Source organism: Dermacentor variabilis, chromosome 3, assembly GCF_050947875.1.
Source record: "Dermacentor variabilis isolate Ectoservices chromosome 3, ASM5094787v1, whole genome shotgun sequence".
Lineage (NCBI taxonomy): Eukaryota > Metazoa > Arthropoda > Arachnida > Ixodida > Ixodidae > Dermacentor > Dermacentor variabilis.
This window is the reverse complement of record NC_134570.1, coordinates 173869549-173941637: the sequence shown is the minus strand read 5'-3', so window position 1 is coordinate 173941637 and position 72089 is coordinate 173869549. Positions and strand designations below refer to the sequence as shown.

Below are 72089 nucleotides of genomic sequence, written 5' to 3'. Positions count from 1 at the left end.
TGTCGGCGTGAAATAGGTTCGGAGAAGAGCGACATATATGTACACATTGCCACATACTCACTGACCCAAATTAGTACGTTGGTTGGTTTTGAACCCTCTCACTTCAACAGAGCAACTCGATGCGCAACCCATTCGAGTACCGACTACCCAGTGACCCAGGTTGGCAGGAAAATGGCTGAGCACGTAAATACATAATTACATAGACAGCTTCCAGAAAGTGCGTTAAGACACTAAAAATGCGAACGCATTAGAACATATGCGATGCTGCACGAAAAGACAGGTGCACACATACAGTTATGCAGCACAATGCAACTAAAGGAACTGAGTACAGTACGACTAATACAACGTAATGCATACATAGAATGGACAAACATGACAAGAAAGAAAGTAAGAATGAAAGAAAAAGCAAGGAACTTTTTTTTTCTTTTTCGTTTTTTTTTTTTGCCAAGGTTCCCTGGTACAAAAATTTCGGGGAGTACGTGCCCGGTGTCGCCCCCTCCCTCTATTCCTCCTGCGCACGCCCCTGCACGAATCTGAACAACGTAGGGACAATAAATAGAGCAGCCGTAAGCACCGCGACAAATATGCCGAGATATATCTGCTACCGCTGGTGCAGATGCGAATGAATGAACGAACGGGCCAACACCACGATTTGATTTAGGAGGCACGCCTTGGTGGGGGACTCCGGATTAATTTTGACAACCAGGGGATCTTTAACATGCCCCCACCACACGGGACATGGGCGTTTTTGCATTTCGCTTTAATTAAAATGCGGCCGCCGCTGCCGGGCTTTGATCCTGCGACCTCGTGCTTAACAGCGCAACACCATAGCCGCTAAGCCGCCGCGGCCGGTATACACAGGGACCGTCAACAAGCCACATGATCGAACACACGTCCACAGGATGTAACAACACAGACGTGTTCAGACGAGGGCTGGCGGGCGACAAACACTGAGTAATCCAAGGCGATACTATGGTGTTCTAGAAGGGGGTAGTGGGCTCAGGAGCCGGAGCGCCCTATGCATTGCAGCGAGACGGCTAGTGTGGACGGGACGCGGATTTCGGTGGCGGCGCTGTAGTCGCGTGGGCTGGCTCCCTCCGCTGCTTCGCCATAGAATAAAGTGCCTCGCGCGCTTGTTCATGCGGGCTTGATACGCGACGTTGACTGTTTCTTGGTGTTTCAACCTACCGTTCGAGTCCGTTTCGCGCGCAGTCGGCCGAACACGTGAGAAGTAGGAAGGTCGAAACGGCAACGAGACTGCTTCGCTCCTGGCTGTGAAACAGGATATAAGTGGAAAAAAGGAAAGCAACCGTCGTTCACCGCGCCGAAAGATGAATAAACACGGCGAATTTGGGAACCCAACTTGCACCGCCAAGACAAAAAACTCGACGAAACATGTGCGGTTTGTGTGCGAAACACGCTAAAAGAGTAGGTGGATCTTTAAGCGATTCAACAGCAGATGGCCTAAGGGTGACGATATCCAGCACATTATCACTGCTGGATTATCTTGTCAGCCAGGGATTTAGGTATGTTATGACATCCAGGTTAAGCCAGGATTCGCTGGAAAACTTTTTCGGCATAGTCACGCAATCATGTGGATCTAATGACCACCCAACACCAACGCAGTTTCTAATTGTCGTTAATTGCCTATATCCTTTTATAACCTTGCGAAAATAGTACGCTCAGGCAATGCTGACCTTAATGGAGCTAGTGGAGAAATGAGTTCTCTCCTGAGCGCGCAAGATGCTCCAGCTCAATAAGCCAGGGCTGCTGCAATCGACCATCTCATTGAGGAAGAAAACCTAGCTTCAGCCGAGCGCATGGTTCGTAGTATTCCTGCTGAGCACAGAGAGTTGGTGGAGCAGAAGAGCGACGACCGTCTAATACATGGCAGGGTATGTTGCTCGAAAGTTTCTGAAGTGTTATGACTGCATGTCTAGCAAGGCCTTTCTTTTGGAAACCCCCAATACGGAAAGCAGAATCTCTGAGTTCGCTGTGACATGCGACAAGGGAGGGTTGTTATATCCTTCGCTGGAGCTTTTCAGGGCAGTGAAGAAGTTGGAGGACATCTTCACTGTGTTCTTCAGCCGAGAGAAACTCTGCAATGACAGCATAGTGGATGTAATGTTGCTAGTGAAGGAGAACTTCGGCTATGCCTTAGGCTGCAGCCAGCACTAAGATGTGCTCACAACAGAGTTGACCAAGTTCTATGTGCTGACCAGGCTGCACTTCTATGTAAAAGGGATCAACCAATCGCGACAGGAACGGCGTAAAAAGAAATTGCACGCGAAGATAAGCCGTTCCTCATAGTGCCTCTCTCGTAGCAGCCATGCACTTTGAGAAAGGAGTAGCTGCCCATCTTTCGTACCAATAAAGAGTTTGTGGCCACCACGAGTTCTCTTTATTTTGCTGTGTTAGGAAATTTCGCTATCCCTGGTAACCACTACGACCGCATAATAGTGGCATCACCATAGGATTAACTCCCTAGCTTTCAGTGGATATATGCTTTCGTAAACAAAATCACAGTTAAAGGAATAAAACCTCATTATATCTGGCCTCTGTTCCGAATGTGTTAGTACACGCGCCGCAATTGTTTGGCTCACTTGAACTTGTGAATGCGATTGGGTCCTGACCTGTATAAATATTGTTAATGACAAATGAATTAAGCAATTTACCCATTCACATATTTACCTCTTCTACGGAGTACGCGAGCTTTTAGTTTAGAAATCAGTCGCATCGTTGTGCGGCCGTTAGTCTGCACTCGTTGCGTCGGCTTTATTTTCACGCAAGCTTGAAGAACGTCCGTCTTTCCACCTTTCTCTGCGCCTTGTCTTAATTTCAGATGAATTTTTCCGAAAACATGCTACGGAACTGCGCGCTTTCTTTTTTCGGCGTGACACCAAGCGCACACGGCTTTCTCTACGTTGAAAATGCTCAGTTTCGCGTGCCGTACAGCCCATGCTCTAGTGGCGCCATCTGGCGGCGCCGATATGAGATGCCACACCCGCGGGCTCTTCCTGACCCCACTACCTCCTTCTAGTTCACTATAGCGATACATATCTAAGCTGCCAAATTTACCCGAGCAAGTACACCTGCGGGAATACCCACTTGACACAGAGGAGGAAGGCCTTACTAAATATGTGGGACCGGCGCACACCTAAATACGATGCTATCGCGCCGGAACAAATCCCCCTGTACGTGCATGAAGGAGTCGAAAGGTTTGAAATGCCTACGCATTTCTATGCCTACCCAACGATAAAGGCCGTCCGTCCATACGTATGTCACGTAAGCCGAGTCACTATAAGGAAATTAATGTATAAAACAGAGTAAATTTGAAAGGAAAAACTTTGGCGGGGGTCAATGAGCATTCAATGGATTCACAAGGATGATGAGGAGTGATGATGGGTTAGATGGGCCTTATCACGGTTCATTATGGCGCAACGCGGATGGAAAGGCGCTAAAGAGCGGTAAGGGCTTACTATGGTCGAACCTATTCTGATAAATTTAATAAGCACAGATAGGATCGATAAGGGCCGGATGAAACCAGATATGGTTGATGAGGCTCGGATCGAGTCCGATAAGAGTTGATAAAGATTGGTTCTAGTTCAATAAATTTCATAACGACCGATAAGGGTTGATAAGAGTTTCTACTGGCTGGATAAAGTTTAATATTATTGACAATGGCACCGGGATGCGTGGAGATGCGCAGTTGGCACAATGCTTACACATACTCAGAAAAGTCTTAGAGCAGTTTCTGCGCGACTTTTTCGCTGACGTGGCATTTTTAAAATTCGAGACAGAGACATTTACCTTGAAGGGCCCCTCACCAGGTCTGGCCATTTTGAGCTGACAGCCGCTGAGCACACATCGCGCGATAATGATTGTGTCTGCAAAGTATTACATCGCTACGCGCCGCGGAAAGATCTGAAATTTCAAACCGAACGCCGGTTTTCCTTCTTAGCGGCCGCCGTGCTCCAAGCCAGAGGATGACGTACTCGTGTGCCTGCGCCTACGTACTGGTGTCCGCAGTGTGAGAATAATTTAAGTCAACATCAGTTATTTGTGCGATATCTGTTGCTTGAATTGACGAATTGAACTTTAGAGAACTAACAAAACACACAAAGGGAATGTCCGCGTGTTTTTTGTTTTACTTCGCACAGAAGCAAGAAAGATGTTCTTCTGCTTCGTGTGCTTGTTCCCATGGTCATGCGGTCACCTGCGCAGGCACCGAAACTATGCCATTTTCTACCGTGTTCCAGCGCGTGATCATGCTCTGCAATCCGCTTGCTGTGCCTCAGTATTCGTGTAGCACTGAATTATTCCGCTGGTCATGTGTCCTTGTGCACAGCGTGCAAAATCGCGTGCGGCGCGAACGAGACAACAGCTCGCGCGCGACGCCGTCGGCGCAAGTGGGTAGCGCCGAAAAAGAAAGCGAGGAGAAAAAGAAATGAAGGCGGGGCCTGTGACGTATGCGTCACGCGAACCTCGAGGTCTGGTATGGGAGAACGCAGGGAAGGAACTTCGCTTGCGAAGGCTAGACGGGGCGAGTGGAGAGAGCGCCTTGCCTGGCAGTGGAGCCCGCTTGCTGAAATCATGGGTTCGCGGCACTTAAATATTTCTATCTCGGCTTAATGAGCCGATTTCAAAAAAAAAATTGCGGCAGAACGCTCCCTAGAGGATGCGTAACACCTTGCCGCGTATAACCGAAATTCGCTATGGGGCCTAGTGAGGGGCCGTTTAAATCAATTGGTCGTAAGTCAAATGCCCAACACTTCCTCGACAAATAGGGCATGATGATTAGAAAAGCCACAATGAAAGGTATTGTAGAATCAGTAAAGCTTGCAGTAGGCCAGTAGTCCCTATCCAGGTATCGAAATACACACGGACACGCGAGACGTCGTCACTACGTTTGCCGACCCAAAAAACAAAAGCCCTTAGATACAACTATACAAGCTATTTTTAAGCAGCACATGTGCTCAGAAAAAGAAAACTATATTTGGTCAATTTTCTTTCCGCACACGCAGGTACACCTGGCAACGAAAGAGCGCACCAAACGGTTCGCGAAGCCTCACCACCAAGTCCAGATGTGACAGTGCAAAAAACTACAAGAGAAAGCTAATGACATAAAAGATCTCGTGCAGCGCAAGCTAGCGAGAAAGCAAATTCTCATGAACATCAAGAATGCGACAAACACATCTCGACAATGCCTCGAGCGTTTACCGGAATGGAACATTAGACATCACATCATCATCATCATCATCATACACCATCATCATACATCAGACGCCACCTTCAAAGTCATACGACCCTTACACAATGTATGACGCCTCTCCCTCCCCCCTCTTATTTTTCGTTAGCGAGGGACGCTGAAAATTGCTTCTGCAAACAGCGGGCAATACCACAAACGGCGCAACACATATTATGAAGATCAGTCTTTCTCAAGCAACAATTACGGAAGTGCTGATTATAATACTGGCTAAGAATCGATCGCATACCCACAGGTATTGCGAAGAAGTTCTCCCAAAATCCACGGTGTCACGAGCACCCCTCCTTCGCTGGATACATTATGATGATTCCAATGTGGGTATCCTTCTTGGATTTTGAGTGGAAAGCGCCATCAGGGCAACAGCAGAGAAGCCAAACCGTCTAACCTGCTGGCTCCCACCCCAATTTGACGCTCCACTTCTCATGTCCTTTCGGCAGAGCACGAATTTTCCAGAACGGAAGCTCCGAGCACTCTCTCCCTTCCTGTCGCTGTAGTCTATCCAACCCTTGTCATTCTTCCCCATGCTGCTGACTAATGTTCAGGTGTCAGCCGCACGCCACAGTTACGGTGCTGTCAGCAAGCTTTCCTTTTCTCTGTCAACCAATACATTTCTTTCTCGGAACGCCATCTGCCAGCGTAAAGTGAACTCCGATTGCGTCATGCGTGGCGCGTCAACAGCTTTATCTGCGCATGCGACACATTCATGATCGAGTAATCGGTTCATTTCTCGACGCAATGATACCAAATGTAAGGTGCGTGACAGTTATTCACGCATTATAAATCTTACATGCTTAACTTATGCTGCAGCTAGTGGGGTTCCTGTGATCTAATCTTGCAGTCGTGCTCACTTCATATTCTTAGTGGGCCCGCCATGGTCAATGGTGGCGCGTGCGAACTGGCGACCCTTCGTCTTGCTACCTAAGTCTATTCACGTCATTTCTGAACCCTACATCTCGAACGGGGAGGGCGCCACAGCCGAGCAACCGTCAAATTTCTGCCACAAGTAGCACACTGGAAGGCCTTAAAACTCCTGTTGTGCGCAGACTTGTGTTTCATGCATCGTACTTACTGTGACTTAGTGAGCTCTCTGAAACGCCACCATTCCCTCTGGTATCGACAAGCGTACTACCGACCTAATGCCTCTGTAATCCTCGAGCGAGATGCTAAATTTTACTCCGATTGCGTCATGAGTTGAGCGACAGCGGCGCCAGCTGTGCACATGTCTGACACATAATCGTGTAATGGCTTGCTTCCCCTACACAATACGAAATTTAGGCGTGTGGGTACTAAAGTTGAAAACATTTAAGCGTTATTAGTATAACTTGTTTTATTTACATGCAGTTTAAGCAGGCGAGCCCCTCCGAAGACACGGCCTAGTATAAGACGCGGGTTCGGTTCTGCCCAGCACCTGAGACATTTTGAGTGATTTTTTTTCTCGTTTCCTTGCTTTTTCTCTCCGCCGGTTCTTTCTGTCTTTCATTTCCCTTTACCCTTCCCCCAGTGCAAGGTAGCAAACCAAAATCTTATCTCCGGTTAACCTCCCTGCCTTTCCCATAGCGTTTATCTCTCTCTCTCTTTCTGTCTCTCTCTCGTTTCACGGCAACGATTCCGGCGAAGCCCATTTCGCAAATAATCTCTACGTTATTTGGAATAGCATTGAAGTAATGTAGCCATACACCCGTATTGCCGCCGCCGAAACGCGTCATGCAGCCGGGGCTTCCCTCTCGTGCATTCCTCTGGACAAACTGCGCCTTCTAGCAGTGCCGCCGCGAAGCCTGCCCGTAGCGCGTCTGTGAGCATTATGTTCGTGGAAGATTTTGTGAATGTATAGTATAAGACACGCGTTGGGTTCTGCCCAGCTCCTGAGACATGCTAAGTGATTTGTTTGTCAATGAAGAGTGGCGCACACCCAGTCAACCAACTTGGCGTCACAAATGTTCACTGAAATGTGGCACGCAACCACTGGCACACACCCTGCCACCAACGGTAGCCTCAAGGAGGTCCCTATAAGGAGTGGCAGATGTCTAGTGACCCAACTTGGGAAGACATAGTTTCACTGAAGGGCGGCACACAAACAGCCACACAATCCCAGTGATCCAAGGTGGTGTAAAAGTGGTTCCTAGAGTAATGGCACACACTAAGTTCCGCAACCCAACGAGTCCAGTTGGGGTGAAAGAGACTCATCGAATACGAATACTATTTATTTCATGTTTGTTCGAAACATGGGGAGATGGAAGAAAAAGCTGCTGAACAGCAGCTTGACAAGCTCCCACCCCCCTTGTTTACATACGTAGCAGCAGCTCATACAATATACATATGCAGGTCAGCATACACGTACACACACGCAGACACGTTTTTATGGATATTTTATACATCACTGAAAATGGTGAAAGACAATTTCTATAAAATATATACAATTACGAAAGTAGTGTAAGTATGCATGATCGAAAATACTTCAACGATTTGAAAGAACAGCAGTTATAAAATGAAACAGAAGAATGAACAGGTACACAGAGCATACAGATCAAACCTGAGAAGAACTTTCCATAAAAGGTAGTGCATAGGTAGTATATTTGTAGCATTTGAGAAAGAAAAAAGAAGGAATTACTTGTTCTCAACGCTATTTCTAAACAACTAAAGGAATAAATATCTGAATCATGTTTTCGAAATGCTCATCATATCAATTTCTTTGCGAAAAAATAATTTAGTACACTTGGTACTGTGTGTCGTAACATTTGTACACCGTAATTAGTGCGGTTGCGATGCACTTCCCAGTGCCCAGGATGTCTAGTTGTATAATCATGGGTATTCGTTTGCAAGTTTACCAGATTAGTTATGAGATTAATGCCTTGTTTCTTTTCATCTCTTAACTTTTTACAATGGTGATAGTTATACAAGTTCTCTATGTTAATTAGACTAAACTTTCTAAGCAAGCTGTCTGCTGAGTAGTCGGGTGGAGAATTTGCAATAATCCGGATTACTTTATTTTGCATTACCGTCAGAAATTTCCTGACGTTTGTTGAGGTTGTCTTGCACCACACTAAAAAGCAGTAATTTATGTGCGATAAAAACAGTGAATGATAAAAGAGCAGTCTTGTGCTTACAGGAAATATGTCTTGATGCCTGTAGAGTTTACCAGATTAGTTATGAGATTAATGCCTTGTTTCTTTTCATCTCTTAACTTTTTACAATGGTGATAGTTATACAAGTTCTCTATGTTAATTAGACTAAACTTTCTAAGCAAGCTGTCTGCTGAGTAGTCGGGTGGAGAATTTGCAATAATCCGGATTACTTTATTTTGCATTACCGTCAGAAATTTCCTGACGTTTGTTGAGGTTGTCTTGCACCACACTAAAAAGCAGTAATTTATGTGCGATAAAAACAGTGAATGATAAAAGAGCAGTCTTGTGCTTACAGGAAATATGTCTTGATGCCTGTAGAATAATCCTACAGTGCGAGCTAGGGTCGTGTAACATGATTAGTGTGCGAGTCCCAGAGCATGTGCACTGAAAAAATTACGCCTAGAGTTTTAAATTCTGTCACAATTTCTATCGGCTGAGACTGTATTTGAAGATTATTTGGAACAATGTCTCTGCACTTCGCTCGGATAACGACTACTTTAGTTTTTTGGCTATTAATAACCAAGCCGTTGCACGAACACCAATCATGAAGTTTACTTAAAGAGCTGTTGGCGCGATTAACAAGTTTTTCGTAATCGTCCCCCTCGAAAAACAGGCTGGTGTCATCTGCGTAGATCAGGAATTTCGTATCATCATCAATGTTAACAATGTCATTTATGTAAATATTAAATAAATACGGTCCCAAAATACTGCCCTGAGGAACACCAAACAAAGTAGATTTAAATGTGGAGGTGCTGTTGTTTACTGAAAGAGACTGCATGCGAGTATTAAGGTATGATTCCAATTACTTCAAGGCAACATCACGAATTCCCTAGAATTCTAATTTTGTCAGCAAATTACCCCGGTTAAGAGAATCAAATGCCTTTGTAACGTCTATAAGAACTCCCAGCATATATCGTAATTCTTCAAGTTTTTTTTAGAATGAACTCCTTTTGATGAAGCAGGAGAAGTTCGGTGGAACAATGTTTCCTGAAACTGTATTGACAGTCAGTCAGGACGTTATGCTTATCTGTAAATAAATCCAGACGTGCATGGATGGCATTTTCAAGTACTTTAGAAAAAATTGGTAATATAGAAATAGGTCTGTAATTTGCTAAATTATTTTTGTCACCGTTTTCGTGTAGAACGCAAACATTTGCGCACTGTAGCTGTGCTAGAAATACTCCACTTGACAAAGATTGAAAATATGGGCAAGTGGGACAGCAATAATGTCAGCAATGATTTTAATCGGGCGGACTTGAATGTCAAATGTATCGGTGGAGCTAATATTTCTTAATTTCATGATTATAGAGAAAATTTCCATTTCCGAAACTGGACTCAAATAAATTATCTCAAGACATCTGCCAGTCAAGTACTGGGTACAGTCTCCTGATGGTGCAGGTAACTTCAAGTTTACTAGATAATCATTGAAAACATTAGCTAGATCAGTTCCTGAAATTGTTGTGCCATTCACAACCATTTCACTAACTCCTTTTGACGCCTGCACGTTTTGAAATACTGAGTTTCGTTTTTTTTTTCCATGTCACGGCCGCGTTTTTGGATGGTCCTAAAAAAGATAATTGAAATAGCTATCTCTGGCATGCTTAAAGTCCTTGTTCAATTTATTACGATACTTCTTAAATGATTTAAGCAGTTCGGGATCCCGTTGCTTAAGAAATGCTAGGTTCATTGTATACTTTGTTCTTATTTTACCAAGTAAAACAGTGGCACCAAGAAAAGAGTGGCACATTCCCAGTAGCACATATCCAGAGAGACAAGTTGCCATCAAATAGGTCCATTATAGATTCGCACGTACTCAGTCCCATATACTCAACGACCCATTTTGTTCCAGCGGTTAGTTTCGAGTATGGCTCCTTCAGCACAGCAGCCCAACGCTCTATCCATTAGAACACGGACTACACGTGACCGAAGTAGGTAGGAAAGAGTTTAGGCGCAAGCGGACAGGCATACCGCAAACTGGGCCATGTTCCCAAAGAATGCAAATTACATTAAAAAGCGAAGCGCGATGGAGGAGCGCGGGTACTCCACACGTTTCGTCAAGCTCTTTAATAAACACATTGTATTCTTACATATCACAACTATGTCTCATTACTTCCATCAATATATTCGCGCCAATATTCATGATAGGAAATTCCGCAGAACCCATCTCACTATAAAAGTGAACGTTAAGGGGATTAGCAATGAAGGAATGCAGCCGCACATCGTATCGCCACCACAAAAACGCGACCTGTGCGAGAGGTGCATGAAGCTGTGCTTCTCTCTCGCGCGCGCTTCCATCTGGACACGCTAAGACACCTACAGAGGGTGACGCGAGGACCATTATTAGATTTGGCAGTCGTAGCTGTAGGGAGGACCTTGACTCTTCGTCGGGACTTAGGCGAGCAGGATTTATTTACATTATTTACAGTTTAAACAAGACATACATCGACAGTCTAGCGTGGCTCCCAAATGGAGCCCGCAAGACGAAGCATACAGCAATCGAGCACACAGCTCACGAGTACATTTCGAGCACGACAACGAGCACCAGCACGACGACGAGCACCCTCTAGCAGCCGACAACCGCTGCTTATAAGCACGCCATTCGACGTCATCGTTCGACGTCATAGTCGACTACCCGTCTTTTCGAGGAGGAGGGCTCACACACACGTGCCGCACAGGTTTCAGTGCTCTCTCGAGGGCAGACGACCTTTGCAGCGCAGTCGTCGTGGTATCCATTGTCTTGCGTCCCCGTAGTCAGGTGGTCACGCCCGACCCCAGCCGGCGCCTTCTAAATTCCAGAGCTGCCTTTTTCCTGTAGTCGCCACGTGTGCTGGCAGACTGTGACGAATCCTGGGGCCCCCGTACCACAAAGCACCCTTTTGCCAGAGCGGCTCCCCCTGCCGCACAGAGACCATGACGACCCGGCAAATTAGCCAACAATGCTCGGGGCGCCAAACGTGGCCAGCCCTGTTGTCGTCACCGATCCTTCAAACGAGGCGCATGGTCGGTTAGCGCTGTCCTCGCTGGTTCTCTTCGGGGAAGATCGCAACGCTCGCAGCTGCAGCTGGCTGAGAAATCCTGCAGGTCCGCAACTCGGCAGGCCATTCCTAACACCATGCGTTGCGCGTGTGGGAATAAAAATAAATTACATCCTTGGTTCTTACGTACGGAAACCATGATCTGTTTATGAGGCACGTCATAGCGGGAGACTCAGGAAATTTTGACCTTGTGGGATTCTTTGGGTGAGTGAGTGAGGGCAGAAACTTGATTGCAGGTCCGGCGAGGACGCGAACTCGTCGCGCACCCGGCTCGTCCCACGTCGTGACCGGCAGGTCTAGCCCACCTGCCCGGTCGCGGGCACGCCTGACAGTCAGGATTGGACGTGCACAGAATGGACGGCGCACGGGATTAATTGCACTTTGCCCCCATCAAAATGGGGCCATCGTGGCCGGGATTTCATCTCGCGTGTGGTAATATTTGTGCAAGCATGAATCTCTGAATATATCTATGACGCTGGTTTGATTCCACCCTTATGAAAATGGATTTAGAGTTCCTTTAGAACTCCTAATGAGTTCCTATGGAGTCAAAAGGGACTCTATAGGAACTCGCGATCTATAGAGTCGTCTGCATAGAATCTCTATAAGAAGTCTATAGAAACCTTTCTATAGAAACAAGTCATTTCACACACAATAGATGTGCAATAGAGGGTGTATTGACGTCCTATGTACTGAATTCTATAAAGTAATTTTTATAGAATGTCTTTAAAACTTCTAACGCGACCTGTCTATAGAATGGCTCTCCATTCGTTCTCTATAAATGTTCTATAGAGAGTGTATTGATATCATATGTACTAAATTCTATAAAATAATGTCTATAGAAAGTTTTTAACACTTCTAATGCGGCTTTTCTATAGACTGACTCTCCATTCACGCTCTATAAGCAGTCTATAGAGGGTTTATTGTCATCATATGTACAATATTCTATAAAATAATGTCTATAGAAAGTTTTTAACACTTCTAATGCGGCTTGTCTATAGACCGACTCTCCATTCACCCTACATAAATGTTCTATAGAGGTCGTATTGACATTTTATGTACCAAATTCTATAGAAAATTTTTTATTGAACGTTTTCAGAAACGTTCTATAGAGGTCGTATTAACATCTTATGTGCCAAATTCTACAGAAAAAATGTTTACAGAACCTTTTCAGAACTTCTGATGCGGCCTGTCTATAGAATGGCTCTACATCCACCATAATAATTCTATAGAGGTCGTGTTGACATCTTATGCACCAAATTCTATAGAAAAATTTATAGAACGTTTTCGGAACTTCTAATGCGGCCTGTCTCTAGACTGGCTCTCCATTCCCGTTCTAAAAATGTGCCATCATATGGCATATGTACTGAGTTCTATAAAGGAACGTTTATAGGACATTAAAGAAGCTAAAGTGCGGCCTGTCTAAGAACGGCTCTATATTTTCGCTCTATAAACAGTACCCAGTATCCAGTGCATCGCTGGATTATGGGTCCAGTGCCGCGCGCTGGATGCATGGGGCGCTGGGCAAGCGCGGCGTACTGGGAGGCGCTGGTTACTGGTGCGAAAAACAGCTCTAGCGCGTTAAATACGCGGTGCCTAGACACCGTATGCATTTTTTGAATAGAGAAAGCAACAGAGAGCGTTTTAGTGCAATGAAAAACGAAAAAAAGAACATGTAAAAACAGAAGTGCTCTGACCAGGATTCGATCGTCGCACCTGCAGATCCCCAGCCTGGATCACTACCGCTACGCCACGCCAGCATACGAACACGGGCGGATAATTTAGCATACCAAAATCGAGAAGCACTTTTAGTTTCACAGAGAGAAGTCTTGCACAGACGTGGTAGATGCGCTATCGCCCAGCAACTAAAACTCACGCCTGTACCACAAAGAAAAATTTGCTTTCCGTATTCAATAGTGTGCTCGGAAGTGCCATAACATCGACTTTCACTTGCGATTGGTATTTTAACTTCGAAAAAAGTCCTGAATGAACCACCGACCCGGGACGCTGCATGAATGGGCTGTTACTGCCGATTTCGATAGCCGTTTCTTGTTCTTCACGCGAGGGGTATGCTATGTTTTCTTAGTTCAGTGATGTATTTCAGTCTACACGTCTGTCTAGTCATATATCTTCGTCAGAGAAGCGCAGGCTAGTGCTGGGAGCCTTCGGCGACAGCACATATACCTGCGTTTATGACGCGTCACATCGGCGCTCCTCACTTCTTGTGCTGGCACTGTAGACATGAAAAAATTGTTTATTTGAAAGCACCGATGCGAAATCTGAAATATAAAGTAATTTATCCTTGTTAGACTCCTTGATTCTTGAGGTTAGACGCGCCGATAGCGTGCAGACGGACTCGGCGGATACGCTATGCCTAAGCTTCGGTGGGGACTGATCTCCGCGCGGGTAGCTGGCGAAAGCTAAAATGTGTGTATTTGAGCCTCAGAACTCTTTTTAGTACAATAGGGAAAGTGGAAGCGCACGAATGGCCTCAGCCTTGTTATCGGTGCGATAATATCAAGCAGCGGTAGGCTTCGAACTCGGGGTCTGTTCGAGCGCGTCTGAACGACTTCTGGATTTCATGTCCACTCCACAACACTGCGACAATGGCGATAACTCCCAATCATATGTTACGTGCGAACTACTAAAAAAGCGGCATCCTCTGCGTTTGCATGGTTTCGTTCAAGAATTTAGCTATCCGCTTTGTCAAAAGGCAAAATGCAAAAAAACGAAAGTGATTTTCATTGTCACATGTGCAGGAATAAACAAGGCAGCTCACGCACCTTTATTCCATGCTGCGACACGAAATAGTTCTATGACCCTAAGATATAGCGTTATTTAGGACAAGAGACTAGTATGAAGTGATGAAATTGTATAAAGCATTTAATATTGAGCAGCGCTCGTCCTTGCGTACTGGAGCCAGCGCGGCACAAACACAACCAGCGGTTTCCAATGCGACCGTCTCTTCCAGTGTGACCCAGCTCTCTTATCCAGCGTTCTCACTGGTCTCGAGTGAGTCCCAGCGAGCGCCAGCGTACCCAGTGCGATCCAGTGCTTAAAAAAAAAATAATAACAACGCGCTGATTTCACACTGGGAGGCACTGGAAGACGCTGGTTCTTGCAATCGGCATTTCCGAGGTTTTTTACTAGGAAGTAAGAGCATCGTTAAAAAGACACTCATTGACGAAGGCAAACATCACACTAATCGAAATTAGGAAAACCAAAGAAATATAACGGAAGCGCGCATTGTGGTTTATATCGCATATGCAGGCAAATCACAAAGATGTATACCGAGAAACACTAAGCAAAACTGCGCCTTAGCAATCGCGTCATGTCTATTTGCTGGCATGCAGTGACTGCAGCACTTGGGGCGGAAACACATCGAACGCCGCCGCACATTTCTGGCACACACCACTCAAATGCGACAAATGCACGCTGCAGAAACGATTTTTTTTTTCAAGGAATCTTGAAAAGTCACGGACCACATGAGCGCGATCCGCGCATGATAAGCACATCGCCACGAAAGCAAGATAGGGAACACATAAGCGTAACCTGTGCCTCACGGGTAAAATTAAAAATCATCGTATATAAATTATGTTGCTGTGCGACGGACACAAGCGCACGGAAACATCACACACTGCACATGTGTACCTCCGAGGTTGTGTGGACAATTTCTGGGCTACATTTAAACGACAGCAGGAAGTTACTTCAATGAGAAACGAAGTGAGGGCGCATGTAGTGCAGGTAACGGCTGCGCATAAAGTCAGTTAAGGTTTTAAGGCCAGTGACCGAGGTTGAAATCGTTAAAATCACACCCCAGCAATAGCTTGCGCAGGGTAAATTGTCCGGATCTTGAAGGCCATGCTTTTTGCTGACTACATGTGGCATAAGCGATTCAAAAGCAAGAATACTGCATGTAATTTATTTCTGCCCTAAACTATAGCACACAATATGAGCATGTCAATGTTTCTTCTTGTCTAGCAACATATGTATGTAGTTCGGCCCAAAACGGCACAAAACCTGCTGTAGTGGGTATTATTGTAGTAATCACGGAGGCCACAACAGCCGCACTATTATACAGACGGCGCTGGCAGCGTCGGTATTTTCGTATTCAACGCGACAGGTAGAATACGAAGATGCGGCGTGTTGTAATTGCTCCGTCTTCAACGGTTGTTGCGCGAGCTGCATCGATGTGTTTGTTTGATCGTGTGTTATTAGGTTTGCTGTAATGAAATGAGACGTAGTTCGCGAGCACGAAAGTGCCAGAAGATGGCTTGAGTCTCGCTGTAAGCACGCCGTATGCGTGGCGCGCCAGCTAAATGTGGACCAACGATTTTCATGCTGTGGAGTGCGTTCCCTTTGTCTCCGCTGGTTGTCGTGGAAAGCTTGCTGGACGGCGCAAAGAAGTAATGCGTATTATTAGCGTGCCTCAGCTCGTCCACTACCCAGCGGCTTGTTTGCTGCAAGTAACATCGTAGACGCATCACTGGAAACTTGGAGAGCGCCTTTCGACCTCGCCGTACTGTTGAAACGGTAAGCAATCGTGCTCGCCAACTACACGTGCGTTCATCCGTGTTGTGTGTGCTTCCCGTGTCTGTATAGAGTGCCTTGCGAACGTAGCAAGTGGAACACCCACGTCAACAGTGAACCCTGTGCTGATACTTGCTACGCGCTGGTTGTAAAAATTGTGTACGCAACTCTATTGCCACAGTGCGGAATTGATAATCCTGATAAGCGTTTGCTTCCGCTGAGAAAAGTTTCGGAAATCGTGTTCACCTTGTGCAGCTGTGCGTGAGCTCCCGCCTGTCTGCTAAAGTTGCATAGTAACGACCCGTCTACCTCTTCATCGATTGTTTCTTCAATGACGTTTCCTCACTTATAAATGCTTCGACGTTGTGCAGAATCTCTGCTTACGAGGTTTTTGGCTAACGAACAGTTCTAGGGAAAAAATGTAAGCCAATCACAGCTTGCTACTAGTACAGCTTTATTTCCAAGACAAGATGTGTTGACATAACTGACTTAACTAAACATGACAGGGGAACGTTGCCTATACTAAGTAATGGAAAAAAAATTAAGATTAGATTGTAATGTGCTGCTACGGCGCGTCCAAAACATTATTTGATGTAGAGGTCCCTATTGTCATGACATTCGATAATTTCAAGCATTTGCTCTCTTTCCACATTAGTGGAGACATTGTTTTCATGACCCTTTTAGGTGCTGATTGCATGTTTTCACGATATCACAGCTTTATTGTGCCACTGCTATAAGCTAACATGGAACTCATTTTGTAGTGGCGAGGCCGTGACCCACAACATAAACTACAAGATCGAGGAGCCCCCAGAAATGCAGACCCTCTGGATATATGGCTGCAGCAGCATGGCGTGTGATCTGGATGGTCATGCCAGGTGGGTATGAAATGTATGTGTTCCAAAAAGGGGGCTTGGTGTCATTCATGGTGAATTTTGTCAACACATTCCATACTGCAGCTTACTAAAGAGACTAAATATTTATGCAACCTTATTGAACTTTCTACCTATTTGTGTGCAAAGCCATTATGCCCACATTATTGTGTTCTGTATAAAACTATACCTAACCTTTCCTGATGTTTAGTATTTCTTTTGCGTAAGTTGCTTACCTGCAAGTTAAATATAATTTTTGCTTTGTACGTAGTGTATTTATGACTTTTTATTGTGGTTTTATTCTTTGAAAACTATTTCCTATGCTGTACCCCTTATTTGCATAATTTTTTTCTGTTTGTGCTACAATCTCGTGCAGTTTTCTGTGCATGTAGGAATTCGAAGTGTAGTGGACTAAATATGTCGCAGGTCTAAGCACGTAGTGTGCACACCTTTGTTTATCATTGATATCTTTACAGTTACTTCTTTGTTCCCTTAGTAACAGCCACTGCGAAATACACATTTGGTGAGCTTTAATTTCTTGAAAATTAATATGATGGTCAGTATTTACTATGCTGCATTTACTTCAGTAGTACATAGGCACAGACTGATATGGATACCTTGTGACCTACACAGGATGCCTTTTTTGTTTGTTGCATTAGAAATGGCGGCTCACCCACATGTCTTACTATATATGTGGTATGCCTCATCGATTTCACTTGTCAATTTTTACAGTGGATGAAAACAGATGAACGATTGTAATCCAACATGAAGCCCCGTTGTGGAAATGTACGGCCAAGTTGGATGACCATACTGGTCTTTTGAATGAAATATGGTGGTCTCTTATACACATACGATACCGGCCAGTTTGCCCTATGTACACTTGACCACATGTGAAAGGGATACAGTACGCTGCCTGTGACACACACGCCAATTTTGGTGGTATCTTTCACCGAGCAAGCCTCCCTTGCCTGCTTGCCTTTCTCAATTCTCTTGCACACTGCTGTGCATATAGGCACCCCGACAAGAAAGGCTTGCTTAGATACCACTAAATTTGTCTTGTGTCTGTCAGAGGTAGTGTAGTCTATTCTTGTGATCATGTGTATATTTGGTCAAATGTACATGCAGCAGATTGGCCGGTGCCTCAACACGTGCCTAAGACAGCACCATAATTCACTCCCCGGAACAGTATGTTCGTCCCACTTGACCATGCACCCATGGGACTGGGGCTGCACGCCAGATTTAGACTGTTCATCTGTTTTGTTCAGCTGCGGCAACCAATTGACCAACAAATTCGCTGAGGAATGCCACATAAAAAGACTGGGTCACAATCTGTTTACTGAATTGTCTGCAACCTTCGTAGGAACAAATTTGTTTGTTGCAACTAGTTTTAGGCACGTTATTTCTTGTTAAATTTTCTGCTTGACCTACAGAGCAGTTATGCAATCAATTTTCAAAGAGACATGATTAGTATAATTTTTGTTTTCTGTTTTTCACATGCCATGTTGCAAGAAGGACCCTTTTTAATTAAAACTGAATTAACTTTTCAATTGCAATTGGGAAGTCTTATCATTGCGTTTAGTATACATATCAGTGTACATACCTGTACTAGATTAGAAACTAATTGTTTCAATAACTCAAAAAGCACGAATATACTGTGTCCATTGTATCTGACAGTGACACTGCGACTGTGTTCCAAATACCACTAATTGGCAGTTATCCATCATAATTTGCGAAAACAACTTAAAACATTATTGTTCCCCATACAATGGATACTTACATGCATCATCATGATTGCTCAAGCTCCATGTGAGAAATTTATTATTGGCATATTAAGCATAGTACATACCAACTATGGCTAACAGCGGATGGAATATTAATTTTGTCTACTGCTCAGCAATAGAAGCCAGTAGGTCATTCCCTTCTTTTCAAAAAATTTGTTTCCTATGCACAGTGTGACGTCTGTATAGGACTCTTAGCTCATGGGTGTTCCTGCTTGCTTATCTTATAAATGGGGAATGTGTTGTCATTGCAAGATGAGATTAATGTGTGACTAGGCTGTTGTCGTTTGGAGATGCTTTTTGTCATCAGCAATGATATTCTACTGCCAGGCATATTGGCCCAGTGCTGATGTCACAGTATCTTGGGAAAGTAAAGATATTGTCAAAAATGATTCTCAAAAGAACTGCCGCTGTTTGGCAGAGTGGTGGGGAGGTGGGGTGTTCTGCCACTTTTCTGTTATAATTTTTTTCTGAAATACTGAAATGAAACTTAGCATAATGCTACAACTATATAGATATTTGTGGCATGTTTGTGCCTGCTAATACATTATGGCTGAATGTTCATCACACCTTTTGAAAATTAATTTCAATTGTATTTTCCAGGCTCCAGCGTTGCCGTTACTAGACGGACCACATGAGGCCAAAAACTAGCCTTTCCTCGCTCCTTTCCTGGGAAGTGAAATAGCAGGTGATCATGTAAAAATGAACTTGCAACATGTGAGCAGTAGCCAAAGCTCCATACAGGTCATGCTGGTGGTGGAATGATAAGACAAACCGCAATATTTATTTGTTTACTTATTCACTTAATATTTATTTATTCATATCTCGTGAATACTGTGCAGTTTTTCAGCAAGGAATCAGATAAAATAAAGAAATATCATTGCATCAAAGTAAACATGTTATTTGAAAAAGCATAATTCACGTAGCACAGTACCATGATAAAACATTTTCAGACAACTAGTCTGCTTTTGATACGAATTCATGAAAACTGCAAATTTTGAAGAAACAGAGCAGTAAGGTTAACAAATCTTACTCATAACTAAAAAATGAGATCACATTTCTGTTGGACCTAATACCATAATTTAATCTGGCAAATTAGAGATACCATATGCTGCTCTAATATACAATCACTAATTTATGATTAGATGTGCGAAACTCTCAAACATTGCAACAATTTCATGTAAGCTGTAAATTCATATATCAAGTTTGTTGACTTTAGACATAGCAGATGGAGTCTGCAGAACTGTGATATCTCTTTCTGGCACAGAGACGGGGATTAGTAAGCTTCGTGGTGTTATTTTTCTTAAACCTGCCAAATAGTTCTTCCTGCAACAAGTTGAATTCTCAAATGCCACAAACTTCAAATTAGTGCTGTGGTTGTCTCAAAAGTATTTCTGTATTTTGGATGTATTTGAGTAGGAAAATTTACAGAATTAACGAACTTGTGCTAGTTCTTCTTTATTTTTTTACAGTTGCAAACTAAGTCCTTTTCCTTCAAGTTTTGCTATTTTCAGCAAATTTTAATAAATATTGATAGTTTTAATGTAAAACTATGATTTAAACATTTTTAAATGTATCAAACCTCATCAAATTTGATTCCATAGTTGCCGAGAAAAACTATTTTACTGTTTATGTGCATTATATAGGAGCTCCTGAGCTAAATCTCTTTTTTAGTCATTGCGTGTGTCGGTCTGGTTTGTATTTCTCACCCCAATTAGAACATTGGCTCTGATCTCAAAATTGTTTCCCTTACAACGAAATACAAGCTTTTAAACTTTGTACGATATATGCTGTACTGCTCTATGAAAACCACTGTTTGCCACATTTTTGCAGGGCCTGTGTCATTTCGTCAGGCTGACACAACATTGCATTGCACATTCATATCAGTCTATTTTCAGGCTTTAGTATCCAACCGTTCAATGTGCACTGCTGGAACAGGCACTCCTTTTGCAGTTTTAATGGTATGGTTTCTTGTCCTAGTCAAGCCTGTTATTGCCAGGTGTTAACTGTAATCAAGTCTGCCACTGATTCTTTTACCTCATGTTTCGCGTGTTTGCACCACCAGCTTGACCTGAGAAGCATGTTGGCAGCTACAGTTTGTGTGTTGCAAGTTCTAGTCTGAAGCGTGTATGTCACATATATGAAGTATGTATCTAGTCTGAAGTGCAATAAACATTTCAAACTGAATACTTTGTGGTTGTAGCACCAATTATTTTGCCACTGCATTTACTGTAGTCCTTATTGCCTACAGTAGAACTTTGGTAAATTGCAAGTTCTTTACACGTATCGGCCTAGCTTTTATAGGCATTTGCTTGTAGGTACTCGAAAGCAACTGCATAGAAATATTCTATAGAATTTTGTCTTTAGCGTCTCTAAAGCAACTCGATAGAAATATTCTATAGAAATTTGCCTTTAGCATCTCTAAAGCAACTCGATAGAAATATTCTATAGAAATTTGCCTTTAGCATCTAAAAAAACTCGATAGAAATATTCTATAGAAATTTGTCTTTAGCATCTCTAAAGAAACTCGATAGAAATATTCTATAGAAATTTGTCTTTAGCATCTCTAAAGAAACTCGATAGAAATATTCTATAGAAATTTGTCTTTAGCATCTTTAAAGCAACTCGATAGAAATGTTCTATAGAAATGCGTCTTTAGAGTTCCTATAAGAATGCGGTGGCCAAATAACTTTTGAAACTATAGGAAAATTCTATAGGCAATCAAAATAAACACAATAGAGTTCTATAGAGAACATTCAAAAGACTTTCTAAAAAAACACATTAAAAATTTTTGTAAGGGCATCTAGCATTGGATTGGAGTGTTCTCTTGTCATTGCAGAGCTATATATATATATATATATATATATATATATATATATATATATATATATATATATATATATACACAGTGATGGGGTGTATTGAACAGTTCAGATGGTAGCGTCTGTTCGTAACCGAGAAGGCAGGTGACGCGGAGCAGGAACAGCTGGTTGCTCGAACGGCTCACACTCGTGCTATGCATTGGCGATTCGGCTGGCCCACTGGTTGCACTGCAGGCATGGAACATACGATATGGCTGGCCTTGTCCTCCTCCGCGTGAGTAATATTGGGGCCCCGGAAGGTGAGGGCATTAACGGGTGTGTTTTGATGGCGGACAAGCCCAGCTTTCCGCCGTTGCAAAGGCCTCAAAAAGACGGAGGAGCGCTGGCTTCTCCGTCTCTACACGAATACAGTATTGTGCCCGGCGGTGCCGAAACACTTCAACCCCGCATTTTCGGGCGAGTGCCCGCACTGTGGGGAGGTGTTTGTGGACACATACCTCATGGTTTGGGCATGCCCCTCCAACCCTTCTTTCCCCCCAAACCCCCACCTTATCCGAGATGACTGGGAGGCCGCCCTGCTCGGCTGCTCAAGCCTCCAGGACCAACGTGCCCTGGTGGCCCGAGCCAAAGCCGCTGCACAAGCCAGGGGGCCCAAACTAGGCACCCCCCCTACACTTAGTAAGGGCTAGGCCCTTAGGGCTCAGCTCACACCTTTCCTGTAAATAGCAGAAATAACGTTTTTCACCACCACTTTGTCCTTGTGCTCTTCTTCATTATATGTATATATATACATATATATATATATATATATATATATATATATATATATATATATATATATATCCCTAGTGATGCATATCCAATGAACTATTACCATCTAAGAGTTTTGTTCAGGAATGCCACATACCGACCGGCACCCAGTGGTCGGAGTATGCATGCAAGATGTTCATTGAAGAGCGGCACACAAAGGCGGCAACAGCAGCCTAGTGGCCCACACTCAGTTAATCAAGCTATACCAATTGTTTATTCTGAACCTGTTTGTGTGACCAGCACAGCTCGATGCTCCGCCCTTTAATTACTTCAATTATGGCGTTTTACGTTCCAGAACCACGATCTGATTATGAGGCAAGCCTTAGTGGGGCACTCCGGAAATTTGGACTACCCGGGCTTTTTTAACGTGCACCTAAATCTAAGTACACGAACGTTTTTGCATTTGGCCCCCATCGGAATGCGGCCGCCGTAGCCGGGATTCGATCCTGCGACGTCGTGCTTAGTAGCCGAACACCATAGCCACTAAGGAACCGCGCCGGGTGAATTTAGACCATGCGCGGCCCAGTGACCCACCTTGGCACGAAATAGGTTATACGGGGATCGACATACCGACAGAGAACCTCAAACTGTGAAATTCACGAATGTTGCTAATCACAATAATAATCGTCGTAGCATATAAAAATATAACCATACCTACCATAAGAAATATTCCTATTCACATTACTATTGCCAATCCTTTACAAAAGATAGATGCGCCGATAATTTATTTCTTATTTTTATAGCGTAAATAGGCCTTCTGCCCAAATGCGCAGAGGATCGGGCTCCTGTGCTGAGCGAACCGTGTTCGAAAACATCCATTGGACCAACTTAGGTCACAGTTTATGTGATCAAGGATGCGTGGCGGACTTTTCATTGAACATCATTCACGCCAACTAAGGATGCGTGCCACTGGGTATGTGTCGCTCACCAATAATCCTCTGCCACGCCAACATGGGTCATTGGGTACGTCTCATGAGGTATGTATGGGCTGCGCTTCACTGAAAAAAAAAATAATAATCTGGCATTTTTTTTTTCGCAGTCAGGCGGAATTGAACCAGCGTCATAAATATATTAAGAAAATCTTGCCCGACTATATATTCGCTCGCGAGCCAAGCGCGGACTCCATGGTGGCACCGCCAGAGGGCGCAGCGTGTCCCGAATGAGGCGCGAGAGAGGAACAAGGCGCATGCGCGCCTTATTCTTGACGCGGTTTGGTTGCGCCAATGCGGTGTTTCGCTGCACGTCTTCAATGCTTTTCGCATTGCCGTTTACATTCATCATAAAGTGGTTTCCGGTGGCATCTTTTTTCATACACTTCTATTTCGGCTGAAAACGAGCTTTCCTTACCTTCCTATTATTCTCATCATTCTTCTTGTTTTCTGCAGCCGCAACCCGTCTGTCCTTTCTTTATCTGCGCAGTGTTCCTGATCTTAGCACAGCGCTCCTGGTTTTGCGCATTTCGTACGCTCCAGAAAAAAGTATCCCCGAGCGTTTTGCATCTTCGCCTGCAATGACAGACGAAATAGGAAGCAGCAGTAGTTCGAAGAAGACGGGTACATGCCATAATTTTGAAGGAAGAAGAAGAAGAAGAAGAAGAATATCAGGGCCATGGGGACGCAAGGTCTTGAAGAAAGCCGGCCAGCGTCTCGACTGCAGGTACCTAAAAACGTTCCACAGGGACATCAGTGAGTGCTGGACAGGACAAGGGACGGCATTTGTAAGGACAAAAATAATTATATTCAGCTAGTATTCGCGATGCCGAAGCTGTCAGTTTTAAGCCTCGTTTTCACCGACGTGTCTCCTGTACCCTCGCACTTTCTGTGGCTATGAAGGGAAAGCTACAGAGGAGGAGCTTCTGCACATGCTTTACTGCGCCAAGTAGCCCTGCATTGTCTGACAGCGCTTTCGCATTCTTGGGACCGATCGTTCTACCACCGTGGAACAGCTATACTTAATCAGCGCAGTGTCCACCTGCGGTGGTTCCGCATTTGCCCAACACTGAGAGTTCATGTACTATATAACAAGCAAATAAGATGCCTTCCATTTCCCGTCGTATACTAATAAAATGTTGGACTATGTTCAGAAGCCCTCTTGGTTCTACGCACTTTGCGTCCGCAGCTTTCCCTACATTGCTACGAAAAGTTGTCCGTGAGTATAGCAGTGCGTATCCCGGACGGGTCTCCTGTTGTTGCTATAGCACTGTAATAACTCCTTCATTGCTTGTGAAGACCTTAAGAATGCGGTGGAAACTACTTTTACATTACTAGAAACATTGTAAACAGTGGAATTTTCTCTTATGGTGTCAACCTGTATGCTAGACACCATCGAAAAAAAATACAAGCGAAAAATCAGGCCGAACAGACTCGACTTCAAATTGTGTAACGATGCGTCAACACCGCAGTATTCAGTAGAGCCGAACGAAGTCTCAAAATACATCGCAATTATTTTTCAAACAACAAAGTAGGCCCTATTATGCAATTGCCACTTCCACAAAAGAAGCTGACCTTTTGTTTGAAGGATTATAGAATCTTGGTTGACCTTTTGTTTGAAGAATTACAGAATCTTGGTCAAAAATAAATTCCTGCAGAACCCATCTCACAACGAATGCCGACGTTAATTCTATTAGTAATGAAGCACAGTAGCCGCACCACCGCATTATTCATTTTTACACTTCTGCGTAGCCGACTTCTTCATTTTGTATTGGCGGTACTTTCACTTCATTGCAGCTCATCGCTTCACGTTCAATCCGCGCCCTGCTCTTGTCCTGTTCACTTCATTTCTCCCTCCGCACTTGCCTGTTTCTGATACGGACTTTCTCACTTCTCCGTAGATGATCTTCCATTTTCTGTTGCCGTCTTCTTCACTATATCTTCCCTCTTGCTTCGCTTTTGTATCCGGGCCGCCTGCCCAGTGGCACGTACCCCCTCTGGAGGTTTGCCAGGGAATGTTCGCATATTGTTGTCACATGCCCAATTGAACATGCCTAATGCCCGCAGTTGTCTATTCGGGTCCATACAACGTGGCACATGCCCAGTTTCACAAAATGAATTGCCCAAGCTGCCTGGTCAGCGCGTACTCAATGGCACACATGCAGAGGCAGGTACCTAGAGACATATATATACCTAGTGGGCCAAGTTGTCTGTCTGTGTGTCTGTCTGTCTGTCTTTCTGTCCGTCTGTCTGTGTCTGCCTGCCTGCCTGCCTGTCTGTCTGTCTGTCTGTGTGCCTGACTGTCTGTCTGTCTGTATAGGTGTTCGTGTGTGCGTGTGTGTACGCTGCTACAGTTAGCTAACGCAATAGACCGCTCTCATCATAAATGAAGGCACCTTTCTTTTATCATGCTGCCTTCACATGGTTGTGACTAACAGAAACTGGGCCTCTCAGTCACCCTTCTTCTCGTTCACCATGAATGCAAATTCTTTTGATTACGCACGATTCGGCTTCAAGGAGTCTCTGAATGTGCAGAACTTTCGTGCCCGACTGCTTTCCATTTATTCACTTTCCGCGTAGAATCAGCGATTGTAAACTCACGAATGGATGCAACACCATTTTTTACAAATTTGGCCCCTTGTCTTTTCTCTTTATGAAAGCTTGATAACGGTGTTACAATTTATCGAGTGCATTTCGCAATTATGAAATCACCTGCAGGTGAAGATTCAGGGAATCGGTGACGAACGAACGAGTTACTAACCAGAGCAGCCACCACACACGATCGCTTCTTTCGGGCCAACAACCTTACGAATAAGGACGAACGGTTCATTGAGACGCGAATTGGCTTGTCTAAACATTGCAGACCACGATGATGGTGTGGGTGGTTGGTTCTCTTTCTGGGGGCTTCTCTTTCAGTTGTCTATCCGAGAAGGGGTCACGTCCCCAAAGGCCAACAGGGAGGGCGCCGACGCCGCTACAGCGACGTCCGTCCACAAGAGGCGGCGACATCAGGACGCCTCGGCAGTTGCCGGTGGAGGAGGCAAGGGCGGCGGGCGCGGTCGCCACAATACTCCTCGAAAGGAGCGGCCGTGCCCACAGCAGCAGGGGCAGAGCCCGAAGACTGGTGACTTGGTCAAGGCCACGACTACCAGCAGTGGCGGGCACCGATATCAGAGAAAGGTTCGCGCGAACACTTCCACAAAGCGACCGCATCCTCCTCCCACCGGGGACGCCCAGGCCATGGCTTCACACCCAGACGCCGCCTTGTCGACCTTCCTGTCACCGGAGCCCGCAGCGCCATCACGCTGTCCGAAAGGTGGGGGCACGTTCACTCTGCGTTCATCGATAGTGATGATCAAGATCATCGTCACTTCATCATTCTTATGAAGACGATGACATCAAATCGTGGTGCTTTATCACGAATCGAACGGCGCAGGCGGAATGTATTAGTTGAGTTAAATTAAAGTTAAATGAAAAAGTTGAGTTAAATACCAGGAACACGATCTCATTTGAGGCAAGCGGCTGTTATGCGAAACTCCTGACTGATGTTCAACACCTGGTGTTCTTTAACGCAAACCCAATGCACGGTACGGGAACGTTTCAGCATTCCGCCATCATTAGAGAGTTTTAGTTTAGGTGACGCAAGCAACTTGCGTACCCAAGAACTAGGGGCCACGGTACTGCGCATGCGCAGACCCGGACGTAGCGGTCTGCGCATGCGCAGTACCGTGGCCCCTAGTTCTTGCGTACGCAAGCCGCTTGCGTCACCTAAACTAAAGCTCTCTATTAAAATGGAGCGACTGCAGCCGCGATCGCACACGCGATCTCCTGCTCGGTGGCACAGCAGCACTGCCAGTGAGATTAGTCGGCGGGTTGCAGTAATTCGGTACACTACCGAAGCTAAAGAAAAATGATACGCTGAAAGTGCGAAAATAAGGAGTGCGAGCACACAGTCATACGTGGATGATGTAATTGCCATGTTTTAGTGAAAAGAAATGCTGCAGTCAGATGGTGAAAGAAACAAATCAAATAAGAATAACGCTAGCAGTTTTGTCGACAAGTTTCGCAAGTAATTTTTCCTCTGGCATTGCATGCATTACTGTGTGTCTGACCTCGTACGGATCTTTTAAATATTAACAATACAGTAACAGTCAACTAGATGCCAACACGAAGATCAATGGGCACAGTACAGTCCTGGGGTAGAGCACTGCACGGGCCTGTACAGACCCAGGCTGAGACCTCGTGCTTAGCTGCGCCCTGCCATAGCCGCTAAGTCACTGCGCCACGTGTGGAATGCAATTCAAACGCAGTATGAATTTTACTTGAACAGCTGGCGCAATAGCGCACCCGGTGGTGTAGAGGAGGACCTTTGTGTCTCTATGAATACGGGATTAAGCAATAGCAAAAGTAGGCAACCATATCATTTATTTATTTATTTATTTATTTATTTACGTATTATTTTATTTGTCTCAATGTATTAAAGGCCCTGTGGGCGTTATACTAAGGGGTGTGGGTGAGCAGGATTGACCGGAATACATAAATGGCAATTTAAAAGCAATAAAACCCGAATACAGCAATAAAGAAAGAACAGTGTTTCAGTAAAAAGAAAACACAGCGCGTGGTCAAAGCCATGGTGTTCGGATAACATAGTTTAGTGCAGAGAAAAACGAAAAAAAAAGAGTATTCATCCAAATACGATAATGACGAGCAAAGATAATTTCATTTACTCGGCGTTAAAACAGTGCCATGGTAAATGCATGAAAAAGAAGCACTGTAGAGACCTCACGTACATAGACTGTAAAGTAGTAACGTAAGCATAGGCAAATTTTTCGCTTTGTAAGTAACCTAGTAGTGCAATATGGACGGGTTTGTTACCACAACGATGTTAGACTCATGCAAGTCTCATTCGGCTCTGCACAATGCCAAAGCTGAATTCTAGTGTTTCTTTCTCGTGAAGAAATTGGAAGCAATTTTGCGTGCTCGATCTAGACGGGTTGAAATATGCGGTGCTGGCGGAATAAGAGATTGAACGAACGATGTGTTGCTGTAGTAAAATGAATGAAAGAATAGCAATCAGGATAAATCGCCTGCGCATGACAAGTGTAGTAAGACGAAGTTATGCTTTCACTGATGAAAGATGTGGTAACACCGCCAGTGTTACATCGCTGAAATGATAACACTGCGTAAATGGCAGCTATGCTGTGCGTGCGTGCGTGTGTGTTTGCGCATGTGTGCCTGCCTGTATGTGTGTGCGTGTGTGTGTGTGCGTATGTATGTGTGCGACACTTATGCGAGAAAGAAAATAATCCCATAGCTCCAGTGACGGAAGGATCTCCAAAAGGCTACTGCCAACGGTCCCTGCTTTACACCGGCAGCGAGAAATCTTTTATTATCACTGGACTGTCAAGAAGTCTGCAATGTATTCATATGAGAAAAGAAAGAAGGATCATATGCACATACGGTGGTATGGAAAACGAAGCATGGGTGGACGTCGTCGAAGTCAAAGCAGCGGGGAAAGCAGGAGTAGATGTTCCGAAAACAGGAGCAGGCGAAGCAGATGTAATATCGAGAGCGAATCTCACCTGACCTGATGAGTAAAGCAAAGTCGTGCGCAAAGTGAAGGGGTTGAGCATTATGAACAGCTTAAGGCAAAGACTGATGGTACCAGACTTCTTATCGAAGCAGATTTCTACCGGGAAACAGTGTCAGGAAAAACAAAAAATCACCCCCCAAGCACTCCTTATAGATGGTTAATCAGCGAAGCTGAAACGTGCGGCCCCGGTGTCTATCACTCAGTTCATGCCGACGGTTCATTAAACGATGACTTGGCAGGCTGCCGGACTTTCGGTACGCAGTTGCTGCTTGGCCTCGGCTGCACGAGCTTGTTCTTGTGCCCGGGCTGCAGCATCGGCACGGTGTAGACGAGCTCGCTCCCGGTTGCGCTTGCAGCGTTGCCTATCGAAAGGTGCCTGCTCCTCAGAAGTACGTGTGAAGCGTGCCCTAACGATTTCAGAGCCGGAGAGAAACTGCTGCGCGCGCACTCGGATGCGACGGAGAGCAACGACGTCACTACTGGCGCAGCCAATCGTGTGCCTTTCTTTCTTTTTTTCGCGCATGGACATGGGATTGCGCCAGAAGAGTTTTCGGCGTACAGGCGACAGGCGGATGGACGAATCGGCTAGCCATATACAGCTTCGCTGTAAGAAGATCATCGAGAAGAATGTACCAATTGAAAGCCTTCTGGCATGGACGGTTCTCGGACCGTGTACACTGAAATGCCAAGTACTCCTGTAAATTGTGCTTTTGTACTGCATCCTACAGAAAGATGTGACGAAATCAACGATGCAGCAAAACGTTTGCGAACTGGATAACGTATGTCTGACACCACCTGAGGACTTCAGAGGTACGAGAGACGACGACATGATAATAGCCACACTTTAAGAGACAATTGCGGAAGAAGGCGGGAGGTACCGAGTAAAACTTCCTTGGAGGGAGTTGGTAAGCTTACAAGACGACAAGGATATTCTGATCTAGACATTTATGTAAATGTCTAATAATGTCCAAAAATACAAAAAAAAGAATATTGGGAAGATATGATAAGGCTATGCAAGACGATATAACGTCTGGTGTGACGGAAGGAGTGCATAACGATGGAAAGTGGGGGCAGATTAATTATAACAAGCCACACCAAGTAGTGATACGAGAGGGCAGGGCAATAACCAAAATGCGTTTCATCGTGTTTCGCGCTTCGTCAATGGCCAATCGTTGCATGTCACTGAAAAACAGCTTACAAGCAGGAGCAAACTTGAAGCCCAACATACTTGCCTTATTACTGAACTTCCTGAGCCACCGTGTTGCAATGACCGTTGACTTTGAAAAGGCATTCCTACAGATCGAAATCCATGGTGGTGATCGACATGCCCTCAGATACCTATTGTGGGAGTATACCACACAGAAGAACTCTGACGAAAGAAAGATCGCAACGTGTCGAATGACGCGAGGGACCTTTGCAATGGATTGAAGTAGCTTCCTCCTAATCGCAACAATTACTCACCATCTTAATAAAGGCTGGGAGAACCTTCCTGGCACAGTCAAGAAATTAATAAATTCTCTTTGCATTGATGACGTCATGCTACGTGCCAAAGACTTGAAAGAAGCATAGTTATACACGCCGAAGGGAGATATTGTCCCAAGGGCCCAAATGAACTTAAGGAAATGGACCCACAACAGCACGGAATTAAAGAAGACATTTGAACGAAAATTCGGATGATGCTACTCTACGCGGCATAAAACTGTATACATCTGCATGGCCAGGGAAGAAATGGTTTACAGATATCGCAGACAGGTTCACGGAACGCTCGGTGCTGCAAGCAAGTGCCATAATATTGACCCGATCAGATTTCTAGCGCCACTCCCGATCGTCTCCAAAATACAATACAACACACTATGGCAATACAACGACTATGGAGAGCGGATATTTCATCAGCCGACCAAATTAAGGAGAAACGCTACATGAATGAATTAAATGGATGAGCTACCAACAGTCGAAAAGCTCGAAGTGCCGAGACCGTATGTCGAAAATTTAAGGGAGCCTACAAGGATGAACATCCATATATTATGAGATGTCCATCCCGCTACGTACGGCCCGGTCGCATACATTGTAGTATCCAATGAAGATGGAACAAGAGCAGTAAAATTGCTCCTAGGGAAGATCAAAGTAGCTCCAACTGAAGCTACTAGCCTGGCAAGGTTTGAACTTCTGGAGTAAATACGGTTTCAGTGAAAATATGTAAATTGCTCAACCAAGAGTCGCAGATGATAAAACCCGATTCCTCAAGTAAAGGTTTGACTGATTCAATAATATTTACTTGGCTCAAAAAGTGCAAGAAGCGAGACGTTTTCATTGGCAACAGAATCAGTGATGTAAGTACGTATCGAGAACAACAATGGAACTACGTGAGGAGTAACGAAAATCCAGCGGACCTCTTAACCAGAGTTACTACTGCAAAAACGTTACTGTCAGCTGAATTTGGTGGAAAGTACCACAGTGGTTGCCCTCCCCCTCCCTCCACGCACACAAGAATGAACAAACCTCGTACGGGGTGAGTGACAAGCAAGAATACTCAGAAGAAGGAGTCGTTATCATGCAGAACATAACGCAATGCACCACGTAACAAGTGAGCAACCCTAAACAGTTTAGATTTCACTGCCAACGCTAGGCGTACATGCAAACGGCATGTAGCCTCGTGCACCCAAGTTACAACGCAGTTCGTTGCTGTACGCCAATTGTTACAGTGGTTTGAGGTGGAGGCGCAGGCACCTTTTGGACGTATGAAGGTTTACGCGCTGTTGTCAAGCGCTCTTGAAGGCACAGCCCTCCTCTTCTGCAGCCGGCCTATCCTGCTGTCGCAGCTTCGGGATAGGAGGAGGGCAGGCTGCTTTCACGTGGGGGCCGGAGCCGCTAGGGACAACAAAGATATCGCCGGATCGGCTTGTGTGTATAGCTACCAATAATGCCGCTCTAAATGTGCTCGTCAATGACCTATTCTCTACAAAATTACGCAATGAAGCCACAACATTGCCACAACAAACAACCTACACTTTCAAGTACATCATTTTCTTATAAAGCGGGAAGCTCTTAGAAGCGTTCCGCCATCCAATTACATGGACAAGCATCGCGGATGGTTTCTCTACATCTCTTTTCTTCTTACCAACTCAGGCCATACTTCCTGCACTCCCTTTACTCTCCCCTCAAGCCACACACATTCCCTAGCTGAATAATATGTTCCCTGCATTTCCGCCCCTGCCTCTTTTTTTCTTCCGCTAAAGAGTTTTGCACTGCACGGGGTGCCCTTCATGTTTCATCACGCCATTTAATCTGCGGCCCGTGCTTGCCACCAAGGTGTTTTACAGTCAATAAGCCAGCAGTGGGCTTTCCTCTTGCTCCCAGCCAAGAGGCTACTGCCCGTCAATCTCCCACGTGCCGATCCTTCGGGGGCCGAAGTGACCAGTCCCGAGCCTCCTCTAGCGTCGCCACCTGTCGACCAGCATCTCGCTCAACCTGCGCCAGGCACCGGACCCGCCGAATTCCAGCTTCCGGTAATCGAACCCGTCGCCTCCTCAAGCGAGCTCGCAGCCGCAACTGCGGGACGCGGGGTCGGCAAGTCGGCGCCAGCGGACGCCGAACCGGCACACGAGTGGGCCGCCAAGCAAGCGGATGGGCTGCCTAACGTCGACAATGTAGTCGAGACCGCACAGGTGCATGCGCCGTCCGCCGACGGCAACGACGCCGTGCTGCCCGGCATCGAGGCGTTCGAAATCGGCGAGAGAAACTCGGGGCCTCGCGCAGCCGCACAGCAGCCGTACGCGCTGTTTGCCAGGGAAGTGGCCGAGAATAGTGAACCAAACGACACCGGCAGTGCCTTGAAAAATCAGCAGCAAGAGCGGGAAAGCGAGCATTTCGGATCCTCCGCGCTGCACCAGTGGCGAAAGGCGCTGCCGGCGGCCAGAGGGGGGATAATTCTGCCCAACTGGCGCAAGCAGAGACTGCAGCAGTTGCAAACTGGTGGAGACGAGCAGGTAAGGGTCCAGGGCGGGTATTCTGTAAGGGTCCACCTAGCGGACTTTCCATTTCGGCCGCTGCTGAGTGGATGCAGCTGCACGAGCGAGGAGTGTACGAGGGGCCGTAGCCAATCAGGAACGGCCGAAATGGAGAGTCCACTAGGTGGGCTCTTACAGAATACCTTTCGAGCTGGGGTTCACGCCTGTATAGGCTCCGTGCGCCCGTCTTGGGACGCCACCAGCGCTATAGTGAGGTGTGCCATCTATGGTGGAGACTTCATACTTGGCGTGAAATGCAAATGACAGTCCGAGGGAAGATGCAGGGCGCATGGTGCGACGATCAGCATGTTCCCTCGTGACGTCACACATTCATACCTTTTCAATGAGTTTCCAAAGGGAGCGTTCTTTGTCTATTTCCACCACTTTGACGGCGTTCAGTGGCTGCTGAGCCATCAGCCACGGAATACGTTTCACTAAGTATGTGCATCTGGATATGTGCCGCTGGGTAAGTGCCCGAACAGACAACATGGGAAACTGTATGTGAACATTCTTGGCCAATCTTCTAGAATGGGTAAGTGCGTCTGAGTATCTGCCCAAATAGGCAAGCCGAAAAATAGGGAACGAGTGAAGTGGAAAACAGAAAACAGAAACAAATCCTACGGAGAAGGGATGAAATCGCCAACAAATGCAGCCGAGTGTTGAGCAGGAATGCATCGAAGCGAAGAAGTGAATGCATTTCAGTTAACTTTAGAGAAAACTTCATTTATCACCATTTCACACATATGCGTGAAACCCGCATGCTTCTTTCCACTTGAAGCGTTAAAGCGGCTGCCGCGTGCGCCGATGACGGATTGTGCACGAGATGAAGGCGCGAATAAGGTACCATACATTACATACAGTAGTTCAACATATTTGTAGCACACACATGAAGTTTACTGCGAAGTTCGTGCGGCTGGTGCAATATGTGCCGAGTGCAACTTGTTCCTTTTTAAGTATGGTAAAGTGACAAGCTGTGGGAAACATCGTGTCTTTCTTGCTGGAAGGCCGGGGCCGAAATCCTGCTGTATCGCCAAAGCTTATCGTGTGTCCGAAGTCTCACTATGACTGTGCACTCGTGCTTCCTATTGTGCTAGGTAAACATTGCAGCAGTTAGAACGAACAACAAATATTATTTTAAATTGCCAATACAGAGAACACGACAACATTTACTACTTCGAATGAGCCGCGCCTTGATCATAGGTCACAGAAGCTCACTGTGAAATCAAAATATCGCCCAGACATTACTGACATTGCGTTACTGTTTGCCGAAGCTCACCGGGCAGAGAAAGTTCACAGATAGTTGAAAGCGACATGTGTTTAAATGGCAACGTCACTGCTGCAGAAATGCACAATCATAATTCTGCCAGCGACCAATATTAATGCGCTCACGATTCCCTGCGTAGCTCACGTACTAACCCGAGACTGACTGTCTGTCTATCTATCTATACATCTATCTGCCTATCTATATCTATGTCTCTAACCGTTTTCCAGCCAACCTGGCTCACTGGGTAGTCTGTGGTCGAATGGGTAGCGCATCGGGCTTCGGTGCTGAGCGAACAGGGTTCGAAACCAAGCATCTGACCATCTTGGGCCACTGGGTATGTGGCACGGTACAACTACGTGACGTTCTTCAACGACCCTCTTTGACGCCAACAAGCTCCACTGTGGACGTGATGCTGGCCAGGTGTCATTTTGTATATATACCGCTGTTCAACAAACTTCTTTGGCACCAGCTTTGAGCCCTGAGTATATGCCACTCGTTCGATGTTGCTCTTCATTAAACCTATTTGTCATTACTTGACACCTGCCGCTCTATAGTGACAAAAATTCTGCTTGAAGTTTGTCCGATGCTCGGCGGGATCGAACCCACGCCCTCGCGGCATTTACGGCGGCGCCGCTAGATGGCCCAGCGTGTGCGGCAAGAAGCGCGAAAGAGAGGCCCGGTTGCATATAGGTTTTGGTGTTGGCAACAAGGTGTGTTGCCACATCGTTTCATTGATAATAGCGTTAATGTCATCGACATTTATTGTGAGATTTATCCTGCAGGGTGTTTGTACTGGGATACCCGTCGTGGTAGATTGATTCCTATGGCGTTCTGCGTTCTGAGGTTCGATTGCCGTTCGCGGCGGTCGTAGTTTGCTGTGGGCGGCAAAAACACTCGGCGCTTCGACTGAAGTGCACGTTGAAGGAATCCGGGTGGTCGAAACTAATCTGGGAATCTACTGCTGCGGCGTCTCTCGTAACCCTAGTTAGCATGAAATGGGTTCATTGAACAGCGGCGCATAGTCAATGACACAAGTTGGCGCAACGGTTGCTTTCGAACACGGCTCCCTCAGCACGGCAGCCCAATGCCATATTCATTATACCGTGGAGTACCCAGTGAGCCATGTTGGCAGAAAACTGTTCGATACGGACATACAAATAACATGCTGCAAAAGGTGGCTACGTTTCCAAGGAGCGCTAATCGCAATAAAAATACCACATAACGACTCACGGCCTCCGAGATGAAGCAGTGCTTGCGTTGACGATCTCGGAGGCAATGTATGGAGAGCTGAATTCAAACCCGGGTCGTATTGCGTCGTATTGCGAAATGTATAGTCCCGTTACTTACGCAGCTTGTAAAGAACAGTCCAAATTGGAGTAAATCTGAATATTTCCTGTTTTCGTAAGGGAGGAGGAGGGGTGGAGGAGAGGAGGATCTGTAGAGGTATGCATGGTCAAGCGTGCAAGTTGAGATGATCCATTACGAGCAGCACGCGCAAACGTATAAGGACTGAGGAACGCTCAACGTCTAGCGCCGCTGTTCTTCTACTTGTTGTCTCCTCTTTCTTAAAAGCGCTTTAAATATTCGCTTCCGACAATCCCAACTTACTGCACAAAGTACTGACATATACCTTGATGCGATGGAACATCTAAGTACACCTGCGAAACGTCCTTTCCGGGAAACACGTACTAGTTTCCTCTCGGAGCCCTGGTTGCCACTCTGGATACTGTAACATTTCGCCATACTGTCGAATTCGCCACCTTCTCAGTGAAATACTGATTGGTTAAGAGCACAGTGACGCCCTCACAGCGCCCAGAATAGAATTACTCGATCGTGCTAGAACTGGAAGCAGTAGCGTTTCTTACGAGCACCACTGGTGGGAACCTAGGAGCTGCGATCGTTCAGCTATATCATGAAAGCGATGGATAGCGTAGGGATTTGTATAATTTTCGTGTTTTTGTATTAAGGCGTTCTCGTGATGCGGCGTTATATATTTTATTTTTGTAAATTTCCAAGCAATCGAGGCAGGGAGTCTATGCGCACTTGGACAATCAACGCGCTTTGCAAGGTCCCAAAGCCTCTTGAGGCCAGGAGCACAAGGTTTAGGCAAATCCATGTATTAACTATAATTCCCATGCTCTTTGAGCCACCGTACTTGCACGTGTCGGAAGACAGTAACGCCCCAGTCCTCTCTGATAATTTTTGCCGCACTTTCTAAACTATAGGTATAGGCTCCGAGATTCGCATGCCAATATAGCTACTGGCGCGCGCAATCTTGGAAGCCATGCTGGAAGCCAACCTCCACGGGCCAACCTTTAAACCCCCCACGCAGGAAAGCACGAAGAAACGGCTGAAGTGCAACGCTGACCAGCGCAGCCGACTCGCGCTGTCATCCGTGGCCGCCGTGCTGCTTCTCGCGCTGGTGCTCTGGCTCGGGGCAAAGGACACGGCGTTCGATGCGACGTCAGTGTCGCTTTGCACGACTTCCCAGTGCCGCTTGCACGAGCTCTCCCTCGCTTACGCCGCAGACCCGACGGTCAAGCCCTGCGAGGACTTCTACGCCTACGCGTGCGGGAAGTGGAGGCGTCTGATGAGCCTGCCGTTCGACCAGCACATGCACCGACGCGCCACCGTCGCCGTGAAAACGCAGGCAAACTCGCACCATAGCGTTTCCTACAAAGGTTGCTAGAGGAAAACGTTGCGCTATAGCGTGTACACGGGAGCTGCAAGCGTGGCTGTTCAGCCAGCGTCGGAATGAGGAACAGTGCGTGAATTTGCCTAAAGGCACAGAGTTTCATCCAATAACTACCAGAGGAAACTCTTGCGCCCGTGTCTACGGTAGCTGCAATCGGGGCGGTTCATCCAGCACGGGAACTGTGGGAAGTACATGGATTTGCCTAAACTTCGTGCTACTGGCTTCAAGCGGCTCCGCGACTTTGTAAATCCGTCATTTTCAACGAATCACTGTGTATGAAGTAATTAAGGAAACATTACTAAATTGTCGGACGGCAGGATTCGAGCACAGGACTTTTAGCACAGAACTTCGATACTGAAACCATTGCGCCAGGGGCGCACGCATCGACAAGCGGCATATGATTCCCTTATGAATTTCTTGCAGGCAAGCCAGCGCATTGAGACGCTCGACGCGTTTCAGTTAGGCCGCCTCGACAGTTTCATCTGCTGCAATTAGTAGCGATTTTACCTGTTCGCAGAGTGTTCTGAACTTAGAAAAGTACAGATCGTCTTGTAGTCAAGGTTTCGACGAAAGTTCTTCTAGCCAGGCATTGAAGTGGAAAAAGGTTTGCAGTCACTGGGGGAGGGGGGGGGGGACCAAGTCAAACGAAAAGAAAGACGTTTCGGAACCCGTACAGGTTCCTTGTTTACAATGAGGCGGACAAGACGAGTAGTGGCATATTAAAGGCGGAGTTAGTGACGCAATGACTGACTGTAGATGATAGACATGCTTTCTGCTGCTCGGTTCATGGTCCCGGTTGTCGATTGGATGAATAGACCGTTTTGATTAGGACTATGAAGACAGGTAAAGCGTAATAAACAAAGCTAGAATTACATATGAATCCACAAATACGAAGATCGGACAAATCCATGCACTTCCCATCATTCCCATAGCGGCTGAACGATCGTAGCGCCAGATTTCTTTCTAGTAATTATTGTACGAAACTTTGCGCCTGAAGGCTGTCCCTTCGGCTTCCAATTGATTTGTGGCTTTGCTAATTCATCATTTTCAACGCAATATTCCATTACAAAAGCAACAATTCGCGATAGCTGTGCACGTGCGCGGAGACTCGCTGTATTCGCCGCGCTGGTTGAGTGGCTATGGCGATCAGCTGCCAAACACGACGCCGCGGGTTGAATTCAGAGCAGCGGCGGGCACGTTTCGATGCGGGCGAAATGCAAAAACGCTCGTCTGCTTAGACGTTGGCGCACGTTGAAGAATCGCAAATGGCCAAAATTATTCCGGTGCCTCCCATTGAGGCGCGCCTCGTAAAAATATGGTAGCTTGAGCACGAAAACGTGTTTTTAATATAGAGAGTAATACATAAGCGCCGCAAGAACGCCTGAGGCCATAGGAACTGAGATTAGTCCATGTACTACACTCTTAAACAAATGTATACCCTTTGGGGTGTTATATTTGACACGCAACAATAATCGTCATCGGTCTTGCTTGCGTTTCGTTTCGTGAAAACGATGCGCTCGTTACTTTCCTGTCGAGAATGATCTGTCATGCTGATAACGCGCATGTCGTTCGTGATTTGGATGTGCCGCGCTCGCAGCGTTAAAGAAAGGAAATTCGGACAAGACAGATGATGATTATTGTTGTGTGTAAAGGGTGTAATTTTGCTTAAGATTGCACCCATCGTCCCTACGGTAGATTGTATTTTAAAAGAAAAGAGAGGAAAATTTGGATAGAAACACCCCATTGGGAAAACGTTATAGAGTGCGTAGCATTCTTTATAGACGTTAAGTATGAAGCTTATACTCTACCATCGAAACCAAGAGTGCCGTACTTGAAAGTGACACTAGAGGAAAATAATTAGTGAAGCGGTAGTGGATAGACTAGTGCCCTAGGACGACTAAGCCGTTACTATTATCGCGAACAGAGCTTCTTTAACTGAGAAACAGGCGTAAATGCAGGATATGATTAGAAATTCCTCCGAAAAATTCAAGTACTAGTCCAATGACGAAGGCACTCCTCATTATAATTCTGTCACTAGTACTCAACCATGCGTAATAAAAAAGCTAATTGTATTGTCTTATAAGAAGAAAAAGTGCTCGTTGTCAAGTCCTATATGATTTTTAGAAAACAAGAAGAAGAAAGAATGATTGATGTGACCCCTCACAACGACACGGGCGGTCGAAATATCTCGTTTTCTCCACTGCCCGCGCATTGGCGTTTCAGTAGTTCCGTTATCGCGCAGTGCTGCGCGGATTTCGCAGGCTCGCGAAACTCGCAGAAATTGTGAGTAGCAGAGAGTGTCACGTCCATGCGATGAACCGTCCCCACCACTTAACCAAGAGCAGCTGCAGCGGCGAATCCAACGCTTGCTTTCTCCACGGGGCAGCGTTTCGCTCATTAAACATAGCGCCGTCTGTCGGGCGCCGGTTTACCCACCGACGGCAGTAAAGGGCGGTGATGGGGTATGCAACGTCACCACTCCCCCCTCGGGAGCGCACGATTTAAATTGAGCTAAAGGTATGCGGACCCTTCAGACGCATTCGTCCACGACCACTTAGTATTTGCCTTTAGTGCCCCTTTAAGAGATAATTGTACAACTCCAAAGGATACCTCGCACACTATGACCATCTCCCCAGCGAACTCGTTTTTACCTTGAATCTTGCGTTTGTTAAATGAAAGAAATATTGTTGTGCTTTCCCTTCTCCACCATGATTTGCCTGCCGACACGCTCGCCTACGTACCAACGCATCATCTTCAGAAGCTTCTTATCTTGCAGACGCAATTCTCTGGCTGCTTGCGTTTCAAGCACGTACCTTGCCCGCCCAAGCTCTCGCCCTGCGTTCTAAATGCGCTTTAGTAAGGCCAAATCGAAACGCGCCAAGCGTCTCAATTCGCTCGCTTGCCCACGAGAAATTCATAAGGGCGTTCTATGCCGCTTGTCCATGCATGCGTCCGTGACGCAATGGTTTCAATATCGAACTTCTGTACTAGACGTTGTGTGTTCGAATCCTGCAATCGGACAATTCTCACGGTGTTTATCTCGTTAGCTACAAAAGAGAACTTCGTTTATAATGATGGCCTTACGAAGCGTTTGAAGCCAGAAAGACGAAGCTTAGGCAAATGTCCGCACTAACCATCACTACCACGCTGGCTGACTAAATATCGCGTCAAAGCTTCGTGCGCCCACGACTAGGTGGCGGTAAGCGCACCTACGTTTGTGTACTCAAGCCTACACGGCACTGTGGATATTCTGGGGCACGGAACAGAAGGACGAACGTAACTGAGTAGGAAATGACCCCACGCAGCTACAGCCGCTGACAACCTAAGACTTACAAACAAGCTCTCCCAACGAAAACCCAGCCCTACGCCTCTGAAAGAGGCCCGTAGTTTAACACGATGCCAATAATCTGATCACAGCTTATTCTTATTTCTTGGTTGATGTGGCTGCTACGGTAGTAGGAAAATAAAAGCTAATTGCTTTAAGCTGAACTGTTTGGTATGGTAGAGCAGTGATCTCGAGATTACAGATAAGATTTGCCCTAGACGTTCAGGTTTCTTCCTGCAACCAGGGACAAAAAGATCAATCTGTGCCAAGGAAACAGTGGCTTCAAACGCGCGAAATCGCTTGACGTCAGGCAAGTCAGCAAAAATAATTGGTTGGCGCATGTATAACCTTGTATTACCGCTGTCACACCTATACTTCTGATCGCGATCGGGGCCGATCCGGGTAAAATTTCTGGACAGCGGCCGACCATGGTCGCTGCTACACGCCCCAATGGTCTGGGTCGAGCTATTGTCGTCTGTTGATCATAGGCAACTCTCAGAACTGAATACTGCGCTGGCTACAATTTCATATTTGCAAATTATGGTTAAACTTACACAACGTTGCAATCTTACAGCTTACTATTCCTGATAAATATGTTTGTAAACGTCTCTGATTGAGCTGCCCTGACTTGTTTTAGCGCTTTGAGAGTATTGCGCAAGAAAGCGCAGACATCAGCCTGCGATTAAAGGCCCTCTACCCCATAGTAAGAAACTCTATGCTTCTACCTACGAGACGTTCATTTGAGGGATCGCCAGCCATTTGTGCGCAGGCGCGAGTAAGAGCAGGCGTCAGAGAGAAAATATGAGGAAATGTTATGATACAAAATACAGTTGTAGGCTGTTTGTACAGGTATGCGTATACAGAAGGTATTACCAGTATCTTCTAGGAATTGGGTGCCGCTAAAGGGCGCAACAAAAACATGTGGGCCTGTGTGGAGGTAGAACTGGCAGTGAGCGGAAAAGAACAGCATGATCAAATGTACGCTGGAGAATGAGTAAATGACATTGCCTACATTGGGAGACAGATGCTTAGGTGTGCTCGTTTGGGGTATGCGATCTAGTACCTACACACATGAATGATGCAGTTACGTAAGAAAGCTGCTACAGGCTCCGACACAGTGCAAGTAGCCTGATAAATACGCAATACATGTTCTCGTAATGAGAATTCCCTCGTCCATTAATTTGTTATTTGCTCAACATAACCTTTTCCATCTACGCCCTAGCCATGAAGCTCAAGTACGTTAGGCGCATGGTCAGGGAAAAAGAACTTTCATTTGCACGAATTTAAGAGAGTTTCAAGCGTGTCAGCTTACGTTGAACTGGTGGCTTTTGCGGTCGGGGTTGCTTCCTATGGCTGAATATGGATGGTGTCGCATTCTTCTTCAACCATTTTGTTCCCAACTTGTTTAAGATTAGTTTGCTCAAATTAATTTTCTTCAATATGATCCTGGATACAAAAAAACAACAACAATTCAGATTGAAATCATATCACAGCACCAAAACCCCAGAAACATCAGAAGCGTCACAGAACCGTCCCTCAAAACTCTATGCGGAAACAGGGACAGAGAATGAAGTATTGTTGCGCTCCTGTGTAAGTTTAGTCCCCTAATCTACTGCACGTGTAACGGGCACCGCACCGCAATTACCGCGGCTGTTTGAGAGTTCTGCGCTAACCGCACGAAGGGGGGGGGGGAGGAGCGATAATGCCCGGCGACAATCGGCGCGATGCCCCCAAGGCCGCCGAACCTCTGTCGCTAATAGCGTCGTTAAGGTTCCGAGATCGCCGAAAATTTTACCCTTCACCGCCACCCCCCCGAAGTGGTTCGCAAAATTATACAACACGAAGAAGGCTTTGTTGGTACATACGCGACTTGCGACGTAATTAGCTGAGCTAAGTTCGTTTTTCATAGCGTGGTTTCAGCGAAGAAGCTGCCAACGCTCGCTCCGTGTTCAGCCATGCATCTAAACAGTACAATGAGAATGTGCTAGGATCTGTGGAACCGCAACGAGTGTTGCAGTTTACGCGCTTCACTTATTACACATCTTCGCATCTCATAAATATAGTTGGGCGCCGCAGTACAGCGTTTTGGCCCGTGCCTGCCTAATTGTTCGATAACGCGAGGTGAAAGAACGCTGCACCGCCATCATCGAGCGGCACGGAAATCGTCACCGAGTCGCCGCGTGTACGTACCCTCCTCCGCTTTCGTTTCTCGCGCTGCCCCGTTATGCGTTCGAGAATGCACCACCTAGCCCCAAACAAGAGCGTTACTACGTCTGCTTTAACTGCGTCCAGTCCCGTCTCTTTGTGCGCCAGCGGCAGCGACAGGCGATGGCGTCGTCATCGTGCGACCTGTCGCGAGGCCACATCACCTAATGCCGCTACCACTTCCTAGCCGCAAAACTAACTGGCTGCGGCGAGAGACTGCCTTGGCAACTGGCAAACTACGCGAAATTTTGCGTGAGATCGAGTCGGAAGCGGACAGTTTACGCGGCACAGCAAACCGAGACACAACGGTGAATAACAACCCGCGAATACCTCACAAAGGCGCGACGCTATGTAGGTTTGAAACTGGCTCGACCTATTCTGTGGAGCCAGACTTTCCTACCAGCTTTGTTCTCTTTTCCGCGTGGTATGGCAAAAAGCTTTCCCCCTTGACTGTCACTGCTATGACATCCGAACGCGCAGCAACAAGGGATAGCCAGACCACGAGCGAGACGGAGTCAGACCAGAACTTCGCACCCTCGACATATGGGCATGCGGCGAGCAGAGAGGGAGAGCCCTATAACGTAAAGCTATTCCAATTAGGTTTTATTCCAATCTCCTGATGCCAAATTTGCGTAACCGCCGACGTACGCATAGGGCGGTCACCCGTAGGGTTGTCTCAACAGACCAATCAAACGCTCTCCTTTATAGGAGGTCACTTTTCTTTGCTTTAAAAACGAATAAAATTGCCTACACTGAGTGGCTTTTCTTATATAATTGGCTGACAAGAGGCGAGGAGCATGCTGCATTGGAGAGGGATTCGATGAGGCCGAGCCAGTGCACTGAAAATCAATAACCGGATGTAGAGAGTGGTGCCGGCGTCTGCGATTGGTCCGCTTTCCCTTACTTAGCTTGATGTAGCTGGTCAAAAATCGCAGCGGCATGCAACGGAAGGTTAAGAATGCCGCTAACACGGATCCTCGGCAACGAAGTCTTGGCAGGGTGAGGTCGTAAACGTGCCGAAAGTGCTCGAAAACGTTACAGGGCCATGCAAAAATTTTATTGTACGCAAATAAACCCATGCCCTCCGGCAGGTGCACGTAGCCGCTGCCGGAACGATCCCCGGCAGCCATCTTTTATTCATTTCGGAACGGGGCAGTCTGCGGCTATTCAGAAAAAAAAATTCAGTTTTGTTCAGCATATTAATGCATCTTTAAGGCGTACACGTCACTTTGACGTAGTGAGCTTTGGCGGTTTTGTGACGTCGCGTGACAGGCAGCTAGGTGAAGTGGGTGCAGCCCGAAAAATTTAGACCAATAGCCGAGGGCTAATGGCGAAAAGGCGTCGAATCACAAATAACTATATTTATTTTGTTCGGTCCTATCATGCATAATCAGTGTGCACGTGTCATATCAGATTGGGAGCTATCACGGTTCTTGTGACGTCGCGTGACAGACAGGCGAAGTGGGGGTGGTTCAAAAAGTTTTTGAACAATCGCAGAGGGCTCATTTCAGAATTGGAATAGGAATGTTTGGAATAGCTTCACGTTATAGAGCCCGGACTTTCAACATGGCGCTGAGGCGGAAAAACCAAAATATAGAAAACAAAGTGCGCGCGCTATCACGTGACATCAATTGTCCAAACGGAATACAGGGGAGAGAGAGAGAAGTGGCATAGCTGAAGAGATGGCTGTACTTTTCCGAAGATAGAGGGTTTTACTTGCGATATGCTGCGATCGCGATCAAGGGGCCTGATCGCGATTTTCTTATCGCGATCACCCGAATCCCGATCAGGCAAGGTCGCGATCGCAAATAAATGACCATGTATTACCATCGATCCTGATCGAGCTCAATCCGAATCGGCCCCGATCGCGAGATCATAAGTGTACGTGCCACACTTGCATCATTCTCGTGTTGTCATCTACTATAGCCAAAGAATTCTACGCATTAACTTTGATTCACGACACATGCAAGCGATGAGACACGAGGAACGTTGTTCGTGTCAGATCACGGCCGAGGCGGAACGCTAGCCTGTTTCACAACGGCCGAGCGCATTTTCGTTAACTGTGCACAATGTCAGGTGCGGCGAGCGGGCGGGCCCACAGAGAGCGTCGCAGACATGTCCCAGTACGATTTGGTTGCACGCCAAACTTCGCCACAGCGGCCGAGCTGTTCTCGCTAACTGCGTCACGACGATGGGTGCCGTGCCGTAAGCATAAATTGCTTGAAATGCAGCGCAAACTGCCAAACAAAATTTCTCACTTTGTCGTAGTCCAATAGCGCAGTGGTGCCGTGTGGAATGACCGAATGAATTCCATTCGGTCCCCATTAGATTATATGGCATTCGGGCCAGGTAGAATGGTGTCACGGATCCAAGTGCACCAGTCTTGTGTAGGAGAAGTTGGCTCTATTCCCATCCGTACCGAAATTTACAAATTTTATTTTCGAAGCCACCGATTTACCTTGTTTCCAGGTGCCTCCCTGAGAAATTCGACGTGAATCCTAGCATCTTTGACGTGTTTTTACTCCTTGCGCCGTCGGCCATTTTTTGGTACGATCGCTCGGTGGCGACGTCAAGGACGCCGGATTTTCGCATATAATGGGGCATCGATGCTCTCGCACTAAAAACACATCTGCAGGGGCGCGGAGCACTAGGCTGTCCATATAGGACGAACGCAACGCTCCAAGCCGGTCATCATCAGCCGACCGGTCGCGAGCCTAATCCTCGCTTGGCGTTCTTCGGTGTGCTTCGCGAGCGCGATTTCCAACAGCTGCCGAAGCTTCCGTGCATCGACCATCCGGTCTAAACACCATCTCGCTTCCTTCTCGCATCAGTGCCTATGAGATGTCTGCCAAGGAGCCCGACGCCACAATCAGCACCTTTTTCTCGGCCTGCCTGAGTCCCGAATCGAGCAATGTGAGCCACAGCGTGCAGCAGTTCCTCTCCTGGAAGAAGTCCCTGCGACTGCCGTGGCCCGACAGTGCCACCTGGGAAAAACCGCCGCACCCGCTCGACGTGCTCCTTGAGCTGGCCATCAGCTGGAACATCAACGTACTGTTCAAGGTATGTTTGGGGACACGTCTCAGCTAACGCGAGTCAAGAAATTGTCGTTTCTTTCGGCTTAAAGTCACTCTGCCAGAAGCGTTTTCCTGATGTCATCTTCATGATTTTGTCCCCTGGGGAAACGGATCCGTTAAAATTTCTCACTGACTTCCGTTGTGCTCGTCCCAGTATTTCCTTTTCTCGCCCCTGCTCGCCAAACAGTTTTGTCTTTCTGGGTGTTACAATCCCTGCGTGAGGGGAGGGGGGAGGGGCAGATGGCCTACAAAACTCACTACCAGTATTTACACTTCTATAGTAGTCATGTTAGGAAAACGGGCATTCCGCAAAGCCAAGCACACTGCTTTAAGCTTAGCAAAGATTTCAACGCTCGTTGTGCGGAAATGAAAGACGTTCTTGCTATGCAAACGTACCAAAATGAGATAATTGATGATGCTGTAAATCAGGCTGGCAAGCTTAAGCGGGTGGATATATACGTACTCGAAGCTAAATCGCCTAATTGTGACTGAAACACTAACATAATCCTTAGCGACTCTGCGTCGGTGCGAAAGGTTTCAGCTATTCTTACAGAAAGCACCATACAATTTCATCCTTGCTCAAAGCGATCGCCTTAAGCACATATTTGGGAAATCGCCCCCTGTTAATTCTGAATAGGAAGAATAAAAGTTTACAGGATACTTTGACCAAGTCAACCCTAACGTTGGCACTGGTTGCACGCCTTGCACAAAATCCCGTTCCCATCTCTGCCCTCACATGAGAACTACAAAGAAAGCTATCAGCCCCGGGCCCAACCTCGCTTCCCAAATTAAACTTTACGTGCCACAGTGCCCATGTGGTCTAACTTCTTGAATGCACTATCTGCAATGAACGGTGTATTGGTCAGACAGATACAGCTTTCAGAATACAGTTTCTTTTACTACAGATCGGACGTAAGAACTCTTCTGAATCTTCCTCTATCCAAACATGTCAACTGTCCTGGTCACTCTTTCGATGGCTTAAAAGCGACAACATTAAAATCAGGCTTTCGCTCACACCAGGATCGAACAAAAATACCTCATTTCGGTTATCACTGAAAACACCTGGAAACTCATCTACGTGCTTGCTGATTAGAACAATGCTTTTAAGTCCTAAGGGAATCCCTTGTAATTTAACTTTGACGCTTTCCTTGCTTCGTGCTGACATCTTCCTCTTCTTCCTCCATCTGTCACTCTCTCCCCCACCCCTCCCCTCATTTCTTTACACTGTTTCCAGCCGCTGTTGTGTCGCATGCCCTTTGCACGAAAGGAACATCAAAGCGGCTTCTCTTATTTCGTAAAGGGGCCCTGACACTCCATTTATCGAAGTACAGAAATCTGCTCGAAGTTAAAACAGACTTTTTCGGAAACACCTTGCCGCAAAAAAGTACTTCACTGCGTTCATCAGCGGAAGCGGAGTTATCGGCAATCAAACACCATAAGCAGCGCCTCCGCTCTTTCTTCAATGACTTGCACTTCGAAGGCTACGGCGGAGCGGGGCGTGCCCACTACGCTCCGCCTACTGAACGTCACCGTGGCGCACAGTTCAAATTTGATTTAGGGAGTTCACGCAGACGCCACTACTTCCGATTTTGGCGCCTACCACGCGCCGAACACGGTTGTCCTCGGCGAGCGGCACTACGCTCAGCCAGGGAACTCATCGGGTCACCCCGCGGCGGCCGCGCTGTTTACGTAGCATATCGCAGCTACATGGCCACTGTAGTGCGTATGCGCAGCGTCTGCTTTGTGCACGACAGGGCTTGAGCGCGTGCCCTCGCTCATATTCTTCGGTATGTCCGTGCCTACATAGTGCGGACCGATTTTGTCCTGCACCAGCTTGGCCGATTGATGGAAGCCAAATAAGCTAAGTCTGCCAAGGCCTCTAACCAGGAGCGGCCAGGAGTGGCCGCGCGCTGCCAAGCGTGCGTGTGGTCCGACGTTAAGTTTCGCGTGGTTATAGGCTAGTTGAGTGCTCAGAAATAGTCGAAATTAGCGAGACCAGACGGCTACGACACTGGTAAGCAGGGTGTCGAGAGTTCAATTCCTGCATGGGCGGTCGCGGGCGAGCGTGAGCAGACGATAATCGGCTCCTTTCGAAAGTGCGTAATTGCAGCAGAAATTCGAAAGCAGATTTGCACTTACTTCAGCCTGTTCATTAAACTGCGTCATTAAATCTACACACTAACAGTGCAAAGACGCGCACTGATCCAGACACCCATCTTGATCAATGTCAGCTGTTGGCCAATAGCAGTGGCGTATGGGAATTTGCTGTATTACGAAATGAAGCGTCCTGAAAAGAGGGAGGAGCAGGCTTCTGTTGAAGAGAGAGCGTTTCAGAAGAGGGTGATCTCATTCAACAAAAATAAAATTCCTAATGAATGTCATATGCATGGCACGAGGAAAGATAAATCCCTTTTACTTTATCATTAACAATAATTACCTCCACCTGCTATGAAAGGGTGCACAAGCACGGCACTACTGATGTGTGCAGAAAGGAGCGCTTGTGTAAAGTTCACCTGTTGCTATACGACCTCCTCTTTTTCTCGTCAACGCTTGTGTGGATTCTGGTGGCGAAGTGGTTTCCAGGTGTGCTCCGTCGTTGTTCTGCGTGTTTGGTCAAAAGCTACGGCCACCAGATAATTGTTTACTCTAGCTGTCACCGTGCGTCTCCGCTGGCCGATGGGCTTGGTGTCAGACTATGCGACGAGCCTTCAACACCCACAGCTTTCTGGGTGTTGAAGGCTCTTGGTGTGAGACTATGCAACGAGCCTTCAACACCCACAGCTTTCTGGGGCCTGCGAAGAAACAACGTTCTGTACATGGGTGTGATTTCTACACCCGTGCGACTGGCCTTTTGCTGCATCGCTTTGAACGCTGGAAGCTCGAAACGCCAATCGATTCGAATTGCGGGGCGTTTCAAAAGACAGCTTCAATGGCAGACCACGAAACAAATATCGCACCTTTAACAATACAAATGACGTCATTCAACTTTCGAATTGATATGGCGTCACATTATCTTTGTTCCGTTGGAAGTGCTCCATCGTAAGAGAGACGGCGGTACGCCCCATGAACTGCTGATGAACCGCAATGCTTTGAAGGCGTGGCTTGAAAAAAAAAATATATTACGGGGTTTCACGTGCCAAAACTACGATCTGATTGTGAGGTACGGCGATAGTGGGGGACTCCGGAATAATTTGGACTACCTGGAGTTCTTTAATGTGCACCTAAAACTATGCACAGGGGCGTCTTCGCATTTCGCCGCCATCAAAATGCGGCCACCGTGGCCGGTTTTCCATCCCGCTTCCTCGTGCTTAGCAGCCCACGCCACAGCCACTAAGCAACCACGGGGCGTGACGTGTGGGCTTCTATGGAAGCTTCGCTACTAGGTATATTTGCGTTGGGTTAGCGTAGCGTCTTTGTAGAATAGCCTTTGAAATAGGTATACAGTTTTGCACGTCTTCCTTCACGGATACTTCTGCTCATGCCCGTAAATTTTGGACATTGCCCTTTCGACCATTCGTTGAACTTCACCGCAGTGCACTAGCATAACTCAAGGAGCAGCACTTTCTGAAAGTGACACGCATAAAAATCGGCCGAATTTCACCATCTTTCAGTTATCGACATCCAGAAGGTACTCTCTTCTAATAACATATGCATTTACGGCACTTAGTGGGGGCTTACCTGCTGCGTTATAGCAGTGTTTCATTCCGGGCCATAGCGCAGCTATAGTGCAGCAGCGAAATTACAATGCTGTAAAAACATATGTTATTAGAATGCAGTGCTCTCCCTACGTTGTTAACTGAAAGTTTCTGAGATTCGGCCTATATTGTGCTATTTTTTTATGTGATCACCATTGAATTGCGCTAGTGCATTGCGGTGAAGCGGAACAGACGGCCGAATCGTTAATGTCCAAAAATATCGGGTAGTCGCATAAAGACGCCGCGGGTGAAGACGTGCGACACTCTATTATGCCTATACAAACGGACACAATACTAAAAAGGTTCAAGAAGGTGGCCCATGTGGATATGTACAAAATTCCTGCACGTGGAGCCATTCAATGTTCAGGACTCAAGAGAAAATGATATCTAATTGGTGTTAAAGCTATATAGTGGCGACAGACATCATATATTTCATGATAACCATGAACAATTATTTATTAAACATTTTAATGATTTGCTTTGCATTTAATGATCTCGGAGCCACGTGAATGCAGGTTGAAGCTTTCTATTTGCTAATTTGCTATTACGTGTACCTAGCACCAGTTTTGAGAAATGTGACGTCAGAATCCGCACTGAAATGCATTGCCGTTTCAGGTAATGATTCTGCACTGAAGAATAATTCTGTAACGAAACAATGTCAGTTAGAACAGCAATGCATTTCATGGCACGTTTACAGTGCTTGTTTTTGAGACTATTTTCAGGAACAAAGCTTCCAGTGACCGGTTATATTTTGAGTACGGTAATGCCTAAGTCATTTAGCACTCCTCTCCGGTACAAAAGACAACACTACGAAAATGAAGGTGACTTCAGTTCTGACATTACAACGGGATCACAAGTCGTTAAGGAAAATGTTAACTAATCTAATATCAGTAAGTAATATTTGTACTAACGATCTATACGGAAGCTCTGTACGATTGCTTTTGGAACTTTTTCAGCAAGAACGAAGTTTCTTTTTCCAAGTTTTAACTTTTCAATAATCAACGGCAGTGTTAATCGCAGGGCATAAATTGCCATCGCCACCTTACCATTTTATAGTAGAGGTCATGCATCCATAGAGATATACACAAAGTTAGCAGCAACAATTATCGAAGACACGAAGTATCAAGAAGGCTCTCGTATGACATAAGTTGCAAGATAGCTGCCAATTTCCTCCTGAAATCTGCGAAACACATTATAATTGACGAAATGCGCCCTATGCTGCTTTTGCGGAGGTGAATGTATGCATACAAGTTCGACACGCCATATATTGCGTTGTTGGGAGCCTTCGTGAAAGGAAGTTTCCCGCAAACAGCGTCATGCCCAGTCATCACATCGCAGTCAGATTGCTAATTAGTGGGAAACACTAGGAATTTCTGGATACGACATTGCCTTTACGACATTACGGAGGCCTGAGGTGGTGATAGCCAATTCTTTGAGTGACGTCAGTCGCAGCCGTGAGAAAAGCAGCTGACAGAAACCATGTAGTGAAAGTGCTATGATTACATTTAGTAAAGCAATGAAGGGGGCTAGTTGGTGAACGTTCATGGTTATATTGCGCTCAGTTTTACACAGACATTGCTATGATTGCATTGCTATGCTATGCTATGATTACATTTTTTTTTTGCACATTCAGAGCAATCTTGCTCAAAATATGGTCGCATCGCACTTCTGCAGCACAAGAAAATATTCACAGGCAACAATATTTATTGCCTTGCTCTATATTACTCCACTAATACTTTTTTTTTCACCCAGGCCATCAAACACTAGTAAATACGCCTCTGGGAAAAGCGCTGCCTGGCCGCGCAAATTTCTGCAGCAGCACTAGAAATGCTGCAAATGAATCGAAATATTGAAGCTCCTTGTATAATACCTTAAAATACACATAAATGTTAGCTTCTGACTACCGTAAGGAACGAAGACATCCCTACTGCGAGCACAATTATCTCTGTTTGCTGTCAGTATGTCAGTTGCACATTCTCTGATTTCCTGCTTAGCAGTGAAGCTCACAGTCAGCGCTTGTCTACATCGTGCCTTTCTGTCATTTTTTCTGCCGTCGCGCTGTGCGAATTATCGAAGAGCTCACAGAGGCAGAATAATAACGTTACAATCTCATCGTAACTTGTTGGCGCCACACTACAAGCAACAGCTGTTACCCGGCAACGAAACAGGCATAAATAAACCGCAAATAGATAAAGAACTACCACAGCAGATACCTGAAACTTAAACATAAACTAACATGGCCCAACTTTTCATCCTAACGTCTAAAATCTGTGTAAGCTCTTCTGCGCAATAACTTTTGAGGACAATAAGTATGCAAGATTAAGGAATGTACAGTAATGCCTAAGTCATTTAGCACTCCTCTCCGGTACAAAAGGCAACACTACAAAAATGAAGGTGACGATTGAAAGGGACACTAAAAGAAAATACTAAGTCGAGCTAGATCCATAGAGTATTCGCCTTCAAGACGACGATCGTTTTCTGTGTGCCAATATATCACTTTGTTCCATAGAAAATTGCCGTCGAAAGTTCCGCAGATGCTTCTCAATTTGAACTGCCCACGCCATATCCGAGGACTTGACTCATGTCCACGTAACTTCGCTCTATGCTGTTACACAAAAAAACAAGAATCAAGTTCGTTCAGTAACAAGGCAACCTATATAGCATAGATTACTTGCAAATTTAGGTTAACTCGAAGGTTATTACGCTAAGAGTGTAAATACCATTTTAATATATATCCGCAAGTATATACACCGAGATAGAGACCCTGCCTTTTCCACTTGCACGAGGCGCATAAAAATAACGAAATACTTAGAGGTACTTAAATCGTAACAGAACCATAAGATGAAGTCCATACTTTGCACGAGTGCCAATTAACCAGCTTTATTGTTAACGAAAATGAATCTCTGAGGCGCATGTCTCCTAAATGTCACTGTTAGATACCAGAAGTCGCCCTTCGAAATAAGGAGACAGAGTAACCGCCTGCTCCCGTTTTATGTCGTAATTGTTTTTTTCTTCTTGTACAAAGTACAGAGGTGAATATGCAACATCATGTGCTGGGTTGCCTTGGTGACGCTTCATGCTGAATTTTCATGTCATTTCGTTGTTGTTATAGCATACTTCATGGTTGCTTTTCGTCGTCTGTGAAGACACAATGGCCTATGTCCTCTCTAACTTGGCCTCTCCGTAGGACAAGCTTGGCTAGAAGCCATGCTTGAGAAATACCACAATAATATCAATTTTCTCTAACGCTGGCAGCAAGAATATGACAAAACCTCATACAGACATCCGCCTGCATCTTGTTTTATATTCGGTATGAATATTTCAGTTCATTGCTTACGAATTAGATTTGGCGAAGATGTAAGCCAATGTGTAATGTTGTTCAAGAGGCATCAGACGCATAAGTAAGCAGCCGCGTAATGCCACTGCATCGGTGGCGTAGACATGAATTATTTTTCGTGAGGGAGGTTTGCACATGGGCGGGGGGGGTCTGAAAAATATTTCAGGCGGAGGGGGGGGGGGGGCAGGCACGTCACCGATGCAACCACCTGGCTACGTCCTTGCCTTGTATTCTAGAACAGTGCCCACCAGCTTAGGGTGGCGATAAGGCATACGATAGAAGCGAAGCAAAACAAAAATGTTTACTGAGTGTTGCTGCCACGGGAGCCGCCAATGTGTAAATTAAACAACCCATCAAGTAACCAATTGAGTATTATCTGTTCTTTTAAACCCCTTTCAAGAGCGCTGCTGTAGAACATGTGAAGCTCGACTTTTGTTCTACAACTTTGAAACGCGCGAAAATACACCTAGGGGTAATCCCACAAGGGGGGGGGGGGGGGACAAGGTACATCGTTTAGTTGACCCAGGGCACCAGGGAAGCGTGATACGCACTCCGTATATAGCGCACTCCAAACGTATTTGCTAGCGCTAGTTTGTATAGCTGAATACTTTCTATAATGTGATACTAAATAATGCAAAGGGGTCTACAAATATTGTTGCGTTAGTATTACTATTGTACGTAACGATCATTTGCTATTTGTGTAGCGTATTCGGCACTTGTCTTACAAACGTCCTCTCCGGTAGTTTTACATCGGGCCTTTCCTTGTTAACTTCTTATGCAATTATATTTTGCCAAGTAGGCCAATAAATGAACATGGTACCAAGTTCTTGTGCGTAAGTGCTTGCTGTTTCGGGACCTGCTTTTCCAACTACTTATGCAGTGTTATCGTACATGTGTCAACACTGAAACCCGATCGCTCATATCCGCTACCCTCCCCCCCACCCCGTTCCTGAGTCCGACAGTAACGACACCGGCAACGCTTTGTTGTAGCCGAAAGTGTCGCTAGACATGCGTGGTATTCATGACGAACAAATCAAAGCCTGTCGCTAGGTGTTCATGAATATCTTTATAGCCAGGCAATTACGGCCGTCTTGAGCGCATCGCCCTTATCTCGTGTGACTTTATTTTTGTTTCCTTCGCATTCGGTAACGTAAGGCACTGACGCACACAGCGCCCTGCGCGCCTTTCCTCGAAGGTGCACGTGTACGCAAGCACCGGCCGCCGCGCACAGACTGTGCTGGCGCTATCCGCCGGAGAAATGGACACCGTCTGGCAGCAGCTGCGCCTGATACGCATACGGCAGAACTCGTACAAGGACTACTTGGACGACCATCTCGAGCTGCTCGGTTCACCCCCGATCCGAGACGACCGGAGCTTTCGCGAGCTTTTCGACGCCGAGGAACGGCTGTTGCAAGTCCTGCGGGCTGGCCTCTTCAGAACCCAGTCGTGGTTTCCGCTGCGGCAGTTCCAACAGGTCAGTGTGGAATGAAAAAAGAAATAAAAGGTCGTCAGTATCGCACAAAGGCACAGCATTGAAAGCCATATGTAGCAAGGTTCAGTGCTGAGCTTAAGGCATCTGAATAAGCGGGCAGGATAAGGACCCCGCAGGGGCGTCTGCGTAAGCAGGCGTTTGGTGTGTTGCGACACCACGTACCCGAGCACACGAGGGTTGGACCCTCCCGCGTGTAGCCGTGCGCGGCTTAGCCGTGTCTGGGGAAAGGGGGATCCTGGAGGTTGAGCTGATGCCGGGTGTTTGGACCTTTAAGGCCCCCCGGCGGAGGCAACACGCCTCTTTGGCCTCTGCTTCACATAGACGGCACCCCCGGACTGACCCACCCGGGGGAAATCGGTAGTTGCCTTTTCCTGTCTCTCTCTCCCTATTACCTTCGTCTTTCCCTTACTTTCCACCTTTCCTGTCTTCTTCTGGTTTCCTTTTACTTCCAATTTTTCCAGGCAGCAAGGGTTAACCTTGTGTGGATAACCAACCTTGGTTATTTCATATTTGGTTATAGGGGCGTTTGCAGCGTTTGTATATTTGGTATTTAGCCGCGTTTGTATATTTGGTACAGCTGGCGTTTGCAGGCCGTGTTTCACAGGTCCTGCAGCGTCCCCTTGTAGGACGCCACGGTGGGTGGCTGGCGTTACTGCCGAAATCTCACATATCTTTATGGCTAACTCCTTCCCCCGCTCCCTGATCGCCCTCAGAAAAGAGGGCGCACCGATGAAGTATTCAAATTTTTTGGTCGGCAAAAAGAATCTTTCCCTCGTTTCCACGTCATCCATTCTGAAAAACCAGCTAAACCAGTGCGAACAATTTCCCCATTCCTTGTAGGAAAGTCCCTTACCGAAGTTTTTGGCCCAGGCTATAAGGCGTCGAGGATGGCTAGCGGTGACCTCCTCTTGGAGCTCCGCGATCAGAAACAATTTGAGAAACTGCCTAAACTAGTATCATTTGGGGAGACCCAAATAGTAGTAACCCTACACCGTACGATGAATAACACCCGCGGCGTTGTCTCGGACGATGATTTGCTGGAGCTCTCTGAGGCTGAACTCTTGGAGGGCTTCAGTGAACAGAATGTTATAAATGTCAAAAGAATCAAGATGAGGCGAGATGGTAAAGAAATTGCGACCAAACACCTAATACTCACCTTCAATTCAAGTGTCCTGCCCGAGTCAATCAAAGCCGGGTACATCAAACTCCGTGTAAGACCGTATGTGCCAAATCCTCTGAGATGTTTCAAATGCCAACGTTTTGGCCACAGCTCGCAGAGCTGCCGAGGCCGCCAAACATGTGCAAAATGCAGTGCCCATGAACACACGTCTGAAGCTTGCGCGAACTCTTTGCATTGTGTAAACTGTGATGGAGAGCACGCCGCGTACTCGCGGTCGTGTCCATCTTGGAAAAAAGAAAAAGAGATTGTCACGATCAAAGTGAAAGAAAACATATCATTCAAGGAGGCACGTAGGCGGGTGGCATACCTGCCTAAGAACACATTTGCCGAAGTGGCGCGTCAGGGGGCTGCGCCACAACGGCCTCCGGCGGCTGTCCGACCCACACCCAGTGAGGCGGCTGTGAAACCATCCGCCCCCTCGGCGGCTGCAGGTAACGCTGCTACGCCAACTCAGCAGACGGGGCCATCGACACCGAAGGTGGGCGCAGCCGAGGCTACCACAACCTCCCCGGCCCCATCCAGCGCTGGCAACAGCCGGCGCAGCCAGATCCCCCAGGGAGCCCCATCGACCTCCGGGCTGGTGGGCGCAGGGGTCTTGCCCTCAAAGGCGGGACTCTCTCTTGTAACTGCTCGCTCGCAAGAGCACGTGTCCGCCGCCTCACAAGAGGCAATGGACACTACACCTGTCCTCAAGGCGCACCAAACGCCTAAGGAGCGGCGAGGCTCCCTCGAACGCTCGAGAAAGGGCAGAACCCCCGTTACAGGGCCTCGAAACAGCTCTGTAACCTAAGGCATCACTTCCGTTTCCGTACACACAGCACCAATTTACTCTAAATATGGATAAACAAATTATTCAATGGAACGTCAGAGGTCTTCTTAGAAACCTGGATGACGTACAAGAACTCATACACAAACACAATCCAAAAGTGCTATGTTTACAGGAAACACTCTTAAAATCAAAACACACGAACTTTCTCCGACAGTATATAACTTTTTGCAAAGATCGCGATGATGCTGTCGCATCATCGAGAGGTGTAGCTATTGTTATCCACAAAAGCATTGCGTGTCAACATTTACAGCTCCAAACGCCTCTTGAAGCAGTGGCGGTTCGAGCTGTTCTCCTAAACAAACTCATCACCATTAGCTCGCTTTACGTACCCCCACACTACAAATTAAAGAAACATGAATTTCAGTCATATATAGACGATTTGCCAGAACCTTATGTTGTTCTTGGGGATTTCAATGCGCATAACTGCCTGTGGGGCGACTCTCGTGTAGATGTGCGAGGTCGTCTTGTCGAACAGTTCCTTTTCTCTTCTGGTGCGTGTCTGCTGAATAAGAAGGCACCCACATATTATTCTCTAGCAACCAGAACCTTTTCTTCAATAGATCTTAGTATAGTTTCCCCGTCCATACTGCCTGAACTCGAATGGGAAGTTACGAACAACCCTTACGGAAGCGACCACTTCCCTATTCTATTAAGAACAATTAAAGAAAACGAATATCCACCACAGGCTCCCAGGTGGAAGATTGACACAGCAGACTGGGAGAAATTCCGAAACTTAACTAGTATCTCATGGGCTGACATGTCTTCGTTAGGAATTGATGCTGCAGTGGAGTTTTCCACAGCCTTCATAATAGATGCCGCATATAAATGCATATCACAAGTAAATGGCTTGGCATGTAAACGGCGTGTTCCGTGGTGGAACGACGATTGTAGCATCGCTCGTAAGAAACAAAACAAAGCGTGGGGGCTGCTACGCGCCTCCCCCACTGCGGAGAATCTTATCAATTTTAAAGAAGCAAAATCCCAAGGCAGGCGAACCCGCCGACAGGCCAGAAGAGAGAGTTGGCAGAACTTTTTATCAGGTATCAACTCGTATACAGATGAGGCCAAAGTCTGTACCAGGGTTATTAGAATAAGAGGGCGGCAAACATATTCACTCCCTTTGGTAAACACAGAAGGCGATACCCTGCAAGCTCAGGCAGACTCACTTGGGGAGCACTTTGAGCGCGTGTCAAGCTCAATCAACTATTCCCAATCCTTTCTTAAACTTAAAGAAATAGAAGAACGTAAGCCAATCTTACGAAAATCCAGACAGAATGAACCGTATAACCAGCCTTTCTGTATTGCCGAGTTGAGAGCTGCATTGAACACATGCAAAAGCACTGCACCGGGACCTGACCGAGTCATGTATGACATGATTAGAAACTTACATACTGACACACAACTTACACTTCTCACACTTTTCAACACTATTTGGGCTGCGGGATACCTCCCATCCACATGGAAAGAAGCAATTGTGGTCCCTGTTCTTAAGCAGGGTAAAGACCGTTCCTTGGCGGCAAGTTACCGCCCGATAGCTCTTACAAATTGTCTTTGTAAGCTTTTTGAAAAAATGGTTAACCGCAGACTTGTACATTTCCTTGAACTCAACAATATGCTCGATCCCTTCCAGTGTGGCTTTAGACAAGGGCGGTGCACAACCGATCACCTTGTGCGCATTGAGGGAAACATTCGCGACGCCTTTCTACATAAACAATATTTCCTATCCGTATTCCTCGATATGGAGAAGGCGTACGACACCACGTGGCGCTACGGAATCTTGAGAGACTTGTCGGGAATTGGCATCCGTGGCAATATGCTCGTCCTAATAGAAAGCTATTTGCCAAATCGTACCTTCCGAGTAAAAGTTGGTAATGCACTGTCACGTCCTTTTACGCAGGAAACTGGTGTACCCCAGGGAGGCGTGCTGAGTTGCACTCTCTTTATCGTTAAGATGAACACACTACGTGCTTCACTGCCACCGGCCATCTTTTATTCCGTATACGTAGACAATATACAAATAGGCTTCAAATCCTGCAACCTCACAGTATGCGAGAGACAGGTACAGCAGGGCTTGAACAAGGTTTCCAAGTGGGCAGACGAAAACGGATTCAAAATCAACCCCCACAAAAGTCCCTGTGTTCTTTTTACTAGAAAGAGAGGCCTGGTTCCAGCTCCTTGTGTTCAAGTCTGTGGACATCAAATACCTATCAACAAAGAACACAAATTTCTAGGTATTATACTAGACTCCAAGCTTACTTTTATACAGCACATTAAATATCTTAAAGAAAAATGTCTAAGGACAATGAACCTACTTAAAATTCTATCCCACTCAACATGGGGTAGCGACAGGACGTGTCTGATGAATGTTTATAAGAGCCTAATTCGATCACGATTGGACTATGGCGCCGTCGTATATAACTCAGCCGCTCCGAGCGCACTAAAGATCCTAGATCCTGTGCACCATCTAGGTATCCGCTTAGCCACTGGCGCTTTCAGAACTAGCCCGATTGAAAGCTTATACGCGGAATCAAATGAATGGTACCTCCATCTACAAAGAACTTACATCAGCCTAACATATTTCCTGAATATACATTCCAATCATCAACATCCATGTTTTCACACTGTTAACGATATGACATTTACTACACTTTTCCACAACCGTCCCTCTGTAAGACGGCCTTTCTCGCTTCGTGTGAGGGATCTTAGTGTTCAAATGCGTGTCCCACTCCTCGAGCTTCGCCTAATGCATCCAAGCAAGGTGTTACCACCTTGGGAGTGGCAGCTGATTGAATGTGACATATCCTTTTTAGAAGTAACAAAACATGCACCAGAGATGGAAATCCGAATGCATTTTCTTGAACTCCAGCACAAGCACTCCTGCGCAGAGTTCTATACAGACGCTTCGAAGTCAAATGCCGGGGTGTCTTATGCTGCCTTCGGCCCATCCTTCTCAGAATCTGGTGTACTGCATCCGGAAACAAGTATCTTTACGGCCGAGGCCTACGCAGTACTGTCTTCTGTAAATCGCATAGGAAAATCGAAACTTCAAAAATCAGCGATATGTACAGACTCCCTAAGCGTCGTGAAGGCCTTGATGTCACCCTATAGACACAAGAATCCAGTACTTAATGAACTATATTCCGTCTTGTGTAAAGCGTACATATCTAACCAGAATATCATTATATGCTGGGTGCCTGGCCATAGGAGCATCGAGGGCAACGTTCTGGCGGACTAGATGGCCACGTCTATAGCATCGCAAGCCGTTAACCCTACCGCTGAGGTGTCTGTCACAGATCTGAGGCCTTTCTTGCGAAGGCGGCTGCGGGCCCACTGGCAACGCGTGTGGGACGCGGAAAAAGATAATAAGCTCCACCTAATAAAGCCACAGTTAGGACTCTGGCCCTCTACAATAAAATCGCGCCGAACAGATGTCCTATTCTGTCGTTTAAGAATAGGACACACATATGGCACCCATAACTTTCTACTGACCGGAAGTGAGCCTCCAAGCTGTGGTAGATGCGGGGAGAGGCTGACCGTACTCCACGTCCTCCTGGAGTGTCGGGAAGCCGAATCTGAGAGAGACATTTTTCATTAGCATACCGACAGCACGTGCCTCTTCATCCTGCAATGCTTCTTCGTCCAGAACCTCTTTTTAATACAGACTCAGTGCTAGGTTTTCTGAGAGATGTGGTCTTAAATGTTATTAGTCCAATGAATTCGTAGCGCCTCCTCTCTAGAGAGGATGCCACTACGATAATTGTTTTGCATAGCACATGCCTCCAGGCCCTTGTGTTTCAAGGGCTCTAAGGAGGCAGTAGTGCTCTGGCATTTCTCATAATCTGATATATTTTACCTATCGTATCATTCTTTTTATATGCATCTAAATTTTCATAGTACAAGTCATACGTCATCGCCATAATTTTATCATACAGATTTTACGCACTTTAGAGCGTATATTTTAAGGCCTCTTTACAGCCACCTCACACCAACTCCATAGTAATCATAAGTACACTGCAAACTCATTAGCACAGACATGGCGCTCTTTGGCCATACCTGGCCCTTGCGCCACAAAACGCCATACATCATCATCATCATCAGGATAAGGAGCAAGCCAGCAGTGTTGCAGTGATCGCATTATATTCCCACCTCGGTCGTGCACAAGACGAAATCGGAGTAAAACTGTCGGCGCTGGTCAGCCTCCGAAGAATGGATTACATAAACTTAGTCCAGCGTTCACCACGGCGTGGTATGCTCAAAGGTGCTCAGAAGGAACGATTGTACGTGTTCGCACAACGTTCGCGTCAGCAGTGCAAGCCAGATCACATCCCTAGCTCTGACAGAATGGATTCAGCGAGACGTGTTCCAGTTCGTCCAGTTAGCTACGTCGCTTTTGGAGCCAGATGGACTTCGTCTCTGCAACCCTTTCAATTCTCCAAGCTGTAGGCCGTGCTTGCGTGCTTATAGCAGGTCATGAGTACAACGCCGATGGCGATGGCGCATAGCGTCAGTACAATTGAACGAATGAATGAATAAACCGTTTTAAATGAAAACAAGAAGGCTCCTAAGCCTAAGTGGGGAAAGGGTGGGGAAGAAAGAAAACCACCAAATCGTTCTGGAAATGCCGATATCTCTTTCAAATTCATTGAAGGCCAGGAGGTGATCTCGAGTCCCAACCTGCGGATTAATCGATTCTTTCAGAGTTGGTATGGTGGCTGAGTAACTGGGGCTAGCACTGTTGAAAGCAGGGCATTCCCATAGGAGATGGCGTTTGCTCAGTTTCGTTGGCGCTTTGCAGCAAGAGCAGTAAAGCACGGAATTGGGCACTGCACGAGTGCGTGCTTTGTGTCACTTTGTGTCACCACTTGACACTCACTGCGATTAATGTTCGCGGCGCAGCGCGAGGCACTCGGTTTGGATGATTAGGGGTGTTTGGCCAAAGCGGTCCAGTGTGCCTAGTGCAGGGATTACTGTCTGGCTATCGGTCAAAATGTGGAACCGGGAAGTCGGCGCGAGTTTGTCTCTACCAAGGTGGCCCGCCTCTAAAATGGCCAGGAGTTCAACAGTGGTCACGCGAGGAAACGCTTCTCCCAGTGATCCTTCTGTACTGTGCGTCGCACCAGTGTCGAGCTATGCACTACAATCGCGGGCCTCGTGTGAGTAGTGCTGGCGCGGAATGCTGCATCAGTGTAGAAACGCGTCGCAATAAGTGGATCACAGGATTCCAAGTACTGTCTAGCGTAATGCTGTCTTCCTTCTTTGTTCCGGTCAGGATCCATTCGATTTGGCGAGGGCTTCCGATCTGTGAGTTCAATGTATTTCCAGGGTGCTAGGTAGTCGACACTGGGCACTGGGTCTGTGTCGGGAGTGGCACCACTTCTCATTAGGAGAGCTCTGCTTTGATCTTTGCTGCTTCTACTAGGACTGTCACGCTCTTCTTAGGTTTCAACTATGACGGTCATGGTAGGCATTCGTGCAACAACAAAATCTGGCAGTATCGTCCGAAGGGTAAATCATTAAAAGCGATAAAAAGGATTAGGGTAGCACTGAAACTCCTCTGACAGAAGTTTACTTTCCGTTCAACTGCACGAAACTATATGGCAAGAACCCTATACTCACGGACTACATTCTGTTGCAATGAAAGGGAAAGTTACGGAGGCAAAGTGCACTGAAGCGAGAGCGCTTCTGAAAAAAGTCCCACATTCTTAAGCGTGTTAGTTTAAGCTGGCGAAGAGAAAACAGAGCCATATTATCAGAGCAGCGAAATAATGCAATGTACATCACTGGCCGCTAAAGAAAAGTTATTTATTTTTATTATTTATTTCAATATACTGCAGGCAGCAATGCCGCCCTAGCAGGAGACGGTTACATCAAGTGCAATGACAAAGATTTCACAAAGGAATCTACATTTGCCCAATCAACAACAGACGCTGGCAGGCAATTCCACTCTTCAATTGTGAGCGGAAAAAAAGACTTCTGAAACATTTTCGTCCTCGCAAAGTACAAGTGGATAACATTCGAGTGATTATAATTCTAGAAGACCTGTGTTGTGCGCGGGAAAGATAATTTTCGCGCGGGAGGCCAATTTTGTTTTGATACATCAAATAAAGCATTTTTAGTCTCGCAATCTTTCGGCGGACGCGGAGGGCTTCCAGATTCAGTCGCTGCAACATGTCAGTAACAGATGAAGAAGACAGATAGTCAGATACAACAAATCGGGCAGCGAGGCGCTGAATTCGTTCTACTTGTGCAGTATCTTTAACGTAGTGTGGGTCCCATACTGCGGAAGCGTACTCAAGGACTGGTCGAACCATAGTGCGGTGTGCCTCGAGTTTAACACTTGACGGCGAGTCCTTTAGTTTCTTGCGCAAAAAGCAAACTTTATGAAACGCTGTTGTACAAACGTTCTTCAAATGTTTGTCCCATCTTAAGTTGCTTGTGATAGTTAGTCCTAGATATTTGACAGACGTTACCGATTGAATAGTTTTATTAGCGATGTCGTACGTATGAGGCAGTGGCTTTTTCTTTGTGGTTATTGTCATGGCAACTGTTTTATCAAAATCGATTTGCATACCGTTTCGTTCGCAGCAGTCCGCGAGTTTACAGAGGCAAGAGGAGCTATTGACAACAGTATACATCACGCAGTCATCAGCGAACAATTTTACTGTAACAGAACGATCGATGTTAGAAGCAATGCCGTTTATATAAATTAAAAACAACAGAGGACCAAGCACTGAACCTTGTGGAACCCCACAGAATACCGGCAGATCAGTAGACCTAACACCCGCACACTCCACAAACTGTGAGCGATTACTCAGATAAGCCTGCAACCACAATATCAATCTCTCAGGAAGCCCAGCATTCCTTAATCTGTCAATGAGTAAAGCGTGTGGGACACGATATGTCAAGAAAAATGTATTCCAGCGGAGCGCTCTTTGCCTGCTTTCCCGCCTTTGGCATGGCTGCTGCCTAGCTGCTGTTGGGTGGGTCGCTATCTCGTCAGAAATAATTTTGGATAGTTGGTTATATATATATATATATATATATATATATATATATATATATATATATATATATATATATATATATATATATTGCTGTTCTAGACAGTGTTGGCAACGTTCCTGAACTTAGAGGGACAGTCCCGGCTTTTGTGTAAAGTCCGAAGTCCCGACTTCATCCTGCCGGGCGGCCAATTGTTCCGACTTTATTTCTTTTTTCTGCTGAATAGCAATCATAAAGGTGGATTTTCTTTTTATCATACCTGCCAGCTCGGTTGCACATTCCTGTCTTTTTTCTTGTGCGGCATGGTTATAAATGTAAATGACATTTCGTTTTTACAATGGTTATGGTTCTGTCGTAGGCCCTCACCGCTCGCTATGCGTCTATCTGAATTGGCATCCGGGTTAGCTAGGCAATTACTCCACATTTCTTGTAAATCTCGACATGGTGGAACTAAAAGAAATTGTGCAACTTCGTTGCACAAGCACACTGGCAACCGCTGGTAGTTGCAAGGACAGTTATGTCATTAGATCACCGAGTCGAACTGTGTCTAATTAAAGGTATGAACATTTCTTGCATGCTTTTTGATTATTTTACCTCGTCAACTTAAGTGAACGAACAATCAATGGAAGCATAAATGCGATATTTTCACCATCTCATCCACAGTAGACGTAAGGTACTAAAGCACACCGCGTCGCTCAGTCAGCCCCACTTTTCCGACTAAAGATGATCACTCACAGTAAAATGCTGTTCAGACACGGCGTTCTTCAGTAGGCATTGTTTAGCACCACTTTTATGTGCAGAACCTGTGTCCTCTTATCGGATAAAATCAGAATACCTTTCATTACAGCCTACGTTATACAAGAGCAGCATCCTCTTCTGCCGCGACGACTAGCAAAAAGTGCTTTCTTTGCACTCTGTCCTTTTTAACGACAACACACACGTCTCCTCCTGAGGGTATGCTCAGATATTAGGTGGTGCATAATTTTATAAACTTATAATGCATGACCGCGTATTCTAAGAGCCCCGACTTTGGGAACAATCTACTTGGTTGTTCATAATGGTCAATTAGTACTTTTAACAAACATGCTTTATATAGTGCAGACAATGATATACACTTTCGATTGTTGCGATGGCCGGGATGTTGAAAATGCGGATAGTAACGCTGAGAAATTTTTTACAATATTCGCAAACTATTGGAAAAATATTCGATATTTGATTCGCTTCTGACCTTATTCGATTGCCATTCGATTCGGTTTTAAAAAAAGCACGCGTAGTTGTGCACGCATCTACCAGCCGTGTGTTACGAAATAACGCGAAATTACATATGCTCCCGCGAGCACAACGGATTACATTTTCCATGCTTGAACGCCCGCTGTATAGTTCGCCACATCAGCATCAACAGTATAGTTTGCCACATCAGTACCTGCAGTATAGTTTGCCACGTCAATAGTAGCATCACTGCATTGAAACTATGAACGGGATCAAATAATTTTCCACTATTTCTTGACGGGGCCTGTCATCGTTTGTCCGGAAGTCATGGCTGTCCATCCAGGGCCTTCAACACCACGCACGCTGCGCAGTTTCAGAGTCCGGCTTCCGCCGAAGGATTAATGCCCTGCGTGACCACGCTGCGGCAATGTGCCGTGGTCCAAATGCATGCGACAGGCCCGTCGCCTCTCATTTACAATTCATCTGCTTTCTCGGGTTTCGTGTGGTCGAGAAATAATAGTGCATTCGAATCGAGCAGGCGATACGGTCGGCGTCTCGTCCTGATTTGGTGGACTTATCGTGATTGAAACACGCACTGTGCAGAAACACAGACATCATCAGAGCGCAGTATCTTGCAATCGTGAAAGCGGCTGATGAGCGATCACCTTGCGCTGTCACCAGAGTTTACTGCTCTCTCACTGGCCAACAGAACCCCTTTAGTGGTTTGTCGATTGCGTCTTTCTCAAAATGTCCAAAAACGCGCACGTCACCGCGCCTGGCTTATGTTTCCGCAGTGGTGATAAGCATCGCAGAATAGAACAATACTCGTGTCATCAATGTGCACGTATTTGAAGCTGTGAGAATGGCACGTGAGCTATACCGTACGATCTAAAAGCAGCAGCAGTGATCGTGCGCTGAAAACATTGTAGGCCGACCTTTCCTGTATGGTTATACATTTGATTTGGAAAACGGGTATAGCCGGCTCATTTGAGCGCTGTCAGGTACGCGACGTAATATGCGGCTGACACAGGGACTTGCTCTCACGTATCAATAGTACCGCTATGTCTCGGCTCTTTTAGATGACCCCGTCACTGCGGCCCTCTGACTTGTGGTTCCAGCTGCTACAGAAGCACCTGGTGGACCATGTGCTGCTATCTCCCGATGACACCATGGTGGCGCACAGCACAGAGATGCTGGCCGAACTTGACACCTTGCTGCGGGACTACGCCGACAGGGCCGAGAAGGTGCTAGACGCCGTTGCGTGGACCCTGGTGCAGACCTACCTGTGGGCCATGGTTTCATCGCCGAGTACAGCATTCGGCAGTGGCAGCATCATGATCGCTACCCTCCTTCATGTGCACCAAGCCTGCCAAAAGCTGGTCGACTCGCGCCTAGGACTACTCCGCGCTGCTCCACGTATCGTGTATCGACACACGTACACGGTTAGTGCGAACCCCGCAAAATACGCACGGCCTTTTAAGGTTTGCTAACGTGTTGATACTGGCGCTTAGCAGCCAAAGCTTCCTCTTCGGACGAAGCTGTATCCCTGGCATCTGAATTTAGGCACTAAAATGCAACGGAAGAAAACGCTTATCTAGACAACGACAGCAATGATTATGATGAGCTTTGATTCTTCTAAAGAACAAACTCTAGTGATTGCAAGAAGCGGAATTTTTTTGAAGTCATCAGTGTTTTTATAGAGAACAATTTTACATTTAAAGATTTCAGAAACCAAACTGCAACTTACGGCTGAGCAACTCCACAATAAAAAAACAACAAATTTGGGAATTCTGTAAACAGCGTAAAGTAATACAGTTGAACTCTTCTGCAACCAACGCCTCTACAGCAAAATGCCATGATTAACAAAGGATTGACTGTCCCGGCCGAATCCTCATTTTTCATGGGTATCGTGAATGCCTATGCAGTGAAGACAAATACAACGAATTCCCCTGTACAACGAAGGAATTTAGGCGTCTCCAACGGCTTGTGATTTGTTGTTATAGAAACCACACCGAGGTGGGCAGAGCGCGGCTCGGTGATCTCTCAACGCCGCAGTGGATGACAACGTGAAGATGTAATCGTAACTACTGACAGAAGGCGTCTTTAAAGCCATCGAGTGCAGAAAAAACGCGAATGCCAATCAAGGCGACAGTGAACGAACCATAATATTGTCGGCAAGTGAGGAGTGAGGCGATAGCGGCATGGGACGCTCTCATCATTACTTGGCGCAGCTCCTGCTTTTCTCCGCGGAGCATGCTATGAACCTCGGGGCTTTAAGGCTGGCCGCAGTCGCACATGCTGTCACAAGAAGTGTGTAAACAAAAAAAAAATATTAGTGACTTTCTTCACAATATCGCTCGATATTCGTTTTAGATAAAGGTTTTCTGTGGCTGAACGTGCTTACCCTGCCATATTGTCAACGGCATGACGCGACAGCTTTACAACGAAGTGACCTGTATAACAAATGATTTTGTAGATCTCCAACACTTCGTTATAAAGGTGCTTGACTGTACATCTAAGGTGGACGAAATTCATGTATCAGCCCTATAAACCCTCCGAAACATAAGATAATTTGGGAGTTGGACTTTCGCGAAGCCGTTGTGAACGTTGTAACAAAATCACGTAAGCTGAAAATTCATACATCAAACTTATGCGCTTTTGGTGCTCTAATTAAAGCACTCAATTTACAGAACTGCGATGTCTATTGTTTGTGCAGTCTTACAGATTTGTAAACAACACTCTTCTAGATTATATTTTTGTAGGCTTGCCAAATTTTTGTAAAGAAAATGCATGCCTTACATAAAGATTTTGCTTCTAACAGTCACTGGAATTTACCTTTCTCTCCCAATGCAGCAAATTTCATTCAGATCAGTTCCGCCACTATCCTATCAGAGCATTTCTGCATTTTACATGTATTTAAGTAGGTGGCGCTGGAGTTGTCCCCGATTTGAAGGCTTTGCGTTTTCTGCCGATCCTTGTCGCCGTTTACAGATCCTGAGTTTGCTTTGCAGCGACAAGATTTCCTCGCGAGCACCACGGAAAGCGCAGCCGCTTCCTTGCTTCAGTGTGAGCGTTCCCTGAAAGTACATGCTTCGGTTACTCGTGGCATTTACTGACGATGAGATTGAGAAATGCCGGGCAAATTAACTTTTGTTCTGAAATTTTGTTAGGTAGCTGCAAGGCTGAACGCAAAACAAGCGCACACGGCAGGGCTAATTCTTCGAGAACGATCCATTTCATTCGTCCTTCCTTACGATCCGTCGTGCCCAATGCCCAAGTGTGGCACCGCAACATGAGAGTCAATGGCGAAGCACGAAAATGCTCAGAAATAAAATGGATCGTTGCATAGTACCACCTACGCTTGGCTTTCAATGCCATCGTATGCTTGTTATGTGCCAGCGTTGCATGAAAACGGCGTTTTAGACGTGGCTCTGGCGCTTACACTAGCCCAGTATGACCTACCGGAGTCCGTTTTGTCCACGTTATACCATTCTTAAATTCGTAAATTCGGGTCGTTGATCTGGTTCTCCGAATGTGATTGCAAGGCGTTCAAGATCCGCGTCAGAGAGAGCAAGCGATTCCCGAAGGGCGAGAGAGAGAATAAACATTTTTATTAGGTAAACGCAGGCGAGCCACTCTCCGTTAACGCGGGCCGAGGGAGAGTTCCGGTGATGCGCGACTGAACGCGGGCACACCATGAAACATTACAGCATCACACCAAGCGAGAGCGCAAGCCAAACGAAAAAGAATGGTAGGGTACCAAAGCGACCGCTACAGTGGCCGCCACTTCCAAGACAGTCCTACGTTAGCACGTTTCCTGCACTGTAATAGGGTGCTGTCGCTGCTTGCCTCTCGACGCACAAGTAGAACTGAAGGTGTAGATTACAAATGCATATGTTGCCGCGTCGCCAACATCGCCGTGAAGCACAGACAGCACAACAGCAGAATTACAAAACCCTCGTAACGCCCGAGCCAACACCGGCAAAAGCGCCCTGCCGGAAGCTGCATAACGCTCGCGCGAACGGAAGCTGGCTGGATCGCGCAATCGCTCCGTCGATGGGAGCATTTCTGGACGCTCCAAGTCTGATATCAGCAATCTAAAAGAAGTAACTCAACAAAATTACTACCTATGGAGCTCTCCGAAACGGCCACCTGAAGTCGCCATTAGAATCCACCGCTCCCTGCCACTCTGTCGTTGGGCTAACGCAGGCGGCAAATCTTGCGTGTCACAAGCATTATGCTTCAGAAGAACTTCACTTTGGACTAGTTGGTATTTACTGTATATCATATTGACCGCAAATAAGACGGGGACAGAGGGAGAGAACACATAAACAGCACGGGCGGTAACTTTCAACTGTTTTATTCACTGCAGCCCGTGGGCATATATAGGCAAATAGAACATGCGCAGATCGCAGCAAACAAGAATACACATCAGCTTAGCGTGGCAACCAATTATCAAAAAAAATCTATTTCCGATTGAAACAACCTAATGGAAGTATCGCTAACACAGTCTTGGCCTTTCTTTTTTATGTGATAAGCCTCGATCAGTTCACGTGCAGTCTGGTCATGGCTTCTCCCCAGAATCTTTATATCCTCAAAAAGAGGTACACAGCGACAGGCATTGCAGTGCGCAGGTAAGTGCGCCAATTCATCTTTCGTTAACTTTTGTTCATGTTCCCTGGCTCGATCATTTAGGCACCGTCCAGTCTGTCCTATGTAGGACTTGCCACACGCCAGGGGGATTTCGTACACAACTCCTACATTGCATTTTGCATACGGCTTGGTGTGGTTCTTGCCACAACCTTGCCTTCCTTTAGGATCACGGGAGGTGTGGGGGCAGAGCCGCGCCAGCTTAAAAGGGGCTGAAAAGACAAGGGGGACTCCAAACCTGTCTGCCATCTTACTTAGGTTGTGAGCGACCCTGTGAATATACGGCACCACTTCAGGTCTTACGGCCATAGTAGTCGTCCTCACCCTTGCTTTGCCCCTAGAGGCTTATCACATAAAAAAGAAAGGCCAAGACTGCGTTAGCGATACCTCCATTAGGTTGTTTCAATAGGAAATAGATTTTTTTTTTATAATTGGTGGCCACGCTAAGCTGATGTGTATTCTTGTTTGCTGCGATCTGCGCATGTTCTATTTGCCTATATATGCCCACGGGCTGCAGTGAATAAAACAGTTGAAAGTTACCGCCCGTGCTGTTTATGTGTTCTCTCCCTTTGTCCCCGTCTTATTTGCGGTCAAAATGATATACAAGCATTATGGCATTGAACAGGGTCGCACGTGCCAATCGATGCAGGTAGGGCAGCCTGGCGAGATCATGGTACACTTTAGCAGTTCGTACGTTGAGCGGCTCCACACTGTAAACACGCTCGCGTATCGTCTATCCCACTTGTCGTCTATCGCGCGGCATCTGTAAACGTCGAGACGACCAATATCATGCTCATGCAAATTGAGTTACGTTCTGTCTGTGCACTACAACATAACGCATATTGGCGATCAGGGAGTACATCGACTAAACCTGCAAACTTCTAGATTGCGCACTGTCGCTCACCAGTGCATGTACAAGCGGCACGCTGACCCATGTTCATGATCATACAGCTTGTGACTTAGAATCGACAAATAGTGAAAATCAAAGAATTGTTACGGTAGGTCACATCATACCGGCCCTGGATGGCCGTGCCTGATCTTCTTACGATGAGCGTTTCTTTAAGCAATACTGCGAGTGCAGTAGTGTAGTTTTGTATTTTTTTCCCACACGTTGCATCTGTGCATTTCAGATTCGCGGCCGGATAGACGACATGTTCACCACGATCGCAACAGCGGCCAAGAAGAACATCGCTAGTCTCCGCTGGGCACGCGACGGCGCCAAGGCGGAGGCCATACGCAAGCTGGACTCGATGACGCGCGACATCTTCCCCAATGACGTTTTCTTCCACAAGGAAGGTCGGCGCTCGCTGTACGAAGCATTCGCTCCCAAGGACCCTGAGTCCAGCTTCATCGTGCGCTTCCTAGAGGCCAGCGCCGTCCTGCGCGGCTTCCTGGCAACCGACGCCTACGAGGACGTTTACCGGCGGCGGATGGGCGAAGGCGGCGCGGCGCTGTTGTCCTACGAGTACTACAGGAACATCTTGCGCGTGTCGTTGGACGCACTCGAACGCCCGCTGTACACCGTGGGTGGCACGGACGCTATGAACTACGGCGGCCTCGGGTCTTACGCCGCCCGCGAGTTGACCCGCTCGTTCGACCCCGTCGGCAGCACCGTCGACTCGACGGGCACTTACAGGCTCTGGTGGGGTCCCAACGTTTCAAGCGGGTACTTGAAGAAAATGTCGTGCATGAATAATTGGACGCGAGAAGCCGTCCTCGACAGCACGACACCCTCGAGCAACCGTCCGGTGTTCAGCCTGTTCCCGCGCCTGCCGGCTGTGGAGACGGCCTTCCGCGCGTACAAGCACGCCTCGGAGAAGAAGACGGCGGACGGGCTGCAGTTGGCCTTGCTCGGGCAGCTGTCGGGCGACCAGGTCTTCTTCCTCACCTACTGTCACGTGCTATGCGCCACCGAGGAAGGAACTGGTGACGCTGAAAAGGCCTGCAATGTACCACTGGCAAACTTCGCAGCGTTCGCGAACGCGTTCCACTGCCCGGTCGGCTCGCGCATGAACCCGAAGGCCAAGTGCACTTTCTTCGAAGACGACGGTTGAAGGCGCATCGTAACTATAGAGTGCAACACGTTAGCCGCGTGATCCCCATCGTCATCCCCAACATTTTTCCCGTTTCCTTATGAGGCCGCTCAAATGACATCTTGTTAGTGCGCTAAATGTGCTAGCTTATACATGTTCCTGCTCGAGGCCTGCGTGCTGCGTGGAAGCACACGAGAACAGCCATTATGCGATTTATTGAATTTCGCCGATTTGCTTCTAATTCTCTGTAGCTTCTTTTTTTTCTGTTCATCATTTCATATACAGTGCCACTGACGGGCAAGTCCCATCTTGCCATGTTTATCACGTCGGCATTGCATGGGACATTCTTAGACGTATTAAATTATTCGTGTAACTGGTGCGCTGTAGTGAGTGTCAACATCTACTCTCGTTTTGTTAACGCAATATTTGTTGTTTCAATATTTCACTGGGCGCACGACACTTCTGTATATGTCGGCAGTAGGTTAAAGGAAGAAACATATTCTATGAGGCGCAAGTGCTTTGAGCTTTGTGTGTGCTGAGGCTCATGGATTGATTGAAGGGGCTCTGAACCACTTCTTAAAAAAATTATATTATGGGTTTTAACGTGCCAAAACCACCATCAGTTATGAGCCACGCCGTAATGAGGGACTCCGGAATAATTTGCACCACCTGCGGGAACCTGTAACGTTAACCGAAATGTAAAGCCCAGACCACACGTACGCTTGCGGATGTGCGCGAGCTCGCGTCCGCGCGCCCGCGCATGTGCAGACAGTGCGGCAGGGCTCGTATGCTTCGAAACGCGGCGCGATCTCGGTGAACAGCCGCTCTCTGTTATCGCGCGCTTGGGCTGCCTCGCGTCGGCGCGCCTGGCTACGCAGCTACGGCGCGGTACATTCAACTCTCAGCGAAGCAGATTTATATTGTAACGTACAGTTTAGTGACGGTACTTTAATCACTTTACGTTGCGCGAACTCGTGCCAGACAAACAGCTAAGCGAAATTTTCACTACAACGTCTTTTCGCAAGAGTTCGGCACTTCTTCTTTCCCCGTGCCCCGCGCTGATGACACGTTGCTCCGATCGCGCGTGCCTTGTGAGCCCGCGTTGCTCGCTTTACTGCCGCTATCTTTCGCAGGTAGCAGCATCAACTGGACGAGTGCAGGAGGTGGCTTGCGCACGTAATTTGAAATCATCTTGTGTCATTTTACCCTTCCAAGAGTGCGTCGTCCCGATGCTCATACAGAGGTCGGTGGTTTCTAGGCTGTCATTCGCAACGCTTGTGGGCGGAAGCAGTTATTGTCTGTCGTAGTATGGTTTCATTCGGATGACATGAACTATTTCTG

The 72089-nt window shown here is 46.6% G+C and overlaps 1 protein-coding gene and 1 long non-coding RNA gene across 2 annotated transcripts; both read left to right on the top strand.

The window, feature by feature from the left end:
• The first annotated feature begins 15602 nt into the window (after positions 1 to 15602).
• On the top strand, positions 15603 to 20430 carry LOC142576530 (uncharacterized). Its single transcript, XR_012826866.1, has 3 exons — positions 15603 to 15953; positions 16712 to 16825; positions 19201 to 20430. It is a non-coding gene; the product is annotated as an uncharacterized LOC142576530 (long non-coding RNA).
• Positions 20431 to 45088: 24658 nt separating this feature from the next.
• Positions 45089 to 71126, top strand: LOC142574331 (neprilysin-1-like). Its single transcript, XM_075683443.1, has 4 exons — positions 45089 to 45307; positions 53549 to 53827; positions 65145 to 65507; positions 69846 to 71126. Exons 1-4 carry the CDS (start codon positions 45089 to 45091, stop codon positions 70767 to 70769), a joined length of 1785 nt encoding a protein of 594 aa, XP_075539558.1. The 3' UTR covers positions 70770 to 71126.
• The last annotated feature ends 963 nt before the right edge of the window (positions 71127 to 72089 follow it).

Bases quoted from the DNA above. Each gene is read 5' to 3' on its own strand.
- LOC142574331 (XM_075683443.1), top strand. From the start codon at position 45,089: ATGTCTGCCAAGGAGCCCGACGCCACAATCAGCACCTTTTTCTCGGCC. The intron at 45,308-53,548 runs GTATGTTTGGGG...CTTTCCTCGAAG, and splicing joins ACATCAACGTACTGTTCAAG to GTGCACGTGTACGCAAGCAC. The intron at 65,508-69,845 runs GTTAGTGCGAAC...TGTGCATTTCAG, and splicing joins TGTATCGACACACGTACACG to ATTCGCGGCCGGATAGACGA.